The 72,089-nt window shown below is 38.7% G+C and overlaps 2 protein-coding genes across 5 annotated transcripts; both read left to right on the top strand.

Moving 5' to 3' along the window:
- The first annotated feature begins 20,258 nt into the window (after positions 1-20,258).
- Positions 20,259-48,021, top strand: phf24 (PHD finger protein 24). Of its 3 annotated transcripts, none has more exons than XM_086300270.1 (9): positions 20,259-20,807; positions 29,768-30,189; positions 32,969-33,154; positions 38,041-38,119; positions 38,678-38,880; positions 39,851-40,017; positions 43,354-43,386; positions 44,608-44,685; positions 46,651-48,020. In XM_086300270.1, exons 2-9 carry the CDS (start codon positions 29,770-29,772, stop codon positions 46,745-46,747), a joined length of 1,263 nt encoding a protein of 420 aa, XP_086156396.1. In that variant the 5' UTR covers positions 20,259-20,807; positions 29,768-29,769; the 3' UTR covers positions 46,748-48,020. The 3 variants fall into 3 exon arrangements, with proteins under 3 accessions (XP_086156396.1, XP_086156398.1, XP_086156397.1); XM_086300271.1 differs by lacking the exon at positions 20,259-20,807 and adding an exon at positions 26,046-26,065 and having other exon boundaries at positions 46,651-48,021; XM_086300272.1 differs by lacking the exon at positions 43,354-43,386 and having other exon boundaries at positions 20,260-20,807.
- Positions 48,022-54,213: 6,192 nt separating this feature from the next.
- Positions 54,214-68,483, top strand: prkab1a (protein kinase, AMP-activated, beta 1 non-catalytic subunit, a). Of its 2 annotated transcripts, none has more exons than XM_086300268.1 (8): positions 54,214-54,333; positions 55,646-55,849; positions 55,976-56,145; positions 56,373-56,466; positions 57,046-57,160; positions 57,401-57,534; positions 57,727-57,795; positions 63,802-68,483. In XM_086300268.1, the coding sequence occupies exons 2-8, from the start codon at positions 55,700-55,702 to the stop codon at positions 63,877-63,879; spliced, it is 810 nt and encodes a 269-aa protein (XP_086156394.1). In that variant the 5' UTR covers positions 54,214-54,333; positions 55,646-55,699; the 3' UTR covers positions 63,880-68,483. The 2 variants fall into 2 exon arrangements, with proteins under 2 accessions (XP_086156394.1, XP_086156395.1); XM_086300269.1 differs by having other exon boundaries at positions 54,236-54,333; positions 55,667-55,849.
- The last annotated feature ends 3,606 nt before the right edge of the window (positions 68,484-72,089 follow it).

Genomic DNA, 72,089 nt, shown 5'->3' with positions numbered 1-72,089 from the left:
TAGAATACAGTTACTTTGTTGAAATAAATGGATTACACGGCGGTATTTTCCTGTTTCATATTGTCGCGGGTCAGGACTGTTTGGGTTTTGTTTGACAGCTATGTTTTGTTGTTCCAGGCGGCAGCGTTATGGTTGCCATGGTTACAGGGTGACGCGCTCTCTGCGACTGTGTGTTTCCTGGGTGAGAGAGCGCCTTTTTGTTGTTGTTGTTGTTAAGCTAATCCGGTTGTTCAGTGATGACGCGACCAATCCTACTTCCGGGCCTAAAGTAGTCTGCGTTTAATATGGCTTTTGTGTTGTTAACATGTTTAATGCTACGTACTTTCTTCTATTTGATCTCAAAAAGCTCCTAAAACAGTCAGTGATCACTGTTGACCTCCCTCGGCTTTTATTACCGCTAATCATTTATTTAAGCTCAGTTTTTAAAACCTTAGGATGTAACTACAGCCCAGCCCATGCAGCAGTATATGAATGACTAACCTCGTATTGTGGATGGATTATCTCAGTTGTTCTCCTGGCTGAAGTTTGGTCCTTTTACAGCATCCTGCCATGCGATTACATTTGTTTCTGACCACCGAGAACACTCACGTTAACTTTTATCGAGTGGGAAAAAAGTTAGCTTGTTTATATTATGCTAACATAGCTGTGTCGCTAGCGGTCACGTAGCACATCATTATATACCAGCTAGCCCAACTTCAGTAACCCTACAAACGTCACTGCTGTTTAGTTTTCTGTCTTCATTTATGCTGGAAGTGATAACAGAGCTGTACGTTTTAATTTGTTTCCAAAACCCCGCAGTCAGGACATGCTATATTGTATTTAGATAGAAGCTAGCGAGCTAACTCCCTGCTAACTTCTAACTCCGTTAAATGTCATAAATTCCGTTTTCATGGATGCCTGGATGTTAAACTCAATTGTTACACCTGGTAGAGCAGAACGCCGATCATTTTATTAAAGATGAAAGACTTTAGACAGTTTTTCAACTCTCAGTAATGCCATAGTTATCGTTTGATATATGGACCTGCAGTGGAGTTTAGGTCCAGACACGGCTAGTGACGTCAGACTGAACAACCGGATAGGCAGAGTGTTAGAGACATAGCCCTAAAGAATGTAGCCTCCTGGGCAGCGTAGTCCGTGCTGCAGGGAGAATGGACTGCGATACCCGTTATGTGTCGTGAGCACGAGGAGGGAGAAAAAGGAGAGTGGAAAAGTACGAGTTCTCATCGAGCAAAAACGGGAGCTGGAAGCATGTAAATATAATAATAACCACTGCAGCCAAGAAGAGTGCCTCATGAGCCCAATTGTAAGTAAGCTATTTAGACTCGACTGTACACCGTGTTCGTGTTTTCCTCCGAAACAATAAGTTCCGTTGCAGCAGCCTTTCAACGCCTCTCTCTGTCTCTCGCTAGCAAAGTTGACCCAGACAACAAAGTAAAGCTAGTTTTCGGCTACGAGCCCGACACAAACCCGACGTATTAGCCAGAGGTCCCTTTACTACGGTTCGGAGCCGCAGACCTTCAGTAATAGTAATAGTACATTCATGTATTTGTAAAAAGCATGATAATATATTAAGTAATCCAAAGTATTCAGAATACGTTACTCTCATTGAGTTACGTAACGGAATACGTTACAAAATACATTTTGGGGCATGTATTCTGTAATCTGTAGTGGAATACCTTTTAAAAGTAACCTTCCCAACACTGCAGATAGCCTGATTACTATCACACTGAAGCACATATCTTCGTGAGGTAACTGTATATATAAAAACAGACATTCTGAGTGTTAACAGTTAACTCATTCTGTCCTCATTCCCATGATATCCAATAAACACCAAGCTGAAAACAATTAAAAAGCTTCATCTATAGTATAGGTCTTGATGATGTGCATTGCAGGCTTTTTTTCTTCTTCTTACAAATACCATACCATTCTTTGTGGGGTTTCTCAGCTGATACTTGATTTACCGTGGCATTTAAAAAGCCTAGTATTAGACTATACAAAGAGACCCAACTACACAGCAGTAAAGGTGTCACTAATTAGTTCAGGTCAAGCAACTAAATCAGCTTCTGAAGAAGAAATATTGCAGGCAGAGGAGAGAGGACACTTTCCTAATGAGGATTTACAATGTGCGATTCTTCAGCACATACTGCACACTCATTAAACAAGGCTTAAATCTGTAGTTCATTCATTTCCATTTGTGGCTCTTTCAGATCTTTTTTTAATTGACAAAATGTGATCATTTGATCAAATGGAATTCATTTGAATTCCATTTGATTTTCTTAATACTTGAAATGAAAATTCAGGGCCTTGGATCTGTTACAGGATTTGACAGCAGCCAATTAAAAGAAACTTGAATGACATGAGCACATGCAGTGGGTTTTAACTTTAAATGTTGGTAATTTTGGTCAGCTTTAACAATGAAAATATAAGTAGGAATGAGCTGACAGACTCAAAGTCCACTGGTGTGCTGCCACCTAGATTTTCTGTTCATCTTTAATGTCTTATAAGTTGTCAAGGGATGTTATCTAGTTGGTAGTGATCACAAGCTATCAGTATTACTTCACTCAAAAACTCAGTGGACTAGTCCCTCATTCAACTCATTGGACCAACACAATGTTCTGTGGGATAGTTCAAGGAGGTCATAGCAAAGAACATCAGTGATGTACACTGACATTTACAGGTCAAGGATCTCTTGGGGACAACTCTCAGCAACTGTAGATTTCAGTTCAGAAATCAGTTCAAACAACTGTACAACAGCACAGTTTGCTGGGAGGTGTAGCCACTTTCCCAAGCTGTCACAGAAGAAATACGTTAGGATGGTTAGAAACAATCCAATAATGACTGTGTATGAGATATAACTGTCACTGCTTATTATCAAGTAAGACTTACATCATCAAGAACTGAGAAACTCCTGTTCAAGAATATAGTCTCTCAAAATTCAAGTGAAAGAAAAGAAAGGCTTCTGGAGGAATGCTGGATGGCCAGATGGGCTAAAGATTGAGTTGCTACAACAACAAGAGGTATGTTTGGGTGGTTAAAGGTTAGCTATTCAACTCTAAACAAACTGTTAAGCATCTGTGGTAGCATCTTGTTCTGGGGCCTTGTTTCTTTGCTGCAGTAGAACAGAGTGAACGGAGTGGATGCAATAACCTCCACTTCAGAGGCAGATTAATTTTCCAGCATTACCTTAAACTGTCGGTTCAAACTTGGACATAATTTGTTGTTTCAGCAAGGCAGTAACCCCAAACAGATATAAAAGCTTTTTCTAAGCTTTTAGAATGGCCTTTACAAAGTTTAGAACACAAACATATTGAAAATGCGTGGACTGTATTTAGAGGTTGGATCTGTGCAAACAAAGCATTATTCTGAACTGTATTAACTCACTTCTTCCCTAGAATAGCAGTCAAGAATTCAACCAAAATTATGCCAGAAGCTTGCTGAATGCTACTAAAAGTCTGTGGTCAAGGTGCAACTTGCTAGAGAACATTTAAATTAGCATTAAATGATTTGAGAAAAAAAAAATAGCAGCAAATTATTATTAGTAGTAGTTATGCTGTGTGTTGTATAATCCTTCTGCACCAGAAGAAGAGCTGTTTAGAGAAATAACTGGAAGCCAAATATGCCTACGACTTTTTTTTGTTACTGATCAGCGTGAGTTTGAACAAAACTGCACATTTGTGTTTGGATAAAGTTTTTATTTGACCATTGACTGCTTTTTACTTATCTTCAGTCCTTCAGTCCAAACCTCAACATTTTCAGATAAATGTATTTGTCATGGCAAGGAAGGCAAGCTAACCTGTGAACGCTCAAGCACTCTCCCTCTACACTTGTGTTATTTACAGAGAACAGACAAGAGCTCTGGTCAGTAACACAAAATGGACACCTGATTTTTTTTCTTGTACATATAGATATAATTACACATCACTTATTACATGTTCAAATGTTGTATTATCAAATCTTTATGGAAATCTGAGATGGTCAAGCAGAAAATGCTCTAAAAACTCATTTAAGTTAATACGACCCTGTTATAAAATCTAAAAAGTTTAAGAATATACAAGAAACCTTGTCTAACAGAGTTCAAGCCAGAGTAGATTATCTGCTTCCATCGCACCCTATCCCTTTAGAATCCTCCTCCATCACACCAACCCTTTGCATGTGCTCCTTCACTGTATCCACAATTCTTCTCTGTGGTCTTCCTCTGCTTAGTAGCTCTATATCAGGGGTCTCAAACTTGCGGCCTGGGGGCCACTTGCAGCCCACGTCACCCCTACTTGCGGCCCGTATATTGACGTGAAAAAATATAATGCAATTTGGCCCTTGAAGTTACTTTTTTTGTTGGGGAGGATTTGTTTGTTGATGAGTGCAATGTTAAAATAAATCCATTAAAAAGCATATTTAATATCAAGGTGATATGGGCAGAGAGTACAAACATGTTGAGGGAATGACTTTGTTAGTTCAGTGATTTGTAAAGAAAACTATTTTCATTTGAATGCAATTTTATTCCTTCTTACTTCTACAAAAACTTATGTGTACACATGTGTCTGCATTTGTTTTTTTGTTAAATATGAACAAAATTGTAGCAAACGTGCTGCCATGTGTTTGGCCAGAAAGAGAGTCCAATGTGTTACTGTGCATTTGGAAGTTTCAGTTAGTGGAAAGTGAGAAAAAAAACTGTGTTCACATTTGCAGTTTTGTGTTGTTATAGAATATATTTGAAAAAAATAAAAAAAAATAAATTTTTGGAAGTTTTTGTGGGTGTTTTCTTGTTTGTTCTTTTGTTTGTTTGTGTGGGTTTTTTTTGTGCTACTTGAACACTAAAGTGGCCCTTACATGAGATGACAGTGCCACCTTACACTCTTGCTGCTATTCGTCTCTTAACAAATCACCCCGATATCTCCACACACCTGTACTCTCTTCTACACCTCTTTTGTACACTGGCTGATGTTTTCAATGCTTAACCCCAGGTACTTATTCACCTTCTATGCATCAGACTGCATTGAAGAATGAACGCAATCATACCAGATAGTGACTTTCAAGCTCAATAGAAATATGAAGAAATGAGGGCTGGATCAAAACAGTTGCACAGTACTGTACGTGTGTAAGTGCATGAATCTGCAACCAACCCACACAATCTTCTGTCATCTGAAGAAGAAATATAGACAAAAAAGGGTAGGGGAAATGCAGCTTTTTCAAAGTGATGCTACTGAGAGTTTTATTCAACTAGCTGTCTGTTTAACTTGCCTGCAAAATCCATTTTACAGCATTACATAGACTTATTACATTGAGTTGGTGGGCAAGATGCAGTTGTGAAGCTGTTCAGGGATCAACTGAAAACTTTTCAGGATGGAGTTACGAAAAATGAAGAATACTTGCACATTCTTGTTCTCTCACGGCCAAGATGTCATAACATCAAAATGCCATTTGTGGAAGAAAAGCCCCAAATTTACTTGGTAGTGGTATAAAACGTTGATCACCAAAGATGTACTGCCATTATGGGAGATATTTCATGTCACAGTCAAAGGAATGTGAGAGTTTATTTATATCCATCAAGGAGTATGCTGGACTTCTAAAGTACAAAATCTGACTTTTTGTTATTGTTTTTCAATTTCAAATATTCTGGAATAGAGGGCAAAATGGTGTGCAGGTGGATTAAGTCTGTTCAGTTTATATACTTAAGGAGCTAACCAATCTTTTTATAAATCCACTCTCTTAACCTTTTGACCATCATGGATCCACACAAGCAACAGAGAGACAGGCTAAGCACAAGAAACAAGATATCCATAACAGTACACACGCGATAAGTGGCAGTCCATTTCCTTTCACATTAGGGCTCAGCCAAAGAGAATCTTTATTTTCCGGCTTCTCATCATACACAACAGCATATCCGTCTTTCATCTAACCCAGTGACTCAATTATGCATGTGAGCTAAGCACGCCTTTCTTACTGAAGTACCTGAGAGCATCACGACTGATATTTTGATGTGGCGCCAAAGATGTTTGTGTATAATGGCAAAGTGACATCCCTTGATTTATTTTTTTCCCTTGTTTGTGGAAAGTAAGCTTTTCCAACTGTCACCATGAAAATATATGTAGTCATCTGACGTTTTGGAAAGATTTAATCTTAAAATAGATCCAATATCCTTAAAAACCATGCACACTGAGACTGAAAAGACTGGATCTGAAAGATGAGTGCTTTCAAGAATATCTTAGAATTAATGATGATGTTAAAAGCCTTCAAAGCCTATTTTATGAATGAGTGTCTCAAGATAAACCCCAAAATTTTCTGAAGAAGGTTGAAGAATCTAATTGATTCGATCAGGTACAAGAATTGCTTTATTACAAGTAGCTTTGAGCCAGTGCAAGATATTTTCTAGCACCGAGTACATGTACTTGTAGTAAATTTAAATAAACTTCATTTTCAGTGCAGAGCTTTTCATAGTATTATTTTTGTGGTGACTTCATATCACAGAGGCAGTTGCTCCAGCCTGCTGTTGTTAATTTATTCACATCACCAATATGCTATTATTAACTGTCAGAACATCAGTTTTCTAAATCTATGGGCATCAAAAATACCTCTATGAAAGTTACCACTCTTTTGAACTAGCTTCAATGAGATTTTAGCGTATAGCTGTGGGGGTTTACTCCCTTAAGCAGCATGGCAATTGATGTTGGGAGATGAAGCCTGGTTCAGAGTTGTTGTCCCAGCTATCCAAGATATGCTGGAGTTCCACATAGGCACGTTTTGTTCATTCTTTCATGAATGGCTGTTATTGTGAGCTAAATTAACACTTAAACACATGTTGTTGTTTTTTATGCTTTGTTTAGTCTGTATTTTTAAAACACATCAGGCGGTAGAGCATTACGGAAGGTTAGTGGTTCAATCCCTGGCTCCTCTAGTCTGCATATCAAGAGTGTGAATGTGTATGAATGTAGTTAGGAATCACTCAGTTTAGAGAAAGTGGCTGAATGTGTTGTGTTGTATAGAGCACTTTGATTAATCCAGGAAAGTAGAAAAGTGCTATATAAGAATCAGTCGATTCACTGTCTGAACAGAGTTTCGTCACGTTACTTTTGCTCTACTATGTTCCGGCACATGTTGGTATTACATGGCTTGATTAGGGTACACATTAGGCTGACATCTGGGGCCAGAGCTGAAACTGTTCTGGGCCAGCACAGGGCCAGCAGTGTGTCTGCACCTGGCCCGTGGCTGCACACAATTTACACATGGCCCACATACGGCAAAGAATGACGGCCCTTTGGTGGCCCAGATCAGGTTTGCCAGAGGTAATCCACACACGGGCCCGCACAGGACCACCAATGTGTCTGCAACTGGCCTTGTGCTGGCCCATGTGTGGGCCACCTCTGGCAAACCAGATCTGGACCACCAAAGGGCCGTCATTCTTTGCCGTATGTGGGCCATGTGTAAGCACATTGTGTGATCCGGACCATACCAATTTTGCTATGTGGGTAACTTAACATTGTAGTACTTGCCCCTTGATTGAGAATGTAGAGCAAAAGAGGGAATAAAGCCCAATCATCTGCCCAAGAATTATTTAGAGTCTATGTGTTACTGAATTGTCTACATACATTTTCTTTTATAAATATTTATTTTGTATTGAATTTTCATTAGTGTGTGTCTTCATACTGCCTTGATACTTACCTCTTCCCTCAAATTTGGCTCTTGCACGTACTCGCCTGAGACAGATAAGATGTATTGCTGTGTGTTTCATTCAGTCCTCCCATATTTCACTAAATACCACAACCGGGTGTTTGAATTCTACTTTATCCTCATGGTACTTTATCAAACACTAGACATTGACATGTGTAAAGTTGTAAAAATGTTAGCATGCATTATTTTTTGCACGTTTTGTATTTTAACAAAGAAATTTACCTCGATTAGCAGCTTATAATATCTCAAAAATAAATACCCAACAGACTCAGATAAACATCTGAGGACTTCACTTGGCTTTGTCTAATTATTCAGTGACTTCTTTGTTAGTGGGATTGTAGCATGAGATATTTTCCCTATTAACATACCCAGTGATTTGGGCAGGCAGCTGTACCGTAATTGTGGAGGATGTGCGGAAGAAAGTAATTAGATCATTGCAACGCTGTGTTTTGCCAGCAGCTGTCTGTTTTGCATCAATTTTCCTAAATGAGTTTGTCGGGGCCCTCCTTCTTCGTCCATTCAGAAACACTACTGCAATTTTATTATAATTACTTACCCAGCACTGAATTATGACACAATATTCATTCAGTAAAGTGTCATCAGTGCCCAAATGGGCATTTTTAAAAAAACTCGACTAATAAAATTGCATTCAAATTAGGAAGAGAAAGGATGGGTGATTATTTTAACTGATGGGGTGGTTTCTTTTTGTGCCCTTTTTGGCTTCAATTAACAAACTGCCACTTAATTATTTATGTGAAAAAAAGCTTACGTTACCCACAAAATTCCTCCAAAAACATCTAATGACTCTAGTAAATGACTGTTGTTGTTTTCTGGGTGTTTGTGACACCTTACTGATCACATTTTCTCGTGTTGTGATTCTCTTCCATCAGCTGTATCTCATATGTAATGTTTTCATTACAGGAAGGAGCCATATAAAATATTAAATTGTGCTAAAATGCTCTTTTGGGCCGATGCCATGGAATTATAGACTGTCATTTGTACTCCAGATATTATCTACTTCTGATCACGATGACTGTCTTCTCGTGAGAGAGGTAGGGAGGTGCTTCTAATGCGCACAGCTAATGGCTTTTCCTTTCATTACTGCCTTCCTTGGAGTGCACAGAAATGAATCTTGATATATTACAAAAACTAAATACCAGAGAGAGACCTCTAAAAACTTCCAGGGGTTCTGTTCTCTGAAATTAGAAGTTTGTGGTCTCTAGTGGCTTCAGTTGCTATTCTGTTTTTGTCACTTCCTGTATGTTTAATTAACCCCACCAACTCCTTCCTCAGCAGTCTTTGGCAGCAGAAGTGGAAACCCCTGGTAACAATACACAAAATAAATTATACAGTCACAATAAATATAATCTGTGTGTATTTCTCATTTACTTCTACAGGGTGGCAACATTTTTCTTTACCCTTCTTCACTCTCCCATGTCATTATTTCTGCTAACAGCCAAAAATAGACAACAATTTGTGTTTTTATTCAGGATGAATAAAATATCCACAATATACAAATAACAGGGCTTCATAAAATTCCTCACAATGGTTCTAAGATTCTTCCATTTTAGCAGGAGCTTTCTCGGAAACCTTGGGCAAGTCATCTAGTTTAATTTCTGCAAACTACAGTTTTCATTTGTTGTTTTTATTTATATATTTTGTTGTTGTAATAGAATAACTCCTGTTCTGTATGCCAGCAATTGTTTATGAATATCCAGGAAATGAAACAAGCTCATGAAAAGAAATGGTCATCAGAAGAGATGAGCAGGTTTTTTGGCAACTGCCTTCTCCGTTCCAAGTAGAATTTACCTTCAAACCAAGCCTGCTGAAACATTATGGGTCAGAAGAAACAAAAAGCCAATTCAAACCTTTGGGCAAAAGTAGCCTAGCTATTTCTATCTTCTTTATGTCAGGCTTCTGCTGAACTACTTGCTAACTCAATCCCACTAACTATTTAGTGGGATTGGCTGAGTTGTGTTAGTTATGGTTTTAACAATTTAACTATTCCTTCAACAAAAATCTTAATTGAAACACAATACATCTATATTTCAAATAATTTAGTCCTAAATTTCTAGCAAACCTTTAGGGAACAGTCCATTTCATGTCTCAACATAAACAATGTCCATGCACCATGGTCCATAAGGAAATTATGTGAAAGAACCCTTACATCCACACCCTGTGGAATGAATTAGGACAGACTGTGAACCAGACATTATCAACCAACATCAGTGTCTGACCCACTCGGCTAATGGGTTTGAGCATGAATGGGAACAAATCCCTGCAGCCATGGTTTCAAAATCTTCGAGAAAGACTGAAATCAAAAGGACGGAAGGATGGATCAGATTGCCCGGCTATCATGTATGGGTGTCAAGAAACCATCAATACACAATCACTGGGCTTTGCTTTGTCAGTACTGAAAGATTATGAACCATGCATGGTGCACATAATCTGGCCTTAAGTGGCTAAATGCATTCTAGCTAAAATTCAGTTCTGTTCATTTATTCATCCCTGCTTATAGACTGTGTAAGCGTGATTGGCATCCTGAGGGAAACTTTTATCTAATTATGTCTTAGCTTTGATCTGCAACCTTAATGCTACAAAAATAGATAAAGCACAACTCATTTCACTATCAAATGGTACTACTTAGCAGTTCTCATAATGCAAAACAAGACATGAATGATTATTAGACCTCTGATGCATTTTTCGTCTGTCTGCTTCAGTTGTTTAAAGGAAGCTAATACTTGCTCTGCCCTTGAATCTAATTGCTGTTTTTGGAAAATGAAGTTAATTTCATTGCAAATGCTCAGACAAAATTCTGTCTACAGTTTATTTCTGCCTGAGCAACTTAGTTTTGGCTTAGTTGGATTTGGATTCTGATTGTTTTAAAACACAAATATTAGATTTATGTATTTGCTAAACAATATTTTTAACATTTAGACATTTGAAGATTAGTGTGTTGTTACTTGGATTTCAAAATTCAATTCAATTTCAATTCAATTAAATTCAATTTTATTTATATAGCGCCAAATCACAACAAAAGTCGCCTCAAGGCGTTTCATAGATACAGAGAAAAACCCAACAATCATATGACCCCCTATGAACAAGCACTTTGGCGACAGTGGGAAGGAAAAACTCCCTTTTAACAGGAAGAAACCTCCGGCAGAACCAGGCTCAGGGAGGGGCGGCCATCTGCTGCGACCGGTTGGGGTGAGAGAAAGAAGACAGGATAAAGACATGCTGTGGAAGAGAGACAGAGGTTTAATAACAGATATGATTCAATGCAGAGAGGTCTGTTAATACATAGTGAGTGAGAAAGGTGACTGGAAAGGAAGAACTCAATGCATCATGGGAATCCCCCGGCAGCCTACGTCTATTGCAGCATAACTAAGGGAGGATTCAGGGTCACCTGGTCCAGCCCTGACTATATGATTTAGCAATTCAAAAGCCAGCAGTCATCCCACATCTTCTTCATCTTCTCACCAATCATCTACTTTGCAAGTCTAGAATCTTGGTAAAGCTAAATCTTCAAATGCTTGCACAAAAATATGCAGCTCTCTCATCACAGTTTGAGACAAATGAGGTAAATTCTCTTGCTGTGTTTGCAGGAGTTTCATACTGTCCTGTTTCTCCATTCAGGCCATAAATAGGCAGAAACCTGTGACACATTTAATTAAATTCAAAAGCTCAAGCTGTCAGATGTTGTGTTAGGCTCTTCCTTATTTCAGTCTTAATGGATCTTTGAGGTCCATAATGCTTCTGTGCCAAATCCACTATGTCAGCTCTGGGGAGTGATGCTAAATAATGGGGCAATGTCAAATCTGCAATAAATCTACATTGCCAGATGAAGACGTCGAATTGTCTGAGGAAAAAGAATGCATGTCCAAGTCATTAGTCAACCTCAAAAATTGAGGAAATGGCCATGTGCATCCACATTTTAAATTCAATTTAGAAAAAGCTGAGATTGTGTAACACATGATGGGTAATTTGCTAAACCACAAAGTAAACAATGCTCCGTCTGTCAGAGCAAATCTTCTGATGCAGTTTGACGGGGAGGAGAAAGCACAGTGGTTTTGTTAAATCCTTCATTTACTGGGAAGGTTAGAGGAGCATCAGTTGGCAGGTAGCATCTGTATAAAATAATACCAACTGTGCTCAGTCAGAATGCAAGCTGTGCACAAGTACAAGAGCTCCACGATGTGACAAAAAGCAGATGTGCTCCAGAAGTAGCGCAGCTACCAGATTAGTCTGCATTCTTCATCTTTGCTTTATCATACTGTTCTGCAATGATGGACAGGTAGATAAGAGATTAGCATTTGACAACACTATCGGATTTCAGTGTGAGGACGGAAATCCAATTACCACTTCTATCATATCACGCAGGGGTGTGTGAGTGCAGGAAAAGCTACTCCAGAAAAGAGCAGTCCTGAAGGGAACAAACACTCAATTTACAGCAATGATATGCATTCATTATTCACAGTTAAATATCAATAAAAAACATTATAGAGGATCTTCAGCTTTGAGTGAAACAAGTGCACTAGCAGGAAGCTCAGGAAAGCCTTGATCCAATTGTTTGGACATTTAATTTGATCACTCAAATGTGGATCATGTAGCAAGGAAGGAATCCGTGGATGTGCACAGTGATTCTTAGTTGCATACCTCAGTTTCCTCCACTGAACAATCCCAAACACTGTTGCCTTGTTTGTTGCCATTATTTTAGTCATTATGTTTGAGCCCACTGGACAAACATTAGATTTTTACTTTTCTATATGATTCAGCCACTTAATGACATTACAAAAATAATTTACTAGTTTGTATCATATATAGTGGTAAGATTGTACTTTACATACAGCTGGTTTAACAAAATGACTAACAGTGATTGATTGTTACAAAAAAACATTAATTACCTCCTTTGGAACTAGACGCCACTTGTAGGAAGACATGGAAACTAAACTAATAATGTCACCACTGCTTCAATTAATTCCTTCTGTGCTAGGGCTCCAAATTTCAAATGTACATTATTTGCCATCATTTGAGGCCCGTTTAATATCCAAAGATCCCAGCTGGAGAACGTTAATCACATCCTCAGTGCAAACACAGGAATGCCCAGCAGAAATGGATATATGTGTAGCTGTTACCCCATTCTTCTTCGAAATATACATGCAAGCCTTAGGGAATGCATAAACAACTGAAATAAAACATCTGTGCTCATGTACAGATGTACGGTGGCACGGTGGTTAGCACTGTTGCCGCACAGCAAGAAGGTCCTGAGTTCAATTCCACCATCAGGCCGGGGTCTTTCTGTGTGGAGTTTGCATGTTCTCCCCGTGTTTGCGTGGGTTCTCTCCGGGTACTTCGGCTTCCTCCCACCGTCCAAAGACATGCAGCTTGTGGGGATAGGTTAATTGGATAATCCAAATTGTCACTAGGTATGAATGTGAGTGCAAATGGTTGTCTGTCCCTGTGTGTTGGCCCTGCGACAGACTGGCCACCTGTCCAGGGTGTACCCTGCCTCTTGCCCCATGACAGCTGGGATAGGCTCCAGTGACCCTGAAAAGGATAAGCGAATGGATGGATGGATGCTCATGTACAGTGAATGGTAGGCACATGTTTGTTTTTGTTATCTGAAAGTGATCTATTTTTTTTTCTGAACTACAAAAACATGCATCTTACTGATCTAATATCTGGATCTGGAGCTGGCTATGTTTTCTTTAACTAAATGTCAGACTGTTCCAGACGATTCCTGAAAAGAAATCTATTCAAGTACTACATAACACCAAAGCTGACATTTGCTCCAAAACAGTCAAACAGCCAAACCCAAAAACTGTGTCCTTGATCTTTTAACTGTATGGTAGCAGGAAAATCCAATCATTGTGTCTGCTTACTGGACCTCTGTATCCACAGCATGAATTAGCACTGTATCTTTTGAACCCTTCGGAAAATATCGTTATGCCAGTTTATGAAAAGTTGAGCGCAAATCATTTAGACAGCGTCTTGGTCTAATCTGAAATTTCCACCCTAAAAGATGTTAAAAATATGCCATTGTTTCTGCTTGCAAATGATCAGTGAAATTTTTGCTAAGCGAGAAACTCATAAATAGTTAAATGGGAACAAGTGGATGTTTTTACCCTCTTAAAATAAATTTTCTGGGACATTTTGAAAGCAGAGTCATGAACTACTGCTCAGAGTAACTATTGAGACAAAATCACATCAGACACGATTGTGTTATGTAAAATCTTAACTCAACAATAAACACTGGAAAAAATTAAATGGTCTGAAATGGATTGATGAGTTGTCACACTGATCAGTTACCTAGCAACAGTGTTGGTACTGGCATTAACAGGTTTTACCAAACTACATCTCGTTTCAGCTAAACGTGACAGCGGTAGGTATACAACACTGGTTTCTGACTGGAAAAGAAAGTTATCATATATAACTTATAAACTTAAAAAAGCCAATAAAACTGGCTAAACATTGTAATGCACGAAAAGGAAACAAAACAATGGATTCTATAAAGAAATAAATATATTTTTAAGGTCGTTTTATAACATTTTTCCATCTCTCTTCTAATCCACTTTGTGTTCAGATGTGAGGCTGAGTTATCTCCCAGTTAATCTGATCAGGCATCAAAATGATGCATGATCATGCATACATCGAGGAAAGCTAAATCTCATCCAAAACCTTCCCTCGAACTGATCCCAAACCCCTTCAGTCATAATCTGTCTATAAATGTTTAGACAATATGACTCAGAGATTTTCTTAAACATTTCCCAAAATAATGCAGATTCACTATTTAACATTATGAGCTTTTAAGTGTTTCAGGCAATGAGCAAGACTGACCTTCGTATCTCTTGTGCTCTGTGTTCTGCTTTTTATTCAGAGATGTGATTGCATTAAAAAAGGACAAGAAGATCAAGACTCAGGCATGAATAAACATCATGGTCTGAAAGTATATAATGGTCAAAACAACAGAGGAGAAGACAGCGGTAAAGCAAAGTGATTAATGATTTCACTAACCATTTGCTCAACCTGTCTAGATTTCCAATTTCCTTCAGTAGCCTAGATACAGTAGAGAGCAAGTTCCACTGAAGGCAGCTGTTACGTGCCAAGAGATGTGGCTTTGCTTTTGTGTTCTATTTATCTTTCTTCCCCACAACACTAAAAAGGGTTGTGATCTGTGAATACTTGAACTGAACTCTGACCTGACTCTATATAGACTTCAAAATGTTGCAAGGCCCACAACAAAGCAAGGGTCTCCTTTTCAATGGTAGAATACCTGAAAAGGTATTCTACCATTCTCTCTGTATTCTACCATTCTCTCCTGCAGGCAAGCTTCCCAGGGAGCTCACTTGTCTTTGCCTTGGTGGCATCAGGCATTTTGGCCTGTTTCAAACCATTCATTCTAGAGGGAGTGGTTTCACTGACTGGGAATCCACAAGATCATCAACCAGTAAAAATACTGAGAGATACAGGGGCCTCTTAGTCCATCATTAGAGAAAATGTCTTACCCTTTTCAGAGGAGTCATTTTGCCAGTCTAGTGTCATTGTCCAGGGAGTAGAACTCGGATTTGTGTCTGCCCCTTTGCACACTATTCACATTCAGTCTTCCTTAGTCAGTGGGATTGTTAAAGTGGCCATTCGTTCTGCATTGCCTATCCCAGGTATTGACCTCATCCTAGGTAATGAGCTTGCTGGAGGCAAGGTCATGCCCGTTCCTGAAGTGTTAGACCGACCCAAGCTGAGCCTGGACTCTGACTCAGCTCAAGACCAGCCTGCCATTTTTCCAGCTTGTGTAGTTACGAGGGCCCAGACAAAAAAGTATGGTCCTGACTTGGCCGATTCCTTTATGAGGTCAGATCCCTTTGGTGACAATGAGCTCGTGATCACATTTACCTCTGGATCTAAGGTTCAGGCCAAAGTTCCACCTGCTAACAAAACACAACCAATCCTGGATTTTGCCAGTCTCCCGAGAGGAGTTCATTACTGCACAGAAAAATGATGTAATCCTATCCAAGTGTCATTCTTCTGTCTTCAGTCAACAGGATGCCAAGAAGAAAAAGCTGGCTTACTTCTCAGATGAAGGTCTTCTGATGCGCAGATGGACGAGTGAGGTCTCAGAAGACACAGACTGGTCTGCAGTTTATCAGGTGGTTGTACCTACTGCCTAACGTACCCAGGTATTGTCCTTAGCACATGACCATCCATGGTCAGGACATTTGGGGGTTAACAAGACATACAGCAGAATTCTGAAACATTTCTTCTGGCCAAGACTGAAATCTGATGTTGTTCAATACTGCCGTACTTGCCACGTATGCCAAATGACTGGCAAGCCAAACCAAGTAATCCCACCAGCTCCTCTCTGTCCTATCCCAGTAGTAGAGGAGCCATTTCAGAAAGTGATTGTTGACTGTGTGGGGCCTTTACCTAAATCTAAAACTGGAAACCAGTTTCTGTTGACGGTCATGTATGTTTCAACTAGGTTTCCTGAGGCAATCCCACTACGGAGGATTACAGCTCAGATTGTTGTCAAAGCACAGAGGCTTCTGATTTCCATATCATTCAGTTATCTTTATTTGGTTCATTTAAATAACAAACCAAAAAGGTGTAGGTTGAAGCTAAAGCTTACATAAACATCTACCCCTGATACAACAATCAACATATAAGGGATATTAAATCAAGTACATCTTTAAACCTCGGAAATTATGACAAGAAAGAAATAATACACCATCCATGTTAAATCTCACTACAGACAAAACATCTTCACGCTAATCATTAGTGACAATACTGAATAGTTTTGTTGTGTTTCAGTGCGCTATACATTTTAATTATGTCACAACAATAGTTTTAAAGTTTAACCTGCATAACAGATACCATAAAATAATAATACAGACATTTTCTTCCACTTGTACAATTCCGGGTCAAAGAGAGTTGGATCCTACCCCAACTGCCAAGGGGTGAGAGTTTTTTTGCTGGGTTATCACAGAGAGACACATCCATAGCCAATTTAGAATGACCAATTAACTAAACCCCACCAGCTTTAGGCTGTGGGAGGAAGCCAGAGTACTTGGACAAAACCCATGCAGACACAAGGAGAGCGTGCAAACAGAAAGGCTCCAACTGGTGGAATAGAACCCGGGATCTTGTTGCTGTGAGACAACAGTGCTAACCACTGCACTACTGTGTCGTCATCAGGAAACACCCCCCAAAAAAAACAAAAAAATAAACATACAGAATTTTAAAATATTTTTGTGGATATTTGAGCAATATTTAATTGTTCAAATATTACATTCTGACAATATAATTAGGTTGGTGAAAAAACTCTGGGCCTATGAGCCTACAGTGTTACCTTGCAAGACTCTAATTGAATCGGTTTCTATGCTTAACAATCTTGGGATGTTAATATAAATGCACTGTAATCAGTGGCATTGTGTCAAGAACTAAATGAAAGGATTGCAGCAGCCCACTTAGCCTTATTCCCTTTCATTGTCTGACCTGTCCTTCAGTGTTCAGTAATACTGTATATTCAGCCTCTTTCATGTCAATGCATATTGTCAAAGAGGACATGTAAGGGCTGAACAGCATGCTTTGCATTAAATATCATACAGTGCAGTTTTTAAGGGATAAGTACCATCCTGAAATAAGGGCTTTCCATGAAATACAAAGACGCTGCATGGCTACCTGATGCAGTCAGTTCCTGCAGTGGAAGAATACATGCTCTAGGCTATGTAGCCATATTAATTCATGATTAATTTATGAGAAAGCAGAAATGAAATGAGGGTGTTTGGAATGAAATATGACAACAACGTAAGATTACCAGACCTGAACTGAATGGAGACCCTAGCGTCCAGAAACAAGTAAGGACAGTTATAACTAGGTCAGTGGTTGAGACAAAAAACATGTTAAACGAGTGGTAAAGCAGAGGGGAAAATGCTATTGCATAAACCTGACAGCATCACCTGCAGTTTAAGTGTCACAATATTTATATATACACACTAATATCCACTAGGTTGCAAAGCTTTGATATTATATGTATCTTATTTAATCAACAGAAATTTTGAGTTTTGCATTTGATTACTTTTTGGCTGGGAAGTGCGACTTTCTGAAGTCTCAACTGGAAGAGATTTGATATGATTTGTGAACTTTAAAGGAGGTGATAGGTGAGTACCGCCTTTAGCTATTGTCATCTTAGTATCCTCACATATTTCTGAAAAAGGCCAAACAGGAAACACCAGTTTGCTGCAGAGCCGCAGCCTCAAAAATATCCCATGGTGTTAGCAGTCTTTCAGTACTCCTTAAGCCAGAACATATGAACTGAATATTTTCAGTGAGCTCCAATGCACAAAACTACTGATTCTGAAAGTGACACTGATACTCTGAAATACTCACTTGGCTTGCAGCTTTGTTGCTTAATAGTCTTTATTTTTTTTTGCATGCTTAAAAATAAGGAAAGCATCTCTGAAGGCCTTGAGAATAAGTCTATAATATTTTCTAAACCAATGACAACAGTTAACCTATCAAACCCCTGACTTTTACTGCTAAAACATAGCATGCAGTATTATTTTCAGAAACAAGTGATGATTTCTGTGTTTTTGTCCACATTCTGTGGACATTCAAGATCAAAGGTTTAATTAGTGGGATGATTTGTGGCACAATGTAACTGGTACATTTAATTCTGTTCAAATCAAAAACAGAGCAAGTGAAAGTATAAGAAGAGGAAGTAGGGATCACTGCACACTTAAACGGACCAATCAGGTGCCATCGGGCCAATTGTTCTCATTCGGAGGAGAAAGTAATTCAGTGCTGAAAAGACACTGATTGCAGTGCTCCAAAAGTCCAACTCTAAATCCATGGGAATGCTGTTAAGAATGCACTGTGTATATAAGAATATAAGAATGGACTGTGAATGGACTGCTAATACTGGCAGATTGCTCCACAGAGACCATTATCTATTCTGAAAAAGGAACAGAGGCCATTACTATTTGTTTTCCCAGCCTAATTCTTCTTTTTAAAAGGCCCCAGGCTTGGCATTGCCTCTGCAGTTTGTCTTCATTTAGAGGGGCACTTATGGAAAAGTATAAGTTAACTAAAAGTTTTAACAATGAGCTCTAAATGTCAAGCTTGAAATGCACAAGGTGTTCGATTTTTACATAAATGCATACAAAATTTTAGACAACAGGATTGGCTGCTTGTGTAAAAATCCATAAAACACTCCTTCTGGATGTAAGATAATGCAAACTGAAAATAATTTTTTTAAAGTTATTTTAAAAAAAAAATTATGCTGAAGCAACCACAGTGAAATGGTTCTCTGAGAGGTAGGTGAGGGGTCAGATTACCTCGGTAAAATGCTACCATTTTCTTCTCCTCCCTCCCACTGAGAAAAGACGCTAAGACACGTGAGTCACTGTGCACTCACATATGCATTAATATTGCATACCCTTCCATTTGAACCAGCAGGCTGTAGAACAACACAGTCAGGCATGGCATATATAGTTGTTCATACATAAACCATATATACTGCTGTGGAAAAGCATTGGAGAACCTCCCTTTGAAAACCGCTGTAATGATACTGACTCAGCTTTTACATTTGTTTGCTGTCACTCGACACATGCATGTGTTTTATCAGTGTGTGCGCTTGGCTATTCCATGGTTTGCTGTGGGGCAAGGAAAAGCACATTCATGCGGTATTCTGCATCGATTGATTTTTTCTTATTGTAATGGATTTCCAAATTAAGTACTTGCCTTGTAAATACGTAATGATTTGGGAAGTACTGGTATTGTATTATTTGAGTTTGAAAAGCATTACAGTCCATACATTTATTCTATATAATGGCAATAAATTCAGGCATAATGTGTATCTGAAACAGTCTCCTAAAGTTTTAATCAATATAAAAATATACACTGGAAAATGCCAAGCAATTCAGTACCAGTATCCCAATATTATAAACATAAATTCAGAGAAATTCTGATATCCAGCTATTACACCGAATGGATTAGTAAGTGTCAAACTAACAATACATTATTGCCTTTATTATGTGTGGACATTCTGGCAAATTCAAAGCTATGGGCTTTTAAGAATAAAATAGTGGCCATTGTCATCCATATTGATTGCAGATCCTGAACTAGAATTACTGATACTTTTCTTATTTATATAACAAAGAAACTGAGAAACTGATGCTAAATATCTTCTAATGGATCTTTCCTGCTAGTGAAGAAGAGGTTATAAGCTCTGTTGCCGTTTCCAAATAAAAGAATGGCGAGGAAAACATAAAAACAAAAACATTTCCTGGACATGATCATTATAACAGTGAGGATTGCTAACCAGATTTTTTTTAAAAGTGGTAAAATCTCACAGTCTATGGTTTTAATCTACATTATGCATTTTACAAACCTGCTTGCATCAGCTGTCTTCATGTCACGCATCATGCTAAATGTGTCTCAGATGGGACTGACACCTCCAAGCTGCACTCTGATTCTTAAAATAAGCATCCATTACGTTTTAAATTTCTGTTGGAAATAATTGGCTGCTGAGGAAGCCTCTTTCCCAACGTCATTTTTTGGAGGGGGGAACTGCAGTGTCCTGACGGTTCTGGCCAATCAACACTATCCAGGTTCAAGACTGGGTAACCTACAAGTTATTAATCTGAATGATCAGGACTAAGTCGTCGGGGCACCCGGGAAGGGGAGGGGGGCTTCGAGATGGTCATAAATTTCTGATTTAACTCCACTGGCCGTCTGTGAGTCTGCACCGACGTCTCATCCTGCCTAAACTGAACTGCCAGCAGGCTGTGTGTCTCCTCAGATGCCGAGGGAGTAGCTCAGGAAGGAGGGTGGGTGAAAAAAAGAAAAGACAAAAAAAAAAAAAAAAGGAAACAAGATTTCAGCACCGGAGCTGTCCGCGGCTGTCTTGGGGAAGACTCTATTCCTGCTAAAAGGGGGAAGAAGCTGTAAATTTTCTCTGTGTGACTGTGAGGGCAAGGGATAATAAACTGCTGTGCCATTCGTCTCCCTGCGGGGGTACCGACGAACGAGTAAAGGCTCACATACTTCATTCGGGCCAAGTCTTGCCATGCCCGACGGCCACGCTTGAGTCAGGAAGGATAAAGTCGCCAGAAAGTCGCGGTGAACAGCAGCCTTTACCCTTTACGGTGAGTCAACGTATATAAGAGCCGTTGCTTTTCTGTACCACTTTGTAAAATGTTGCATGGGGGGGAAAAATGCCAGTCTTGATTCAGATTTAGCCGTGACTGAACTCGCTTAAGGTGGATTTGCGGGGAACCCTGAACACAGATGCGTGCATGGGAAGCATATTTAGGTCAGCATTCATATGGGTGTGGATGCGCGCCGCGGTTGGCATCAAACTAGAGAGTTCTCATTGCAAAGCCTGGTAGCTCCGTCTGCTCATTTCATAACAGTGCACCAAAATCAGCAGGAAACGAGGGTGAAAGCAGGGAAGTTCTTGGACTACAGCTGGTGCACGTAAAATATGTTTTTTTTTATGATGGGAGATCTGCAACTAATGGCACAATTAAGTCATCTGGAACTCATGCCCCTCTCTGTAGCAGACACTCTTTAACTGTAGTTTGCCGTCTTCAATTGTTTTTCCCAGCACTGCCCCACTCAGGGGAGCATTGCTGTCCATCAGTCTTTGTTTACAACTCATACGTCCGAAAACAAACAAGCCAGTTTCGGTGTTAACCCAGGAGGCAGTGCTGCACCTCGTTCTGTGGCAGATCTCTGCAGCCTGACCTGCTTCACTGCCGCCTGTTCTGTGCTTATTCAGAGCCTTTGAGAGCATCGCTGGCTCAGGCTCTCTGGCTGGCAGAGCCTGAATGCCAACATGATGTCTCCCGTGTAAGGATGCATTGAGATTTAAATTCCACCTCCATTCAGACACCTCTCTGTTTCCTTTTTTTTTTTTTTTTTTTTGGCCGTTCACAAACTGAATTTCAAACCCCTATATGCATTTGCAGAGCCATAAGATGGAGAATGTTTTAGATGGAAGAGAGAACAGACAATGAAAAGCCAGAGGGAGAACTGTTTGGGGTTTTTTTTTTTTTTTTTTGGGGGGGGGGTAAACACAGAGGGGCAGATTTCTGGTTGAAGAACTGGATCAGGATAGGCCAAGAAAAAGCAACAGAAACAACTTTAAGCTCTTTGACTTGATTTAGGTTCCTTTCTATGTCCTGGTGCACGTACATCTGCGTATTTTAGATGAGTGTTAATGATTTCACTCACTAGCTCTTACAGGGATCTGGGTGAACTCGTTAGTGTAATTAGTTCCAGATCTTTGCTTCCCTGGTCTGTGGGTTAGGTCTTCAGCTAAAAGCGGATTCATTCCCACGAAAAGGCATGCTTTGTGGTGCCTCCATTGAAAAACTCTAAGCCCCCCCCCTCAACTGAAACAAGGAATGAAAAGGAGGGCTGGTTGGGATTCTAATCAGCACATACCAGTGACATCCAACAGCTTTGGGAAGAGAATCCTAGCACAAGAGAAATGGCACATACAGTGTAGCATCCTTGTAATGCTTTTATGATGGAGAATGCACACACACGTAATAAGGAGACATACAAATGTGGCTTGAAATTGTGTCTATTTGTATGATTTTGAGCTTTTAGAAGATGGTTAAATGCATAATGGAGAAAGAACATCAACATTTTTCTTTCTCTTCAGTTTTGCTATTTTCTTTAAAAGAACTGGATACACTAAATGTTCTAAGTTTGCACCATGCCTCAAATGAAACAGTCAAGAAAAAACAACAACTCTTTGGTTGCTCACAAGCTAACAAGATATGTTCACATTGGAGCCGTAATCTCTCTCTGCTTCCAAAGGATCCATCCAAAACAGCTGAAAGCTTTGATATAAATTATCGGATGTGATATTGTCTTAAAAAAATGCTTTTATATATTAAACTGGGCAAATATAATTTGGTGAGTGCACCCATTATTATGAGTGGATTATATCCTAGCAAGTACCGCCCACCCCCCATCTATAAAAATCATCCTGTATTTGTAGCCTTCTTAAGCGATTAGATGTCCTGCCAATGCGAATCAGTGCCCGTAAAAGATTACTCTTTAAAGATGAAGTTGCTTCAACTAAATTGCTGAACATCCCATACTGCCACATAGTACACCGATCTAACCTGAGCTTTCAGCATCTTCTTGGGATTCTTAGAAAATAAAATTAATCAAACCTCCTTGGAAGATATGAATATAACGGTCCAACTTACTTCACCAGTATTAACTTAATGAATAATGAATAAAAAAAGACCAGTTGTGCTTTATCACAACTATTTTTCATCTTTATCTGTAGACTGTTTTTCCTCAGTCTAATAAATGGCTGCTCAGTGAGCTCAATAACCTACACATGGTGTCACTTGTATAGCAGAAGACTTAATTCCATTACAGACTTTAATGTTGGCCTGTGCCTACAAGAGAAAATTGATTCTGCTTTAAATAAACATTTCACAAATTCTATAAACACAGTACCATCACGGATAAATGGTGTGGTGTTACTGCTGTCAGTGGATACTCTAGAAGAAGTTAGGATGTTTTGCCTGATGTGGCGTGGGAGTGTTAAATAAATGAATGAAGTGTGGACACTTACAAAAAAAAAAAAACACTCAGAGGAGTAGAATAAAATCACAAGGATTTCAAGAGCACTTTGGCGCCACCTCCCACTGAAATTATCAATTTTTAATTAAATCAAGATGCTCCTGAGAGAATCATCATTTCAGGACTAGTCATAGTCATTTGCCAACATGAATCGGGAGCGGAAATGCACAGTTGATTTTTCTAGGACTCAAATATACATAAAATAAACAAAACAGGGAAATAAAATTAACATATAGGTAAACTCCCCTAAACCTGGCTTTTGTATGGACAAAGGCAGGATATATCACATAAGACCTAAAAAAGACCAAACTGCTGATGTACTTCACTATCTTCAGAATATTCTCACACAGTACAAGATTTCCTCAGACATATATGTCAAGTTCTGCTCTAAGGAATGGCCCTGTTTTACGTCCCTTTGGTCCAGATCTTTTTTTATTCAGGGGCATTTAAATCATTCAGAAAGGTCCAGGAAGGAGAGCAGAGTAGCCGAGGCAGTGGCTCCTGCAGGAGTCTAGTGATCGTCAAGCCTGAGGGAGTTTTATCCTGCTCGCTTCTGCTTGTATTGGCCATCAGATGTAATATAGAGGGTGAATGTGGGTGACTGCTGAGCCTTAGTGGAATCACTTTTTAATACAGTTGGCACCTGAAGGGGGGTTAAAAAAAGTCAATAGGTAAAGTAATATAAGCAGTTGAGTGAGTAAAAAGGTTGTAAACAAGTTGGTGGAGCTCATCAACATTTTCTAAGCAGTTTTCTGTTTTCGGGTAACGACAAATGACAGCAAAGCAAATGTGTAGTCAAGTCAATTTGTGGTTAATTTACCTTCATTTTGTCTATTTTCAGCAGTGTCACTACAAAATTATAACTTTCCTTGTAGCCTGAAAAAAAACCCAGTCTGACTCGCATGGATCCTTTCAAAGATGATTTGATGTAGATATTTATAGGCAAGGTGTCAAAGATGAACCCCCCCCCCCCCACACACACACACACACACCAAAAAAAAGAGATCATCTCTCTCGTGAGTATGACGCAGATGCAGGTGTTGAGCTTCACAAATGTAACCGACAGCCGGGCAGGAAGAGGGCTGATTGGTTTGACAGGCTTGTGGTCCAACGCTTTGGTTTTTTTTTAGACTTGCAAGGTGAGCGAGTGACAGGTTAGTCAGCTCTATCTAATGCACTATGGTATCAAAGCCAAGCGCTGACCCATTTCTGTCAGAATCAACTTGCACATGGAGAAAAAAAAAGTATTTTTAAAATTCATAAGCTAACCTGAAAATGACAAGGTCTTCTGTCTGCACATGCGTTTGCTCATCAGGAGTGGCGTCAGCTCCAGCATTGTTTGGAGAATACAAATGCTGAAAACAAAGAACCTGACCTCTTCTTTCCTTCGGCAATATATAATTTGCATACAAGTGTAGAAAGCTATCATTACTTTCCTAAACCCTGGACTGGGTTGTGGAGTTTATTGATGAAGCTGGTAATGTTGTGATCCCTGTGTTTCTTTCTCTTTTGTTTCAAAGTACAGGTAGACCGTCACTTTGGCCGTTGTAGCATATTGAAATTATGCACGCTTTTCATAGATGGCATTGATTCGATAGAGTGCACAAAAACCTTGGGTCTCATATAAGCATTTAGCTTATTGTTATTATTACATCCCCCCCCCTTCCCCCCCGCGCCACTTCTGTTTATGAAGCTTATTCACTTTGCTGGCCATTACACAACAATTTGTTTTCTGTTGATTATGCCATTAAAAGTGGCATGGCCTGTTATCTGCACTGCACAGTAGTTGAGGATCCAGCTGAGGATCCAGCTGTGCTAGCAGCATTTAACCAATGTATCAGTCATGGTATGGTTATTTTAAGCCTTGTCCTCAAGCATGCAAAAGCTATTAAACTTTTTTTTTTCTTCCAGCAGCGTAAGCATGGTCTTTGCAGGCATCTCTAGCATCTAAAAGCTGTCACTGCCTTATGCTGATGCCAGAACCGCTCTGAGCCTGAGTGGAAAGGTCACTTCAGTGGATAATTAAGTCCTCATAATAGTCACGGTGCCTTCCTCTGTTATGATCACCACTTCTCCTCTAATTATATGTGTTCTTTATGAGCAAGTGTCTTCTTCAAAGGCTTTGATGCAGTCAGGCTGTTCATATATCTAAGCTATTGTATTATAGCGTTCTTGTTTGAATATTTCTCTGATATTTCTTTTTTCAATTTTGAGGTAAACTGTAACAATTTAAGGACTGTGAGGGTTATGGTTAGGGTTAACAAAAAACAAAAAAAAACCCCACAACTATGATAGAAATATTAAAAGGGTTTTCTAAGGTGGAAAAGTAGGTGTATTCAAAAAAGCAAAACTGAAACAGACGTTATGAATAAATCATGACATGCATTATAAATCAAACAGGGCATATTTTCTTCCCACTATCTTAATTATTTTCTGACTTTTGAAGTTTGACTGATACTGCACTGTTCAAGTGCATCATGCTGTTGCATCCGCTCAGTCATGCCAAATGGAGAATGAATATTCAACATCTGCACAGTGCTAGCACACGGACTAAATATAACGGACTAATATATGCTCATATGTATTTTGTTCAAATAACAGATATAAATGTAAGATCGAACTGGTGTTTGATGTGATTGTTAAAATAGTAAGTTTTAAATCCTTTACCACACCCACCATACATCCTGTACCAATCAATCAGTTGGACACACCCAGGAGTCTATATAACTCCACCCTTTGGGCCTGCTAGGCCTTTTACTGCATGTCTACCAGAATGCGAACATAGGACCTCGTAAGTTAAGTAGACTCTGCTTAAACCTTTAATTGCCTGATTGCCATGCAATGTAAATGGATAGTTCATCAGTTGAATGTTTATTTATTATATTATACTAAGTCCTTGTATTGTTGCCTTCCATAATGGAAAGACAAACTCCAAAATGGTGGATGCATTAGTCATGTGGTATTGTAATTTGGTTTGATCTTTATTTGTAATTGTCATTATTTTTATGTATAGAAAAAACTCCCAAATCATCCATCCATCCACCTAATCATCCCTTCATTGAGTCTTCCAATTCATCATCAATTGTTTAAATGTGCCACCACATCAGATGTTCTGTCAGCAACAACCACCACCTTTATTCTTGTTTCTTCAGTGATATTTTTCAGTATGTTGACAACTGTATTTATTATAAGTTATTTCACTTTGATGTAATTGTTTCCCTAATCCTTGACAGCAAGCATGGAGTCTAGCACAAGTGCCATATTGGAGAGATAAGCAGTTAAGAAAAATGTCAACTACAACCATTTAAAAAAGAAACTGAACGCAGAACCTTTTTAGTCTAACCCCATCTGTAGTAAAAGACAACCCACTGAGCTTATTGTTATCCCTGCAGTTATGGTGCTGGCTATTCAGTTTTCTGTATGCCAGCAGAGTATTTTAATGATTGTGTATTCTCAGCATGCTTCGGTCATTTATTGGGCTTGAGGAGGGCACTGTACCTAGAAAGACGGCTCTTCTAAATGAAGTGCTTGTCCTTGAGGAAGACAATGTGTCCCAAAATCTCCCACTGAACTTGGGAGTCAGTAGACATAAAACTCACATGTCTAATAAAATGAGGTTTTCCAAGCAGCAGAGAACAGTCTCCTGATTGCCTGCAATTTTTTTTACTTTTAGTACTCCTGAGCACCAACTCCATTTATTTTAGATTTTCATAAGCATGCTGAGATTCAAAATTATACATGATTTTTGGCATTATCCCAGTGGGAAATATTTCAGGTTATGCATGATTTTTGGCATTTTCCCAGTAAGCTTATATAGCATATGCTAAATAAACACTACTGTTCTGATGGGCTGCAGTTAATTAATCTCTGCAGGGATGCTATGCCTCAGATGAATTGACCTTTCACCACTACTTAGTGCATGCCATCCAAAACAAAATGGTGTGCTTCTGTTTGTTTGTTTTTCTTTGTGCATTTGAAAACTTGATTTAAATGTATTCTAAATTGGTTTTCTATTTTGCTAAATGCATGGAACCATAAAGAGTGAAGCTATGCTGAAATGGGCACAAGCAAAATGAGTGTAGTTTCTGGAGTCTATGAAGCATGGGTCCCATAGCAGTCTGACGACATAAGGCCTGACAGGCTATTAGTTGTAAGCTAGGAAGGGAGAGAGGGGAATGACTCCTATTTCACTTTCGATAAATGTGATTAAATTTCACACAAGCACTTAGTGTATGTGGAGCATGGTTGGATGGGATTGTATTTCAGAGCAAAAAACACATGTCCCAGAAGTACCTTGTAATCAACTTGAATCCACAATGCCGCCCCCCACCCCCCTCCCACAATAATGCAATTCAAGGTTGCTTCTCTTAAGTGTAAATGAGATCTCGGTCTGATTTTGCTGAACACTCTACCACATCTTACGGTTCATGATTTCACTAAATGTGTTTAGGGATTGAAAGTATTCAGTATTAAGTTTCCTGGAAATGGTGGAGTTGTAACTTGGTTCAGACTTGATCAAACTTCAGGATGTTGAGGTCAGTCCGAATGGAAATTGAGCTTTGAAGCCTTATTGCTACTACTGAAAAAGCTGAGAACAAAAGCTACTGCAGAGAACTAGAAGGGATGCTCACTTAAAAATGCAACAAAAAAGAAAGTAAAACTGGAGAAGAAATGACAAAGTCTGAAGACAGGCTGAAGAACAGGTTGGTAACAGGTGGTGGATTAACCAAGATTGTGAGAGAGGCACCAAAGCAAAGACAAAGAAAAATCAACAGACTCCAAATTAATGAACACGAATAACAGAACAGACAAAAACAAACTATACATGGGCAAAGACAGAAATGCAAACCCTCACAAACACGAGTCAAGTGAAGTCTGTTAAAAAAAAAGCTGTCTTTCTCATTCTACTGCAGGAAAAAAAACACTGCTCTCTTGCAGTTTTCAGAAAAGTCAAAGCTGTTGCACTTTATTTAGGGTTGATCATAGCCTCTGTGTCATGAACTGGGAGACCTTTTTTGTATATTGGGTTTCAGGAAAAAAACTATAGTCTGAATGGGCAAAATCTCATTTAAAACCTGCCAAAGGGGTGAAGTAATTCCCCCCCCCCCCCCCCCCCCCCCCGCTTTAGGAGCAATAAAGTTGATCTTATCTTATTTTGAGTAATTTTATTTGGTGAAGAGGAGTGCTGTGTGATATCTACAGCTGGCTGAAGGCAGCAAGTTTTGGTTATTTCCTTATATATAAGAAAATTACAAATGAGTGAAGCAATTTATTGATTTATGTGCAAACAAACATGGAAATGAAGTATATGAGGTAAAATTATATGCAATTCTAATAAGCTTGAAAGTCAAAATATGGTTGGAGCAGCTTTATTCTTCAACACAGCCTGAACTCGCAACCTTAATGTTCAGGAATAGTTTTTCAAGCTTCTTAAAAGGCATTCAAAGCATTGAATGTTGGTTGGCCCAACATGTTTACAGATGCTTGTAGATATGTTTTTTTTTTTTCTTTCGACCTCTTCTATACATGTTGATGATGATTTGACAAACTTTTAGATTCCTCAATCCATAATACCCATTACCACTGATTATCCACTTGTGTAATTCGGTATACCTCTGCCTTTTAACAGCCACCTTTCCTATGATACCAACCTGCCTGTGCCCAAATGATACTCTGTTTTGTCTCCACTCGTCTGATTTTCTCAAATTTAGGATCAACGCCATATCATGCTGAGGTGCCAAGTTTTTAGCTAATAGCTCTCAGAATTTACCTTTTAGCAAAAACATTATTTTTATATCTGTACATTACAGTTCCTTAATATCAAAGATATGTTCATTTCAAAAGTGTCAACTTGTATCATTTTTGACTCTTTTTTTTTTTTAATGAACATAGCTTGGATATGAGGAACTGTAATGTATAGATCTCTTCAGTGATATGAACTAGGTGGCTTGTGAGTAAAAGCAGTGTAGATACATTTCGTTATGCATTGTCAAACATGTACCATCATTTCAAGGTGCAGAAGGACCGATTTGGATCCTTAAACTTTATGAAATATGAGGTTAAGGCTTTTATTTTTTATTTTCCAGTGAATTGTGGGATCTGCTTTCTTCAGCTTTCTGTTTATCTGAATCATGTAAATAACACTGCACAAGGACTGAACTTTTTCTTACCGAATGATATAGAAATGTGGGAGCCGGAGCAGATGGTCAGGGTTTATTAGTAATAAGGAGAGGAGTTCAGGGAAATTGCTGCTGATTGAATTAGATTGGCGCTAACAGGAAAAACTAAAGACATTCAGTAACGGCAAGATCTGATGTGCAGAGATATTTCCATGGGTTGATTTTTAACAAAATATGAAGTGAAATTTGGTGCCATCTGTGGGCTTGTAGCTGGTGCTATCAATCACTTGTCACTTACAAGTCAGTTTTGGGGGGGGAATAATTATTTTGTAACAGTTCCTCATTTTATTCCTTCTACTTTCATCTTTCTACAGCAATGGGAGTGCTCATGTCAAAGAAGCAGCAGGTGGAGAAGGTGCAGAAATGCACCGCTGTGGTCTCTGCCTTCCAGGCGGGCCTTAAAGATCGTGCTGTCACAGTGAAACAGGCAGAAGGGCAAGTGGAGGAAGGTGAAGGGCATGCCAAGACCAATCCTGATGAGAAAAATACAGAGGACGCAGTGCAAGAGGAGAATGACAATAGCGCAAGTCCATCAACTTCCCAGCAGGCCTCAGCGCCAACGAGAGACGAGTGTAACGTCAACCAGGAGGCTTGGTCGAGGTTACGGGATGGGAAGGGAGTAGAGCCGGAAGATCTTGACAAGACTCATCAGCTCACACCGCCTGCTTTTGTGCGACCCAAAAGGGAACCTGATGATGACCAGCCTATAGAAGTGGACCTGTATAAGAAAGAGGAGGTATTAAATAACAAAAGTCAGTAGTAGTAGTAGCAGCTAGTCTTTGTCATATATTAAAAAGTAAATAAATAAATGCATAAAAAATCAAATAAGATGGTTCACAGTTGTGGGATTAAACGGATGACTACAAGATGTTAAATAATCTCTATGGCAACAGCAGGTTATTATATCTGGTGACCTGTTTTCTTCCCTCACATTAGGCATCATGATTGAACAGCACAGGCAATCCATAAAGAGATTCCTTAGCTTTATCTAAACATCCTTGTTGAAGGTGAGAAAGTATGAGTTTGAAGTTGTTTGCTGTTGGGCCTTTAATAGCTACTCAGGCTGTGATGTATTGTGTGTGAGGGCTCTTCACAGTGAGCATCCTGTAGGCGGGCTGCTTTGGCTGGCTCTGAGAGGTGGCCATATTCAGGGTGACGCTGACTAACAGAGCATGTAGTTCACAAGAGCAATGGTCCCATCAGGTTTTCTGTTTAGAATAAATAAACATGGCTTCAACTTACTGTACTTACAATCCCGCACTAAACATTTATCTTGCAATAGTAATAGATGTGTCTATTGGAATGTTAGAAGACTGATACATGAGGGTCATAAATACTCGGACACTGACTCATTATGTAACACTCTTTTTAACTTTATTTTAAGAGTAGAACATCTATTTAGTAAGGAAAACTTTGCATATACATATACTGAAATCTAAAGGGACAATTCAGTGTCAAGCAGCCGCATGGCCAGGTGAGGCCAGTTCTTGTTGTTCCATGGAAAATTAAGCAGATGAAAATTTAGGAATTTATTCCAAGTGTTGAACTTGCATTTGTTTTTTTTTTTTTTTCAGTATACCAGTAAAAATAAAAACCTTACCTAATTCAGCTGGCACGCTCTTAAATAGGAGTGCACTGACAAGCTCTGCAATATCAAAAGGCTTAGAGAACCATAGATGTTGACTCGAGTGGGGAAAATCTCAAATTCTTTCTCAGGTTAAGAGAGACTTCACAACATTTAGCAGTTTCAAGCACTTAGTCAGTCTACTCTTTCATGAATGTAGGTACAGGGCTTACAAGATTAGACAAATAAAACGAAGGTTAATTTGTACAAGAATGACGGGTAGAGAAGTATGGAAAAGAAAAGGAAAAGCTCCAAACATGGCTTAGGCAAAGCCATGGCATAGAGCAGGGGTGCCCAACTCCAGGGTCTGTGTCCTACAGGTTTTAGATGTGTCCTTGATCCAACACAGCTGATTTAAGTTTTTAAGGTCTTTTTAGGTCTATAAATACTTGAAGAATTACATTTTGTAATGTTGCCATTTTATACTACTACAGTGGATTTTAAAATCGGACAGTCAAATTTTTATGGTGGCCCTGAAAGGCCAAACGGACTGCAACTTAAAAAAACACCAGAAATAAGAAAAATGCTGCAAAAGCACACAAAACACAACGAAAATAGGAAAAACGACAATGGAAAAAAGAAAACAGAAAAAGGAAAAAACAGATTTCCAAAAGCAAAAGTGAAGTGTTTCTGGGGAGACAATAACCCGACGGACCAGTTGCAGGAACCCAAAACACGGTAGGTGTGTTTTATCATGATTTATACTGATGACGGATTTTAGGCTAATAGTTAGGCTAACACACTTCTTATCTTTCCTCACAAAACCGATAAATCCTCCACTTCTTTTAAGTGTCTCCCAGCGCAATTCTTATATTTTGGTTCCTGCAACTGGTCCGTCGGGTTGTCTCCCCAGAAACACTTCACTTATGCTTTTGGAAATCTTTTTTTTTTTTTTTTCCTATTTCTGTTGTTTTGTGTGCTTTTGCAGCCTTTTTCTTATTGCTGGTGTTTTCTTACGTGACAGTCCGTTTGGCCTCTCAGGGCCACCATAAAAATTTGATTCTCTGATTTTAAAATCCACTGTAGTAGTATAAAATGGCAACATTACAAAATTTTATTCTTCAAGTATTTATAGACCTAAAAAGACCTTAAAAACTCATGTTAGACAAAGTCAGTTGTGTGCCAATTTTTGCCAGGCTACTGCTTCTACTAGATGAGGGTCTTTTTAATTGGTGCCAACTGCAAATGTGTTTATCTCCCAGACAAGTGGTAAGTTTTCTTTTTGGTTGAAGTACCATATTGTGCATGGTTGCAGTGTTACTTCATTCTTAGAAGTTATTATTTTATAGAGAGGCTTGCTGAACAGTCATCAGGTCAGATAAGGTTCACCATATAAGAGGGAAACTCTTACTGAGGAATATGACAAGAGGGATTTGTCTATGGCCCTGGCAGCATTTTTATAGATGTGTAAAAGTACCAAGAAAACTTGCAATGTCTTTGTGTTTAAAGCAGCCAAGCATTCAGCAGTCATTTTCCCTGGCTTGACAGCAGAGTGCAGCCTGGCTGACTTTACAAGGAGGTTGGCTAAAAACCGACACTGAACACATTAGACAGCATCATAGGTAGTGATGTCCTTATTTGAGCCTGAGATGGACAGTTAAGTGCTGTACGTGACACAAACTACATTATATAATACCACTTCCACCACACTCCTACCACTGATGGACTGATGCTTAATTTCTTCTCGGTAACCTGTTACATAGAGGTTTGGTTAATGGGAGATGAAGAAAGGACGTCAGGAAGTTTAGAAACTACATGTTAACACAATTGCAGTTATCAGTTTTTTTTTTCTAAATGAGGGGGGGGGGGGGGGGGACACTACATTTCTGTGAAGCATGCAGAACTAGAAAAAAAAAAAAGCTCTGTCACTGATGCAATCTTTCTCCTGCAGCCACGAAGCGATGAGATGTGTGACGTGTGCGAGGTGTGGACTGCTGACGACCTGTACCCTTGCAGGATCTGCACTCGGGTATTTCACGATGGCTGCCTGAGAGAGCTGGGCTACCTGCGTGCTGAAGCTTTGCAGGAGATGAGAGATACAGCCCACACGGTTACTGGCTGGAGCTGCTACTATTGTGTAAGTCGGGGCTCGTTGCTAAAAACATTCAGTGCTTACAAATGCAGCTATTTTTGTCATGTTTGCAACATAATCACAAACTTAACTAGTTTAGTATTAAATATATATATTTATATATATATGTAATAAACACTAAAGGCCAACCAGTTCTTATTTGCCAGTCATTCAGAAAAATCTGAACTGCTATCCATTCATCTACTTAGCTGCTTGTCTAGTTTGGGATTGAGGAGGACCTGAAGCCTATCGCAGTTGTCATGGGATGAGAAGGTAGAGCCTGAACAAGCTGCCTATTGGAGAGTCATTCATGCTCACATTCACACTTGAAACCAATTTAGAATCACCAAGTAACCCAACATCTCTGATGCCCTTGCACAGTCCAAGCTCCAAAACGGAGATTGGACATATATTGGTAAAGTAGAACATTAATTTGTTAAATTTGATAATGGCATAATTTAGTAACATAATGAGCAAGTTATAGAAATATTTGCAAACTCAATCATTGAAATGTCACACTACTGGTGTGAGAACACATCGACTGGTTTTCACTGTAGCTGCTTGAGGTATCATTCTGACAGCAAATATGACTTGTCACGTCTGGAAAAGCTCAGGTGGAACTAATACAGTTAATGATGCCTGTTTCCTTTTAGTGTCACAGACTGTGACTTAGTGTATTAATTAAGTACAGCTGAGTAAATTTGCCAGTTGTCATTAAAGCTGTTGACAACAACTGTTGCTGCCTTCAGCTTTCAATTCCTGCTTGTTAATTCATGTCAGATATAGAAGTTATGGTTGAAATGGTGGCTTTTGCCATGTTAAAATCAGTCTTGTGGTAGGTTGTGGTTTTCTACATGTGGTTAGATTGCATATGGAATAGTCCACAATACGCCTTTTGTGTAAAGGCATGTGGAGAGCATAGGCTAAAATCGGCAATATCATTTAGATCATTACACAGAAGATGATGGAGATGGATTTGATCCCACTTTGTGGCGGGCGATAGTTAGAAGCACTTATCATATTCACAAATTGCAAGTCTCCATAATTTTATGTCTAGATTATTACAGTTAGATTTCATATAGACTGAGGCAATGTTTTGGCAGATTTTTCTGTAATTCAAACAATAAAACAAACGGCAGTTTCTCATCAGAAATTCAGTGCCAGTGCCAAAACCCACGACTCCCCGATGACCCCGTGAGAGGCATAATGCAATCTGTTTTAATTCAAGCGTAAACAACTAAAGAGCGCTTTTGCCAGGGGACCTTTCATAGCAGAGTAAGGGCGCCATAGCCCCGAGAAGCAAAATCACATGCCAAAGTTGTGCAAGAGGGATGTTTTCACACAATCTGCGAGAGGACGCTGAAAGGTTCGTTCTTTGGCTAGCTTCTTCAGTGTGTGAGGAATGAGGGCGGAAGGAGACAATTCAGTGAGGGGGCGGGAGCAATGTTTTATTTAAATTGTAAATTCTAGTCCTCCTAGCCAAAGAAACCAGTTATTTTGTTAGTGTATCAGTCAGATGTTTCAAATCCCCCTCCCCACACACACCCTTCTATCATAGCTGACATTTAATTTCACACAGGCACTACAGGCTGCTGCTGGCAGATGGACTGAGTTCCCTTGAAAGTGGATTTACAGTCTTCAAAGTAGGCGATTGCAATAGTGGCTTAGTTTCAGTCGCGCAGAAGGATTGGTCTGTGGATATAACTGACCCGTCTTTATAGCACTTTGATGCTTGCAACTAGGCCTGTATGGTCCATAACTTCCACATGGGGTCACCTACAGGAGTTGTGTTCATTTATGCATGTGGAACAAAAGCAGTAACTTTATTCATAATTTATTATGAATTCACCCTTTTGCAAGTTACATGTAATAGGGAAAGGCTCTATAGAGCAATTCTGATTCTAGAGCAATGTATTTTGACTCCTGTTCTTGATGAGATGCCAGTATAAGGGATCATTTATCCAAGACATGGCAAACTGCAGTTTGTTTATTGTATTTGCCGTATTGTATTTTCCCACCTCTTCTCTCCTGGCACCTCTTGATTTCTTCAAGTAGCTAGGTATGTGGTAATGATTCTCGTACTCTTACTACCTCATAAAGTGACTGCATTACAAGTAAACCTTTCAGATCACACGGTGATCGGAGTCATTAGTAACAGAAATACTGTTTATGAACAGTATTCCTGTTCATATTTATAACTTCTTGGGTAAAGGGCTTGCTGATTATTTAAAGTTGTCTGCAATAACACATCACCAGCGCATCATTGTATTTTTTGAACAGGACAGTCTCAGATAGCTATTTATGCAATCTGCCAGCATAAGATTAGAAAGTGTTATTTTTATACCTTGTTCCCTGCAGGCCTTTTGTCTCCTAGAGAGCTTTTTTTTTTTTTTCTCAGATGCTGCCAGTAGATGTTGCATGAACCCTTAAATCTATTTTAAATTTCCTCTGCACATTATATTGGATGACAAATAAGACATCTGTAGCTGATGGGCAGTTTTATTGCTCAGCGGACAGCTGGTGTTACTAAAGGTAATGCTTGATGCACATAATGGCTTACAGATGCACAAAAATGTCTTGAAGACAAAGGACACAGTTTTAATGATTAAAGCACAATTTGTTTTGCCTCCCACGTTGATTTTTAATTGACTCCTTGAATGACAGACACATGCAAATAAATAGATATGAACATGTATGAAGTTAATTGCAAGCTTATTAAGGTGCAGCAACCCCAGAGCACATATATCAATAAGCTATATCAATACAATAAGTGAAGCATCTCTTTGGCTTTTTCTTATATGCAGAAGTTGGTGAATGAAATTAAATTTGGAGAAACTGACACCAACCTCAAAATTATGATTGTTTCTGATACCTAACATCAGGCAAAATCTTACAGCAGGAGCTTGCCTAGAACAGTACACACATTAATATCTTCCTTTCCCCACAAAGTTTAATAAAATTTGGATTAGCAGTTTTTGCTAAACTCCAAAAACAAACATGGCATTTAACTTCACACAGTCTTTGTGCTGGATTGAAGTGGAGGCATTTGGTGGAGACGATTTGCACAGAGTGCAATTTGCATTTCAGACCCAATATCTGATTTTCTGTGCTTTAGAGGAGACGGATGACTAATGAAACTGATTTTTATACAATATTGATTCAGAATTGGCTGTCATTTGTTGAAATATATCTGCACAGACAACTGAATAGCACATACCATAGGACACAAATCCACACTGGAAGAAAAGTACAAAGCATTGTGAAGGAACACAAAGGTTTTTTACAATGTGACACCAGCGGAGCTTTACTGCACTGTCTGGCTGTAGCTCACTCAGGTTAGACACTTTGTAGTAATAAGCCTGTTAAAATTGTATAGCCAGTGCCACAAGTTTAAGCAGGACGGAGTGTCCCAGACTGGAATGACCAACAAGACCAGATGTGCATAGTTTGAATGAATCGGTCCAATGAATGGAGGATCTTTTTTAAATTAGTGACTAATTTTGTCAGTGGGATTAACTGTTTAAGTGGAACCGCCCACTTTCAGCTCTTAGATATTTATAGAGCCACAATTTCTATAGTAAATATGAAATTACATTTATTACAGTCCATACTTCCCTTCATCCCTGTGCTTAACTGCTTATCCATTTCAAGCTCATGAGGGTGTTTGAGCCTGCTCAAGCACCCCAGTGAGTGGAAAGTATGATACATACATTTGATCTTGAAATACAGACAGTAAGGTGATAAGATGATAGTTACTTTGATCTTGATTATAAATTGAAAAGGAAGAGAAAAATTAAGATGTTGTGCCCATGTTGACCAACCACTAGTGTCCTTTGCCCTTTATTTTTATATTAGAATGCATTGTTCTTACACTAACCATCCGATCTGTTTATATTTGGGGAAATGCAGATACTGGCAGGAGTGTTAGTCAGACTGATACTGAAACACTCAACACACTTGCTATACAGTAACTCATACTTTAATCACACTTGGCTGACATATGTGCTTTATTCATTTGGCCTTATTACATATACCATTTGCTTCAATTTGCCAAGCTTAAGGGTATTTTTTTCATCTGTTTTTCTAAGTGTGGGCGGTTGTGAATTTCATTTGGATTTCATAATGTGCCTTCTATGAAGCCCTGACAGATTGTAAGGGTGATCAAGGACCATGTAAACACACTAGAATTGGCTTATGTCAATAATCCCAAGGAGACTAAAGTTTGATCACATCACTTATGTGATAAATAATGTAGAAATTTAGATAGCAGCATCTTTTTTGCTGATATTCGAACAAGTTGGGGAATAAAATGACTATCTCACATCTTTGGTTACATTTGTCTTTCCAGCTCTGGTTTTCTCTGGCCTGTGTGTATCTGGAAATCTCTTAATTTAAACAAAAAGTGCATAACTGTCTTTTCTCCTATTAAAGCCAAATTGCTTTTTGTTGACACATGGATTTAAGTGCTAACATCGTTATTTGTAAATTTATGAAATAAGTCATTGTGAACCTAACATCTGGAAAACCTCCTTTTATTTCTTTTAATTATGATGCCATTATGGAGAGTGACATAAAAGGCACATTACATGAATTACCCAGGAAACACTGAAATGGGTTCATTAGTCAAAGCTACATGCATGTAGCTAATTGCAAGGACTAGTTTAAGCATACTATGTTCATCCATCAAGCAATGTGCCACTTGCGATAAAAGAAATGGTCTGAGCATCATGTTACAAAGCGTAATACTCTGGCCTCATCTCACCTCCTGTAAAGACTTTCCCAGGACCAGTTTAAGTATATTCTCTTATCAAGAGTGCCAGCATGCCAATTGACTGTAAAAGAGACTGCATTAAGAGTAATACTCTGCTCTTCCCACACATCTCTTCCTGCAGGACAATCTCAATCTACTTCTCACAGAAGAAGAGATGTACAGCCTCATGGAGACCTTCAAGCAGTGCAAGATCATCCCTGGTGAGCTACTGAATACAGGTTAAAGATATTTGGTTTTGGTAGATGGTAGTAACGCTGGCCATGCAAGAACTTTAATACTTAACCTTTTATTGATATACTGTACGGGACAGCACTGTTGGTTGGTGCAAAGTTTGCAGATCTGATTATATAAAAAAAAAAATTTACGAAACCTATTATATTCTCAAGATGATATGACACAAATCACCATAAGACCCAAATTGGTACTGCCATTGCAGTATTGCTTTGCCACTGGTTGTACATGTCCGGAATGCTTGGTGATTAAAAGCAAAGAGATCCCAGATGAAATCTTGAGCACCTGTCTGGTCTGTGGTCACCTCAGACGTTTACTGCCCACAACATTGTTTCCTTGAGAAAGTGCATTTGCCCTCCACCCAGTCTACTTTGAAATGTGTAGTAGGCTGTGACTTTGCTGGATGGCAGTCAGTGGGAGGATGCTTTTCATTTTGTTGAAAATCACTCACCATAAGATGATGTATCTTGAAGACTGCCAGGTGACTAATTAGGACCTGTGTGATGAATTGTTCCCTGCTGCTATAGAGTCGTGCCTGGTGTCAGACGAGCTGCTTCAGTACCGCCACTTTGTATCCAAGCAGCAGTTTGAAAAGGACCTGACTGATGAGCAGGAAGAGGAAGTCTTGGCCCAGTTTGCTGCGCTGGATCCTGAGAAGAAGGGACACATCGAGTGGTCGGACTTTCTCTATTTTGAGTCTCTGGCAGTGTTAAGGAAGTTTCGCACAGAGGTATAGTTGTGGATTAAGGAAACAAGATAATTGGGATAAATCAGCACTGCATTTTTAAACTCTACCTGAACTGTCTTCTTCCACTACCATGACTCTTGTTTGGGTTTACACTCAGCCATGGCCTGCATAGCCCTGATGAGTTTTGTTGTAGAACACTTTAATTATACCTCCAAAAACCTTCAAAATACTCTATTCCTTGTGATATAGAAAAAATGCATATATAAATGTAATTTAATTTTACAGACTAAGGGAGTGTTTAAACAATAATCGTTGTAGCTGTTGATGAAATGATCTCATTTTTCAGTCTGAATCTAAAAACTAACTGAAAGGCAAAAAATGCCCAAAAATCTGGCTTGCATCCAACAGCTGAACTATTCATTTTGTCCCTTGACAATAAGTTATCTTTTTTTGTTTGTTTTTGGCTTGACTAATTTCTATAAACAGGTATTTGCACGTGAAGTCTGTATGCAATGAACCTTCCTTTTTTTTTTTTTTTTTTTTTTTTTTTTTTAAATCACAACCCTGTTTGTGCTGCAATACTGTGTGGAAAGTGGGTATTTTTCCTAAATGCAATCCTGAAGCTAACAGTTATTGTAACTATTTTGCAAGTTTTTAGCTTTTTGTTTTAATTTATTTTTCATGCATAAACAATGTCTGAGGATGGAGCCATGCATGATGAATAGAAATCTATTATCCCATCTGGATATCCCCCCCAGAGGCTAAGGCTGCAGACTAGCTGATGGTTCCCAGATTGTGGTTTGAGAGGTTAAATTTGAAGTTTGTCTGAGACTTTGGGGTAGTACGGGATGAAGCAATGTTGGCAGAATATGTCAGACAGTCAAAGTGTCACAGGAAATGACCAAGAATGGCTAAGATCAGCCCTAAAGTGTAAATTTTACTGAATTATAGCTGTTTAAATCACTAAAAGGTAAATGCTATTCTTACACTTCTTGGATTTTATTTTTTATAGAACTCACTGGTGCGTCTGTTAACTGCCAAGGAGAGAGACACTGCAAGGTCAGTGTTTCAGGGTCTGGATCTGGATAAAGATGGTGTAATCACACGAGCTGAATGCCGCCAAGCTCAGCAGTCTTGGTTCGAGAAGCTCAAGAAAGACTCGCAGTCCTGCAATGTGAGGTGAGTAGACCACATGCCACTTACAGGGATAATTGGAAGGAATTTAGGGAGTCATTTGTATGCAAACTGCAGATGGCATAAAAGGTCTGGGCACTTAGGGAATAGAAACAAGATAACATGAATGTGACACCCACCTCTAGTAATGCCATAAAGTCAGTCTTAAGAAAAAAAAAAGTCTGTCTTAAGAATGCTGCTGCAATAATCTTTTATCCAAACACACAATATGACAGCATTTTGAATTAAACTACACCCACTGATTAGTTCTCTTTAAATGCCATACTCTTTCCCATCTTATAATATATTTCATTATTTATGTTAATGCATGAGATTAACCTTGAGATGTCTAGCTTCAATTTAAATTGTCCTAATTAGTTTTATGATGTAGAATTTTAAATGCAAAGATCAATCTTACAAAATGGCTTTGAAAAATAATTGAATTATGGATATTTAGTTAAAGCAATGTGCTGGGAGAAGAGCACAATGCTGGCGCTATGCCTTGGATCATGTGAAAATGCAGGGTTAATGGTGGGAGGTTTTAATCAAGCAGGAAGTGAAAGTTTAAGTTATAAAAAGAGCTTGAAATAAAACTAGCCCACAACTGAATACAAAGTCGGTACAATGAAGTATGGAATACAAAGGACTTGCACAGGACACAAGCTTCCCAGCCTGTGACTTATACCACTGTCATTGCCACCCTTCCTACCTCTTCATGTAGACTGTTAGGTCTTGGCATACTGTATTGCCACAGCTGATCCACCAAGGCACAGATGCCAAAGCACAGCTTGTGCGTATCTCTGTGATCCCAGTTGCGTCAGACGGAATGGCAATATTTGACACCCTAGGATGAAAACGTGTTGGTGTAAGGAGTACCTTGTGACGTTGGGCTCACAAAGACTTTAGCTGTCAGCCAACTTAATTTTCTTTTTCCTCACTCTGACAGAACTGCTATAGCCAATAGCATTAAATGCTGTTCCTCAATATAAATGGTTATGTCATGGTTACAACTTTGAATAAATCATCAATATAATATAATCAGGAGCTTCGGAGAAAACTGATAAATCTTTGGGATGCTGAAATTAATATTGGATACCATTGATTAAGCCTCAGATGGCACTACATTAATAAACAGCCTTGATTCTGTCATGGAAATCACTGGGCTCAGGAATGATGTGACTGATTCAGTGTGCCACAAATGCAGGTTAAAGCTCTGTGATGCAAAGATGCAACATTTAAACATGATCCAGAGCAGTCGCATCTTCTCTGGGATAAAACTCATTTAAAGTTAAAAAGTGTTTATTGGTTAGGTGAATTGAAATATGAAATTATTTTTGGAAAAAATGGACGCCACGTCCTCTCAACAAGAGATAAGGGGCCATCTGGCTTGCTGTCAGCACTCAGTTCAAAAGCCTGCATCTCTGATGCATCAGTGCCTCTTAAGATTGACATCTTGCACATCAGAAAAGGACCATCAATCCAGAAAGGTATATACGGTACACGTTTAAGAGCAACATGCTCCCATCTAGATAACAACTTTTGCAGAGAAGGCCTTGGCATATTTCAGTAAGACAAAGTGCACCTCTTAAGAGTGTGGCTAGTAGTCACTTTTAAGATGTCTGTGAGATCGAATTCAAAATGATCTTTTCCTAAAATCCAAAGGTTTCTCAGTTTAAACATTGTAATCTGTTTTTCTATTTTACAGAACATTCCAACATTTTGGAACTGGGGTTGTATTTACCTGACTGGATATTTATTCATTTATTTATTTATTTATTTATTTTAAATACAAAACTCTGAAGGAGTTGCCAAGACATCTACACTATAGGAAAGCTTTTCTCGTTACACAGTAGTGTTCATCATGTACATTTGCATAAAGATAATTAGTTATAACAATGGAACTTCTCCATAATTGACTTGCTGTCAATATTTTTTTATTATATGCAAATCAGCAAAGATTATGATAACATCCGAAATGAAGGAGAAATGTCAGTTAATGCAGACATCCAGTACTCTTCCTACTGCAACATTTGCTGATTACATAATTTGCATCTCATCATTCTTTGTTTCCAAGATAATGAGGAGAATATTGATTATCAAATAAGTCACCAAAATGTACAAATATTATTCTTACAGTAAAAACTGACTCGGGTTTGAACAACTATCCCCGTTAAGCGTTTGGGTTAAGATGAGCACTTCTTTGGCCACTGTAGAAAATCTGCATGGAGTGAAACCCCCAAATTTGTGCAGTGTCAAAATATCCAACTGTGGTTTCTTCTGATAACCATTTCCACAATGAGTTAAGCAAACTAAATGTCATTGTTGCCACTGACAATGCATGACAGCACGTGTGGACTGTAACAGGACTGGGGTGTAATATTTCTTTGTCCTGGTGCAGAGAAGCTCTTCAGTTCAATTTCCCTTTAGCTCAGTGAAGACATAACAGAGGACTTCAAAGAAATTATTTTGGCGCTGCTTGCACCACTGCAACACTGAAAAAATGGCAAGAGTCCTTAGAATTAAAATATTTTTCTACATCTTTTTTTATTAAACATAGTACATTTCAATAATATCAAAAAAATATTTAAACTGAAAAATAACCCCATGTACATCAAAGGCGAGGTAATGTTTCCTTTATGTATACTGTTAAATAGAGTATTTTACTGTCAGTATGAGTCCTAAGTTTCTAACGCTGACATGGGCACATGGATAAACATGGATAAATTGCCTTTTGCAAGGCTTTATGTGAGACTGCATCAAAATTGAGTCACAATATTAGATATGTCTCACAACATAATGCAATCTAGTGTAACACTACAAAGTGCAAACTGACAAAGCTCTCTGACAAACAGTCATAACCTCAAGACAAGCAGTTTGTTGCTTGACTGAACTACACAGCTGATGTTTGTGTCCCCTTAATGCAGCGAGTAGCTTTATTTATGGTTAAAGTTGTGAGGAACCCCAACTAGTTTCCCCAGTAGATGGAATAATGAAAGGAAAATTGACAGTGTAACCACTGACTGACCCATCAGAGTAATAATGGAAAAAAAAAAAAAAAAAACTCTGGTGGGGTTACTTCTGTTTGTTTTACAGTGTATGTGCATCAGTCGAATACGTGTTCAGATGATTTTCGCATGTTAAAGATGTAACTGCCACATGCAAAAGTGCTTGACTGCAGGTCAGAAATGTACTGAAATGTCCTCAGATTTGTACTGTAATAAATGCACTTTCCATCACTGTCACTGTGTGCCTGCATGTGCTCGTTTACCACTTGATATCTTGTGCTGTCAAATCTAAGCTGTACCATTCCATCCCTCTCACCTATTCGGCATCCCCCCACAGACTCATGGGATTCTGCTCTCCTATGAATTGTGGGTGAGTGTGACTCAGCACTGCATGGCTTGTCTTTTTTCCCCTCACTTCAACATCCTTGAGCACTACTCAGTCAAGTATTCTCGGAGAATCCCTCAGTTTAGATTTAATGTGCAATTTAACCCTTGCTTCATAAGGAGCCTAAGGGAAGGAGAAACTCCAAAGTGTCTCTTTCTGGATGTAAAGCTACCATAGACACGTGAATCTCTCAAGTTTAATGAGACTGAGATGATCAGGTCTCGTTATACAGAGACATGGGTAATATTCAATCTGGCCTTTAATTATAGGGATTAAAAGAAATCCTTTTCTTCTCCTTAGGAGTGCTTCTCCTTAAAATTCTTACTTTTCAGAGCACATGCATGGAAGTTGGGTGAGCACAGTGTCCATTCGGGCAACCCTATGTAGTACAACCATATGCATTTGTGCTGATTAAAAAGCAAATATACTAAATGAAACAGAAAACTCTGCTCCCTTGGATTGCACAAATTCACATGCAATGGAGTAAAAGGTAAAATGAATTTTAGCTTCTGATGATTAAGCGTCAGAATTTATTAAGAGCTTCTAAAAAAATGACTAATACTTGTGGGAGACAGCCTCATGAAATAGGCAGTTGCAATGTTTTAAGAACCATATTTTATATGGCTTGTATAAAATCTTAGATCATTTTTATTTAGTTTTTTTTAAATCGCATGCGAACATCCTGATTTTGGATGGAAAAGCTGATGCCGTCAAACAAATCTCACTGCCTGGAAAGGACTGCATTAAATGATTTGCTGACTGGAGGAAAAACATCTCTAAAAAAAGCTAGTTAAGAAAACATATGGTTTGCATTTCTTCATCATATAAACACATTTCTTACATTTTGGAGACAAAATAAATGGGTAATCATTCATCATCAGCTTGTCAAATTAAGGGATACTGTGTAACCAAGCTCCATACATTCAGACTGCATTATACCTGGTACAGGTCACAAGTCTAACACAGATTGATAATTGGTTAATCATGGAATAAGATCTATATTAATTGTCAATGGAAATTCAGCTTAAAGCCTTAAGACTTAAAGTAGGACGTTCCAATTTCCCAGTAAGACCAACATAAGTGCCGCCACGTTCATCATAACATGATGATTTAACTTCTATTTCCTTTTTTTCCTCATAGGCAATGGCAGCTGTCTTATTGTTCATTGACTGCCACTTCATTTTTGACATTTTTTCTTTGGTACAGTATAAGTCATGTTGGCCCCATATGTGAGAGCAGTCCAGCCAGCTCTGGCAGTGAAAGGAGCAAGAATGACGACAGCAGGTTTGTTGCTTTTTTTTTTTTTTTTTTTTAATATTTGTCAGTCTGTGGGTCAAAGTGATCAGTTATTGGAAAGTATATAAACGATTTTAGTAGATGCCAATTTCTGAAGTTCTTACAGGAAACCTTAAAAGCCTGCAGTAATTTTTACCCTAACTCATGCTTCTCACCAGTCTACACATGTCCATTGTGACCTTGGTGTGGTAAAAATCTTTCTTGGGCAGAAACGTAGGAGTAATTTTGAGTGAAACAAGTCAGCCCAGAAGGCTGCATCATGGACAGTGACGTGACCTGCCTACTTCCTGCTGCAAGCTCTGTTTCCAATGCAAATGACTTCAAATTCACTTTCTAAGCTGTCGCCAAGAGGTTAGGGTGAATCCTCTTTGCCATATCATGACTTTTGAGACTTTGAGATTTTTATTTGCAATAATTGCAGCCAATTAGCAAGCTGTTCAGGCAGGCAGTGTTTTAGGATGAATACAAACTAGTGGAAGTTTCTTAGGTAGAGGTCTAACTGGGTTTTATATTAAATACAGCAGTAACTTCATTTGTAAGTTTTTTTTTTTTTGTTTTTTTTTTTTTCAAAAACCATGATGTGTAAGAATCAGTGTTGGGTAACTTACTTTAAATTAGTAATTTAGTTACATTACTAGTTCTATCAAAAGTAACTCAGTTACTTCAAGTTACTCGTTACTTTCAAAGTAACTAGTAACTAACTAGTAACTAGCTTTTTACATCCAACACGAAAACTGCAGTCGTGGTGCTTTTGATTGTACTCAGAACTTGGAAATTCTGCCTTCTGAATAGGATGATGTAGGTAACACCAGACCGCAGATGAGCTGCATACAGGGCTGGACTGGGACAGAAAAATCGGCCCGGGCATTTTGACCGCCCCTCCCCCCTTCTTCCCAGTGCAAAGCACGAGGTTTGCATGCGGAGTGAAGCGGAAAAAAGTGCGAGAGACAGGGTGAGAGAAAGAGGGGGGGAAAAAACAACAAAAAAACCCCACGGCTCGCGATAAGGAGCCGACTCGCGTCGCGCCGTTTTGTTCACGACAGACACATCACTGCCAGATAGACTGCAGGTCATAACTTCTTACCTGAAGTTCAGTTCACCTGACGCTCGGACCGGCGGCCACCTCGGGTCTCTGCTCCTCCTGCCTCCCCTTTCCTTCATCCACCTGCTGGCCTCCACTACTTGCTAATGTTACTGAATCTGTGGAAGCTCCGTGATAGCCACCACACGAAGTAGCGAATAACGACCCTATCTAAATCCCAGAAACGAGTAACGCGTTCCTGATTTTGGCATAATAACTAGTTACCGTGCTCGTTACCACAATAATAACGTAGTTACTGTAACACGTTACTTAATAACGCGTTAGTCCCAACACTGGTAAGAATGCATTAAATTAAGATTCCCAGACTAACCTGTGATTATTATTATTTTTTTCCATCATTACATGTATCAAATTGCAATTATTTAAGGACACCTGAGCGTGTGACCATATGCCACAAGGCCCTGAACTGAGGCGGGGGCCTCAGTTCAGTTCCAACCCCGGACCCCTTGGTGTCCCCATGTACTCTTCCAACCTTCCCGTCTGAAAAATCTCCACTGTTCTATCAAATAAAGACAAAAATGTCCCAGGAAAAAATGTCTTAAAAGGACCATTATCAGCTGGGCATATCAGTATTGAGAAAATACTGCTATGCAGTTCATGGTCATACAAAGTAAAGTACATGCAGTAGGACTGATCAAGAACTATAGCTCTTATGGTCACTATAGTGAGGTGCCAGGATGACTCCTATTGTGGTGTGGTGTATTATTTCATGGCATTCATTTGCAGTTACAAAGATGTACAACTGCTGGCTCTTGTATAGAAATAAAAAAAATGCAACACTATCAGCAAACACAATTAATTTTGTTCAACAATCAAATTTTTTTTAACTAAACTTTCTTTCTTTTACACAGGCCAGTGACCTGGGCAGACTTCCTGAGGGAGAGTGGCATCTATATTTTGGCTGCACGGCCTAATAGTTCTGCCATGCACATCAGACTGCCTCTATAGTCCAGGATCCGCTACTGCATTCAGCAGAGGGAGTGAGAGATGGAGGATGTACCCCCTATAGTCTACAGTTGAGTGAGGGAGGATAGACATGCTTATACAGTGACATGAGGATGGCAAGTGAGAGAACTGGATGAAGCAATGAGGTAGCAGATCAAGCCAGTGACAGAATCTCTCCTCCTCTGCATCACCTCAACACCACAACACTGACAATGCACGCTGACTGACACACCACAGACGCAAGTGACAGCAGCTGTCACAGGTCCCCACTCCAAAACCTGACAGCTTCCAACAAATGTGAAAGCTAGAACAAGTAAGACAACCCACTCACAACCTATTCAGCTGGTGATATTTCTTAAACTTTAAATGATCACGCACAGTCAGATGAGCACCTAGGATGATCACATGAGCCAACCTAGACTCTACAGCTCCATAAGACCCCTGGGTGGGCACATTTGGGTGTTGGGCTTCTACTCTTTCACATGTTCTTTCCTTTGGGCCCCAAAATGTCCTAATTATAACACCATGCAACTGAAATGGGATTGTGTTATGCACCATTAAAACTGTTAATCACGCCACACAGAAGCACATGCAAATTAATTTCTGGTAGTGTTTGATTTGTGGGAGGAGATTAACCACGCAGCTACATTAACGGAATATATATAAACAACATTGAAAGCTATCTGCATACATTATAAGAGAACTGCTATATATACCAGTATAAATTATCATGCATTTAAAAAGATGTATTTATTCCTGTATCCTCTGATGTATCCTGTTTTCTCCATTTCACCCATGAATCTGTGTTCACGAAAATGCTAACTGTGAAAGGGAAAGAAAGCTAACCCTGTAAGTGACATGTATATACTGCCATATAGTGCATTTTGGTATTATTCTCTGAGCTGCACTATAACAAGGTGTAAATGCCACTCCTCGTATTCTAATGTCATTATTTGCACTGTAAGAATGAGATGTAGTTGGACTATTGTGACATAATCACTGTACTGAAAGACTGAGATCTGCTGGAAAAGTTTGTCCTTTGCTAATATGCAGAAGCACTCTTTAAAAACTGCTATGGAAAATGAGATGAAATTATATAATGTAACAGATTACACGATAATTTTAAGGCACGTGATCCTGCCCCTGAATCACTAGAAACCTACTGTAATGAATAGGACATTATGTAGTGTTTATGCCATGTAATGGAGGTTTTATGCTGGGTTCTTTTGAAGTAAATAAAGTATGGTAATTAAATCAAATTGTGGTTTGAGGGATAATGTGCAGTGCTGAAATGCTTGCATAGTATTTGCAATATTGAGACTCTTTGTTTTCAAAGTATCAGCAAATATAATTAAAACTTTACAGATTTAGGGTTTTTTTTTTTTTTTCATTTTAAAACTAAATTAAATGGAATGGGCATGAGGCTCAAATCAAAGATCAAATATTAATTGGAAAAATTAATAAAAATAAACCTAAAATAAAACTGTATGACCATGTCTGACAGGAAGGTTACCGTAACCAGTGGTATACCGATGAGCATCAATGAATGCACAACATATCAAACCTTGACACAGACTGGCTACAGCGACAGAAGACCACACTGGTGCCACTCCTGTCAGCTAACAACTGGAAACTGGCTACAATTTGCAGTTTTGCTTAAATTGGACAATAGAAAATTGGAAAAGATGGCACTTTTGAGTCTTGATTTCTGCTGCCACATTTGGATGGTAGAATTTTTGGCATAAAAACATAAAACCAGGGATTTGTTCTGCCTTTTATCAATTGTTCAGGATGCATCTGGTAGTGTAATGGGGTGGGGTATTCTTTAAGCACAAATTGTGCCCCTTAATACCAACTGAGTATTGTTTAAAGCAGGGGTAGGCAACTCCAGGCCTCAAGTGCCGGTTTTAGATATCACCCTTTGTCAACACACCTGAATCAAATGATTAGTTCATTAACAGGCCTCTGGAGAACTTCAAGACATGTTGGAGGTAATTTAGCCATTTAAATCAGCCGTGTTGGATCAAGGACGCATCTAAAACCTGCAGGACACCGCCACTCGAGACCTGGAGTTGCCTACCCCTGGTTTAAAGAATACTGCCTGCCTGCCTGTCCCTTTATAACAGTCTACCCTTCTTCTGATGGCCATTTCTAGCAGGATAACAAGCCAAGTCTATTCATCTCAGACTTGGTTTCTTGAAGATGACTGAGTTTATTGTACTCAAATGGCCTCCAGTTACCAGATCTCAATCCAATCCTTACCCGGAAGGAACACAGACCTCAACCACACAATGTACAAACTGTTTTGGCTAACCACTACAAAAATGTGAACTTTCTGACCAGAGGCAAAAAATAAAAATCTGGTCCAAATTTACACAAACATTAAAGAAGCATACAAGGCGTTGCCCTGTCTGTTGGATCACATTTCACTGGCAGTGACTCCATAATATAGAACTCTAATCTGTAAAATCGGTTCAGCTGTTAACTCTTCAGCTCTGGAGTGAGGAGATCACTTCACTACTACAGAACTGTTTTGAAAGTGCAGCTTGAAACGGCATCAGGAAATGAGTATAAACTCCATGACAAGCCTATTTCTCATTTTGAAATAGCCCTTTACTGGCACAGTTAAACACACTACATGCAAATCAAACTCAAAATTCTGTATTGTTCATAAGCTTCCAAATCATCCAAGGATTATCTAAAAAGGGGAAAAACTACTACCACTACTACTTTACCAATGTTGTATTAATGTTTGATTTGGAACTGGTAGCTTTCTCATTCTTTTAGTATAATGTAATGTGCGATGTGACATCTGGGATTTATCTGAAACCAGACCTATAATGACACAATATTTGATCAACTCTTAGGGCCAGTGTAACTTATGCTAACTAGTTGCATTTGCTGAAAAAACCCCCCAACAATTTGCATGCTTCAGACACGTTTGCATCTGACAGCATCCATTGCTGTTGGTGAGAAATGAGACTGCTTTTGTTTGCTTCTGTGTGAAATTGAATGGCCATTGTTGTGCAATGGTAGAATGAAAAGCTTGACAAGCGTAACATAGCAATAGAGTAGCACTGAATTTACACTTGTTTAAAATTCACTTATCAGACTCTGTTTGATTGCCTCATGCACTCTTTTTCCAAGCAGCTGAAGCAGACAGCATGACGGGATAGAATTGCTGCAACATCAACAAAGCTATGACTGCAAAGATTACACATTTCATGGAGTATAAAGAGGCTTTCCCTGAAAACCTCAACCATAAAATCTCAATATACAGCATGGAGGTCAAGAAGGTAGAACATTCAGAAGTGGCCCTTCATGGAGCAGTTTGAAACTAAGTGTTGCTTTTAAGTGTGTGACCACTGGAACTTTCACCTACACACAATTAAAATTAAAACAACACTCTCTCATACCTACAAGAGGTTATACCATCTTTGTGCTAAGCGACTTTCCATATATTGATTGAAAAGAGTATAATTTGCCTCAGAAAGTAAAGGTGGTAAAAATAGAGAAGGGAAAATATACAGTGAAATAGTTGTCGGACCCTATAGCTCCCCAGTTGCTCTCAGGCTTTTTACTTTTATCTGTTAGTAATAGAACAGAGTTCAGCAGTTACATCTACCAGATGTTAAACTGAAGGTCAGACTGTTCAAACTAACTGTAGGTGACAAACACACAAGCAGTAGAAAGAGAGAAAAGGCAAAACGGAGAGCGAGCGAGCGTGGGAGTGAAATCATTTAGATGAGGATGTTATGTAATTGTTTCATAACAGATTCAATGATGATCTTCTTGACCAGGCTAATTGCTGCATTAAATGCTGAGTCAAATGTGAAACTTGAGCTCTGAATTAATTCAAGGTTATCCCGCCTAAATAGCCTCATAAATTAATGTGCTAATGAGAAAGACTGTTTGAAGCCCCCTTGTGTGGACTTTGCATCATTTGGGATATTCAGCTTATGACTGAGTACTTTTTTTTTCTGCTGAAACAAAGGCTCCGAAAAATTAAGATTGTTGAAAAGTTGTTTGAAAAGAGCTGAAAGCAAAGCAGAAATTCTGACTTCACTAAGCTCTTTTCAAACAACTTTTCAACAATCTTAATTTTTCAGAGCCTTAAGCATGAAACAGCAACTCGAAGCAGTGAGTGGTATAAAAATATCTATTTCTCCTTTAATCAGTGTCATATTGAGTAGAAGCAGAAGAAGTATAAATAAATAAAAGTGCATTGTAGTGGTCTGCCCTGCTGCCTGTTCAGGGACTATCTTGCTTTTCACCCATTGTCAGTCAAGTTAAACTTTTCTTAGACCAAAACAAATGATGACAGGATGCATGGCCAATTTACCAATCAATTAATCCAAGAATGTAAAACATGCAAACTAAGCTATTACATCTTAGAAATCCAAACTGTTCTGTTTTATAGGGAGATGACTGTTTTTTGGGGTTTTTTTTTTGGGGTCTTTTTTGTATTTTCCATTTTTGTTATAGTTTCAATCAATAAAAATAACCAGTAATCCAATTCTGTCTACAGTAGATAAACCATGGCCTTTTCCTAAGTGCATTATGAAAAAAGTCAGTGAATTACATGTGAAGGGCTCTGTTGTCATAAGCATGGGAACTATCGTCACTTCCAAATTTTGCTTCCATAAATAAATAAATACATTTTGATGGTGCATTAATTTGTTCCTAACTGTCTCCAGCAACTGCACAGTTGACTTTTGTTTGATTTCAGTGTCCCCAGTAACCTCTATACTGTATTTATGATCTTTTTTTTTAAAGTACATCTTCAACAGAAAACAAATAATGTTGTTGGAACAGAGCTTTACCTTTCAGTTAATGATAGTGAGATGATTCTATGCCATCATGTTTGAATGTTAGCGCTTTAATAAAAGTAGTCTTTGCTTACTAGTCTACAAGTGTGCCAAATGTGTTATGCACAGATGTGAGCCTGTAAGAGTATCAAAGAAACAACCGTTTTTGGGGTTTTTTTTTCTTTTGAGTCATCTCTCCCCATGTGTGATCCAGAGGAGCTCTGTACAAAGGTTATCTGGCCTGTCCTACAAGGAGTGTAACAGGGCCAGCTGCTGGCAGAGGTGCTGTGATGCGGACGGCTGCTGTTGTGTGATGGCTTCACTCAGCAGGGATGAGTAATGGTAAACAAGTGTGGCAGTGCGGTCATAGCTCTGGAGAGGCAGAGCCAGAGGAGAGCTGCAGTAAAATGTCAGCGCACAGTTTCTTCATGGAGTTCACAGACTGGTTTGAGTGCAATGCAGGATTTCTAAATAGGCAGTGAGTTCCAGATTGGCAACTATTAGGTTAAATTTTTCTGGTGATAATGAGTGTCAGTGGCAATGCCTTATCGTAGAGTTTGATTTGAAGGTCATCTGCATACATGGGAATACAGACACAAGCCACTCCAGTCTCACTAAAAAACAAGACAAGACCTCAGTGGGGATACTTGCCATCCAACTCTATTTCTCCAATGCCATTTTTAGATCATCCTCCGCGTGTAAGCAAATAATTCACATCCTACTTCCACCAGCACAGCCAACTTTTTCCTTGGAGCCAACTCGGTCTCTGCAACTGACATGAGCCAATTACAGTCGTCTGGTTCCAGGAAGTACAGCCATTGCTCTTTTTTAATTTTTCTTTTCTTTTTTTTTTCTCTTGAGCTAATTTGATTCAATGTACTCAGTGAAAGTGTTGCATTTGTCCACTGCACAAAAATATGCATTTAAAATTTTGGCTCATGCTTTTTTTTGTTTTGGCATCTCTAAAAAATAAAGTTGAAGAAAAAACAACAAAAGCTGGCTATAACAAGGCATAAGCTGTGAAGGGAAAAATTAAATCTCTGTAATTGAACACCCCATGTGGATCGACATCTGTGTGATGCAGTCAAGTGTGGCTGGCCATGGATGTAATTTGGGGCTGTGCCTGCTGTAACATGCGCAGATAAGAGGGCCTTGTGAAAATGTAAATTCTTCTCTTTTAAAACGGTCCAGCGAAATCCCACCTCCCCTCAGCTCAAACATCTCTACTGGACATTAAAAAAAACAGAGCCTTAGCTGCTCATTATGTGCCAAAAGGCTGCACAGCTTTCTCTGCCTCCTGTGTCTCGAGGATGCTGTTGTGCCATTGGGGGTAGACATCGTTAACTCTTTTAAATCTCTGTCAAACTTTGAGAAAAATGAGTTGATAAAGTCAGGGAATGTTGGTGAGGGGACAAACAAACATCAAATGATTTTTTTTAAGCTTTTTCTTTTATTACCAGGCACACAGACACCACAGTACTGCTCAGGGTGCTTGCCACCACAGCAACCTAATGAGTTTTCACACTGTCCAACAGTTAGATCGGGCTGCCTTACAAGGACTGGTGATTTGCTGCTTCGTCTCTATCTCTTTATCTCTACAGGGCATTGATACTTTAATCATCACAGAAGCATGGCTTTGAATTCAAACAATTATTTAGGTGACCGTATTAGGCATTCTCACAGCTGGATCTGATTCCTCATATTACATTTGTGAAATGTGTTAAAGGCAATTATACCAAGGAACACATTCATATTAGATATCAGGGATAGGATAAAGCTGCTGTGTTTTTGTTATACCAGCAGTCTAAATTTTCCCAAAGCACTGTCACTGGCTGCAAGACATCATTAGCCTAACTGGTGGTATGAAACACAATGTATAAGCATATCATATTTAGACCTATTAACATATTCTATCAGTATCTGCATCTATATTTATGTTTATGTATGGATTGGAGATTATGACACTGACAAAAAGACAGGAGGCAAAGCTGGACTTGGCAGAGTTGAAGATGATAAGATTTCCATTTGGAGTGACCAGAATGGAAAGGATTAGAAATGAGTACAGTTCAGGCTTAGTCTGTGTTTGGATATGTGCACAGGAGGGATATGAGAATATAATAGGCAAATGATGTTAAATATGTAGCTGCCAAGCCAGAGGAAAAGAGGAAGACCACAGAGAGGATTCATGGATGTAGTGAAGGTGACTATGCAGAGGGTTGTCATATCAAAGGATGCCAGGGATAGGTCAAGTTGGAGGCAGGTAGTCTGCGGATCATCAAAGCTGAAAGAAGTGTTTTTCTATGGATTTGAAGGATTGCTATATGCATTTTAAATATAGCAAATGTTGCACATTTTCATTAAACTGTATTAAAGAAAAAAAGTCTCATGCTTCTATTGGCTCATTAAACACAACTCTATATCCATTGTACTGACCCACATTGCAGGCTACTTGACCCACTCTTCCATCTAGTGTTGAGTACGTGACATTACGTCTGTCATTATAGAGAATTAAATTGTAAAAGGTTATAATAGTCGAACATTAAACCAAAAGATTTATTATGGATAAGAGTAGTTTATGAGACAATAAACGACGGTAGTAGTGACGGATAATATTTTGCTTTTCACGAGGTCAGGGTGCATTAATATTTTGCATTTGGATGAAGTGCGCATGCGCAACAGGGGCCGGATTCTGCTAGAAGGATCAAATGTTTTTGTTTTCGTGCGGGATGGAAGGTAGTTGACAGGTCGACATCGATATCTACGACGGCAAACGTTTCTCAGGTAAACAAAACAACCCTACGTTTCTTGTCGGTGTTTGTATTTATTAGTTGGTGTCACCTTTTAAGTCGAAGCAGATAGCATGTTTGGGCTACATATGCTAGTAGGTTACCCAATGTTAGCTTTAGTAACGCTGTATTTCATAGCTTATATTTCATGTGTCTTACAACAGCCTCGTGTTTATTTGGTATAATTTAGAGTATGAGGCCACAGGAAGTTGGAATGGAGCTTAGACGTTAAGATGAGCTAACATAACCGCAGGCATGTCACAACCTTTGATGCTAGTATGTAAACACAGTGCTGATAAGATCTAAACACGCTGCGCATACATGTACACACCTGTTTGACATCGTCTTCCATAAATATCATCATATAACCAAAAATAGCCAAGTTATTCTAAGGAAACTGAAATGGGAATGTTTTCATGTTGCAGGGTACTAGAATATTCCAGTAACACTCCCATTCAGTGGTATTTCCAAATACAGTTTCATACTTTTTCTAAAGTAAAATAAACTGGCAGATATCATAACAGTAAAACATCATTTGACTTTAAAACCTCCAGTGTCACTTGTGGGAGTGTTTCAGGTAGAGTTTTATTTCATTGTATAACATTATGAGGTCAATAATAAGTAATCCATTACTGTAACTATGGTTTCTGCTGTTCTTTTAAAAAGGTTGTCTTACCTTTACTTGTGTGTACTGACAGAGCAGGCAGTGCAGATTCCGTGATATTGTTCTATAAGTAAAAGAACAACAAAGTGTGGTCAGAGTGTTGGCTAGAAAATTGTTTTTGTTCTGTAATTGTATTTTTATATTGCAGATAACTGAGTGTAAGCTAAAAGTGTAAGGAACAGCGTTATATTTATAGGCCTATAAATGACCTGCAGTAATGTAAATGTATTCCAGAGAGAATGGTATACTCAAACAAATACACCCATCCTTTAGAGGAAATAGGTATCATGCTGAAAGACGTGTTTTATTTGGATCACATTTAAACTAACATAACAAGACAGTTGACACTGAAACATATACAAGATATCTGGTATTAACGTCCCAGGGATTGTTTTGGAGTCAATAAAGGAACTCATAGTTGTTCAGTATGATACACTTAGAAATGGAAAAGTTGTAGTCTGCCCACATGATTCAGCTTGTTCTACTGCAGAAGTCACTATAAATAGCATTGGTACCTAAAATGTCTCTTTTGAGAGTTGCAGGCCTAAAAAGCAACATTTTAACCAGTAAGCCTTTAGCAGTTATAAATAAATCTGTAAGGTGTTATGTAGTCTCTTCTGACTTTACGGCTTTCTTTACACAGCTGAATCAACTCTACTTGCAGTGACCTTGTAACAGCCTGCAAGAAGACAAAGCCATGGGGAATACAAGCAGTGAGAGGGCTGCAATGGGCCATGGTGAGAAGGCGCAGCGGAGGGACAGCCGAGGTATCAAAGAGGGCGAGAGGCCAAAAATCCTCATGGATAGCCCAGAGGATGCTGATATTTTTCATGGAGAGGACATAAAGGTAAATTGGGCTGCTCTCTTAGAGGTGCATATCAGGTAGAATTTATAGCCTTCTTGGCCCTGTAGATCTCTTCAAACTCTAATCCTTGTTGATAAATAATATTCTTGTGTATGATGTGCATTTAAGGCACCCTTAGAGAAAGAGGAGTTCCTTGCTTGGCAGCAAGACTTAGAATCAGATGACAAAGCACCAACTCTGGAACGGCCGACAGTCTTTCGCTGGAAAGGAGATGGAAAGGAGGTCTACCTCTCTGGATCCTTCAACAACTGGACCAACAAAATTCCCCTTATTAGAAGGTGAGAGCATGTTATAAATCTGAACATGTTTTTCAGGTTGAATTTCTGGCTGTTTATCTTTTGAGATTTAAACTCGAGTTTTAACAGATTTCTTTTATTCCTATTTGCATATGAGAAAGGTTTACTAGAACAAGCCAAGAATGTGAGTTCTTCTTCTTTGTTAATCGCTGGTTTAACTTACCTGTGTGCCAAATGTTTTCTTTTCTTTTGTTTGTGATCTATCAAAGTCAGAACACCTTTGTGGCAATTGTCGATCTACCTGAGGGGGAGCATCAGTACAAATTTTACGTGGATGGTCAGTGGACCCACGACCCAGCTGAGGTAAGCCGTTACTCTCACAGTCATTTATGACCTGTTGTCAAACAAGCATATTTTACTTTACTTACCTAGACCTCAACACAAAATCTGCAGCAGTTTCAGTTTTTAAAGGCACTGCAGCTCTGCCATTCCTGTAAAGTCTGGGTAGACAAAAGCATATATTCACTAATGCATTAATATTATCATTACATTATGAGTAATAACTTGTGAGTGTATTAAGGCCACTAGTGTAGGTTATGATGAGCTGGCTTCATGACTGACTGCAGGCATGTATCTGAGTCACCTTATCTGATGTCATGCTTTAACAATAAACATCTTTTTTTCTCTCTTCAGAAATATAGTAACAAGTGTATAAAATATTAGCACACACATATGGTAATCAGGACAAATGGTGCAGTGGAGGGCCATGACTAGAGGTAGAGTAGTCATGAGTGGACATTAGTTTAAGAGGCTTAAGTGGTTTGCTTCACATCATGATGCTTGTTAAAGCAAACACTGGCCTGCTATTATATAAAGTATGTCTTTTTGGTCTATACTTTTGAGCTTTATTTGTGAGTTTTATTGTCTCCTGTTTCCTAACAGCCTGTTGTAACCAGTCAGCTAGGCACAGTCAACAATATCATTCAGGTAAAGAAGACTGACTTTGAGGTTTTTGATGCGCTAATGGTGGATTCGCAGAAATGCTCTGACATGTCAGGTGAGTGCTGACAGCCACTGTTTATCTGTGCTTTTTTTTAAACATTTACTGATCCAGACTACATGTCTGGAAAGCAGGGGTATAAAAGTGTTCAAAAAGAATCTTCATTCATTTTAAAGACCAACTTTTTTTGTTCCTGCCTTTTTTAATGGATTTCAACATTGCTGTTAAAATCTATAGGTTTGAAAATAATTTAATGTTCTTGTCATACTGTTTCCCCCCCTTTTCCCCCCCCCTCAGACCTTTCTAGCTCTCCTCCTGGGCCATATCATCAGGATGCTTATGTCCCTAAACAGGAAGAGAAGTTAAAATCTCCACCCATTCTTCCACCTCACCTTCTACAGGTCATCCTTAACAAAGACACTGGGATTTCTGTAAGTAGCTGTAATCTGAGATGAATTTGGCTTATTCCCACTTTCCCCTGCCTGCATTTCATAAAAATAGAATAGCCCTTTATTGTCATTGTACACGTACAACAAAATTGTGAAAAAAAAAATGCATCCACAAGAATAAATAATACAGATCATTTATTTTAAATGTTGTTGTTTTGTTTGTCATTGTTTCAGTGTGACCCTGCACTGCTCCCAGAACCCAACCATGTCATGCTCAACCACCTCTATGCACTTTCCATTAAGGTAAGGTTTCAGGGTGACTTTTAAGATTTTTGTGTTTGATGTTTTTCGGTAGCGTGTGAGAAAACTTGATCGGCTTTGTAAGCATTTTAACAGAAAGTGTGCGCTGCTGATGCTTTTGCTTTTAGCAAGCTTGCACGTTGTTGGCACAGCAGATTGAATCTATGCATTGCCAAAAAGGCTGATAAATGGGACAGAAGAACAGATGAAGGACAGATAATTCTCCTTCTTTCAACTCTCTGACAGGAAAAACAAACTTTACTTGCATTTCAAGATAGCCACAGCAAATGTCTGCATGTCAACAAAAAAAAGGAGTGGAAAACAACTATGTGTATTTTCCATTTCAGGTAGTGGGTGGTCAGATATTCACTTTTTTCCATTTGGTTTCTCTTGTAATGTAGTTAAGTAGTTGTACATGAAGCAGATAAAATGTTGCTGTATTTAGCTTAAACACATTTTTTAATGACTTTATGTTCACTAGTGTGACCTGTGAGAAAAACTTGCATTTTGGGGACAATCTAAGTGGCTCTGTTGAAACTTTACTAATTGTAATTTCTCATCTTCTTAATGACTGTTGATATATTAGTAATGCTGCAAAGTTACAATCTTGAATATGCATCACATTATTTCATTAGGTCTTATGTTTGGTTGAGTAATCTGATTTAAAAAATACTTCTGTCCTTTAATAGGTTCTTTAAAACAAACTGTTCAGACAGTTCAATTCTAGAAATTGCAGTGCTTTTAATAGCTTAAAACTTAACTAACAAATAAACCCTTTCATTGTATTCATGAGATGTTGAAATCAAATGCAACAATAAATAGTACAGCAATGTCAAACAAAAATCAGGCATAATATAAAATAGCCTTTACTTGGTCTTCTTGGAAGTCTTTGTTACGTTAGGAGGCAAAAAAAAAAAGTTCTGACAGTATTGCTTCTCCTGGATGAGGTAGTGTGTTTATGTGTGTGTTTTGTGCACCTCCATGTGTGTCTGTGTGTTTAAATGTGCTAGTGAATGAGTTATCGTGTGTGTCCGTAACCTTTAAAGGAGCATGTGGTGGCTGCAATGAAGAAAAGTGAGCATATCACCATTCTCAGAACTGAGGTTTGAGGCCACGTTTCCTGCTGCACAAACACTCTGATAGTGTAGATGTTAGTAATTAATGTTAATAGTTAATGTTTAGGATAATTCAGTCTGCAGCCTAACAATCCCAGGTCAGTGACTCAGTGTTACTGGCCTGTGGAAAGAAAAAAGGAAAAAAAGCAAGCTTTTATTTTTATACATTTCTTTTAAATATATAAAAAATATATATATATTTACTATATATATCTGACACATTTCAATAGTAATACAATTTAATTGATATATTTTATTTATAATGTATATTATTAATCTAATGCTTCAAAATAATGTCACTTTATGTCAGAGCTTATTGAAGAGGTGATTTGATGAAGGACTCCCACCATGGGCACCCTTTCAAGTTTGTGAATGTGATAACTTGAGAAGAAGGTGACGCATCACCTTCAAATTGATGCCAAAAGTGTATTTACTAAACGTTTTCTGAACAGGACTTTCAGAAAACATGACCTCAACTTAAAGGTCAGAGGTCATGTTTTCTGAAAGTCCTGTTTGTAAGGGTGATATTTTCTATATTGTCATTTCTGCTTAGAAACATATAATCATTTATGCTTAGAAATATATAATCATCTGTGTGCTGATAAAAATCATATCCTTATTAGTAGAGCAGGGTGATATGACCGAAAATATTTATCACGATATACATTTGAAAATTTGCGATAACGATATAACTGACGATATAATTGACACTAGACAAAATACTTTACAACTCCACAACTTTATTAGTGCAAAGAACCCCATCAATGTATTTTCACTTAAACAAGCAGCTGTTTTTTATGTGCATTAAAGTTATATAAAAATGTAACAGTGTAAATTCCCTGCTAAGAGTTTAACCAAAGGGTATTTCCAGTGGAAATTGGCCGACATATCCTCAGCATAACCATGTATGATATCCACAAAACTTAAAAAGAGGTTATACACATAATACGGTAATATTATGTTGAAGCGCAGTACGTATCACTCCGTGAGGCTCCTGCCTACGATAGCCGTAATGCTCCGACAATCCATCAAGCGGTGCGGGTTCGTAGCTTAGCAAAGTCGTACTGAAACATTTGACAGATTTTTGAGCGCCGTGTACCACATAAAATCGTTTCAAGGTCAGTAAACACAACCAGAATTCATACATAAGGCACACGGGATTATAAGGGGCTCTGTTGATTTTCAGAAAAATCAAAGGATTGATTTTAACCCTTAAGGACCCACAGTGACACTGGTGTCACTGCCCCTTTACACTTAAAGAAAAACTATTTAGAATGGTTTAACTTTGACTTTTAACTAATAAAGTCCCTAAGTGACGTCTACTGCACAAACTAATTCAGTCATGTGACAAGTGAGGCACTCTGGGTGTTCAAGACACCATTTTCAAAGTCTTGGTCCACCTGGTTAGCTAATGAGACCGCTGTGCTAATTTTAAAAACTTTCTTTTCTTTTTGCAAAGGTAAGCTTTTACTCATTCAGCAATTCTAAACTTTAGATAAGATGTCATAGGTCCCTTGTAACCTAGTTTGGTAATATTTCTGAACCAATTTGATCTAGAATCAGTTTGTTAAACATCGCTGTGACAAATATGTCACATCGGGCATTAAACTCCAAATTTTCTTAAAAAAACTGATGTGACATATTTGTCACAAAAAGACAAAAACTGATCATTTGCTTAGTCAGTTTAGCTCATTCAGTTATTTTAAGTAAATTTATTCTTTGTTGTTAATTCTCAGTCATATTTAACTAAATTCAAGCATAACTAATTTTTTAAATTACCTAAATTTGTGATGGAACTTTACTTTAGCTTTGTCGAGGCGTTTTTCAGTTACCCCCCATTTTTTATCATTTTCACTCTTTTGTAGAATGGATAAAAAGAAAAAATATAGTGTTCAAGATGCGCTGGAGTTTATCACTGCAGAGGACAGTGAGTATGAGGGATGTGAAAGTAGCTCAGATGAAGATTCTGAAGACCCTAATTACATCCCCCACAAAGACGTGGAGAGTGATGAATCAAGTGAATCCAGTGATTCAGACAGTTGTGATTCAAGTGATTTAGAGACAGAGCCACATTCAAGCCATATGGACACTGGGCAGCCCGAGGCAGCTATCAAAGGACAAAAATTCTCCTGGAGAAAGAAATGTTCGAAACCCCTGAGACCACATTCAAGGGACCCTGTGCCAAACCTCCAGATGAGATCCACACTCCACTAGAGTACTTCAAAAACTTCATCACAGATGATATGCTGCTGTTGTTAATGGAACAAACAAATTTATACAGTGTACAAAACTCCAACCATCTGAGAAATGTAAATACCACTGTTAAAGAACTAGAAATACTCATTGGTCTCTATCTGAGGATGGGTCTATGCCAAATGCCTGGAAATCGAGCATACTGGGAAAATGACACCAGGTGTCCTATGGTAGCAGATAACATGTCCCGCAACCGATTTCAAACCCTGTTGGGATCTCTACATTTCACTGACAATACAGATTTATTACACAGAGATGCAGAAGACAAGTGCTGGAAGATCCGTCCATGGCTTGAAATGTTTCGCAAACAATGCCTGGATATCGTCCCAGAGGAGTACAACTCTGTTGATGGGCAAATGGTACCCTTCAAGGGGACACACAGCCCAATAAGGCAGTATGTGAAGGGAAAGCCCCACCCCTGGGGATTGAAAATCTGGGCCTGGTGCTCATCCTCTGGTATGCTCCATGATTTTGTTGTTTATCAAGGTGGTACTGGGAAGAAGACTTTACTTGGGATTGGAGGAGATGTTGTGGTGAAGTTGTGTGAAACTGCCAGCTGAGCAAAACTACAAAGTTTTTGCTGATAACTTCTTCTCCTCAGCCCCACTTGTGCTCACACTTCTTCAGCGACAGATCTACTTTGTAGGAACACTTCGTGGAAATCGCTTAGCAGGTTGTCAGCTTGAAGATGAAAAAAAGTCTTGCCCAGAGAGGCAGGGGATCTGTTGATGCCAGGGTGAATAAGGAGGAGAGCATGGTTATTGTGAAGTGGTATGACAACAAATCTGTTACCCTCATCTCATCCTATTGTGCAACTGAGCCTCAAGATACAATCCGTCGCTGGAGCAAATCGGGCAAGGCATTTGTTGAGGTCAAAAGGCCACACATTGTGAAGGAGTACAACACATTCATGGGGGGTATTGACCTGCTTGACGCCTGCATTGCAAGGTACAAGTACCACATGAAGTCACGGAGGTGGTATCTCTACCTGTTCTGGCAAACCATCATGCTCGGTGTTGTCAACGCATGGTTGATTTACCGTCGTGACTGCAAGCTACTTGGTGTCCAAAAGCCACTGAAACAAAGAAGCTTCCAGGCAGAAGTTGCCACAAGCCTGATCCTTTGGAAATCACACAGGGGGCGCCCATCACAGAACATCTCATCACCACCTCCACCACCCAAGAGAGTTCGTGTTGGAGTTCCAGAGGATGTCCGGACTGATGAGGTTGCACATTGGCCTGTAAAATGTGAAAAGCGAGGTCGGTGCAAAAATTGCAAGGTGAATGCAACTACCACCCTCTGTGAAAAATGTGATGCACGTCTTTGTTTCACAGAGGAAAGAAATTGCTTCAAAAGTTATCATTACCAAAGGTAAACTTCTAACAACTGGAAAGAAAAAAGCCATTTGAGCAAGTTATTGACTTTATGTAACATTCTTTTCTATTTTGGCACAATGTTTTTATATGCTCATGTTTTTAGTTCATTACACCTCTCTAACGTTAATGTTTTTTCAGTGACATTTTCAATTGTACCTCCAACATTGGGCTGATTTATATGATTTTTTTTCCAAGAAGCTTGTTGAAGTAAACCAAGAAATGTTACCATCATTATCCATGTTAAGAATTTGAAAATAAAAAGGAAATTCTGTTTTTAAAAGCAAGAAAGTGTTTACAGAATTACTTTCTAAATATGGAACAAATGTACAATGTAAAATGTAAAAGACAGAGAAAGAGCCAGGGACAACAACCTCACATTAGAAAGGTATAGTAATCATCCTATTTTCAGTTGCAGATGATAAAGGATTCAGAAAGTTTATTCATGCAGGTAATTAGTAATTCCTTTTGTGCATAATTTTATATTATTGTTAATAATAAATTAATTAAAGCAACAAATCAACCTGAAGAGCCAGTTCGGAGCCAAAAGAGCCGGCTCTTTTCAGTGAGCCGAACGGAAAGAGCTGGTTCTCTAAAAAGAGCCGGAAATCCCATCACTAGTTGTTCAGATATGCCTGCTTAAGAATGTCACGTGTATTTGTAATTGCATATTCATGAATGATTGCTTGCTGACAATAAAAAGGGCTCTAGCGAAGGAATCAGTTGAAGTTGGTTGAGTTCAGGTGAAGGAATCTTTTCCTCAACTTTGGCTGGCTTCCCTTGCAAGCCACAAACACGGACAGTACCTTCTTGCCTTGTTTGTCGTGCAGTTGTTGGTCTCGCGTTCCAGCGGGGTTTGTGCCAAGATAAACCCAACACTGTTAATACGAGAAACTTCAGAACAAGGTGACGTAGGATTTTGAAATCAATACCATAGATGTGTCTACCAGGAGGCTGGCGGTTGCCAGTATTTTCTTCTTTCATTTTTTTTTCTTTATCTACATTTATATGCGAGTCTGAACAGACTTGGGTGTGAACTGCTACTTGACTGGTAGGAGGAGGCCTGCAACCATGATGCTGCAATTCTGGTTTCATGTGTGTCTTAAAAAAGCCATAGCCCTACCAATTACAGTTTAACCATACTGGCTTATAGCATGGTGGAACTGTACATGGTAAGACTGATGCTACTGTTTCCATCCTAGTTGAAAGCATGCATTGCGTGAGGTTTTAAATTGACTTTTCCTGTGTGTTGTGTCTTTCTGTCACAGGACGGAGTGATGGTACTCAGTGCAACACATCGCTATAAGAAGAAATATGTCACCACCTTGCTTTATAAGCCCATCTGATGAAGCATTCTTTTCTATATTTGGAGCTGTTGTTAACTGTACACCGAGTGTACAAAATGCTAGCCACACTTTTTTCAAAAAAAAAAATCTAGTGTATATTCCTTCCAGGTTTCACCAGTTAGATCCATTCTGACCAAAAGAAGCAGCCTTGAATAAGCACGAGGGAACAAATTAAGTTTGTAAAATGTTGACTTGATTCCCAGAAAAAAATTTGGACTGAGGGTTATAGTAATTGCTTTACAGTAATACACTAAAAGCCATACATACAAATAACAAATGATTCAGTTAGACAGCCACTTACTGAAAAACAGACAGAAAAGAGTTATTTTAAAGGAAGCCTGCTGTAAAAGGCAGTTTAAGTGATGATCCTGCTTTTCCCATGCAGTACATCACATCTGATTTTTGTGTCATATATCAGCGCAACTAACTAATAGCTGGATTGGATTCGTGGTTAAATGGGGTCACTGTGTTCACTTCAGTTCTGTGTTACTCTGTTTACTATAGGAATATTTAATACGTAACATAGACTATAGTAAAATGGCCTGCCTGCATTTGTATAGCGCGTTTCTAGTCCTTAAGGACCCCAAAGCGCTTTACACTACATTCAGTCATTCACACATTCACACAATTATATAGAACATCGTGGTTTTTGGGCACCTGTTTTGAAGCCTGATGTTGGGTACTTCAAGTATTATTTCTTTCTTTTCTTTTTTTTCTTTTTTTTAAACTGGCAAACGAGTGGTGGTTGTGACACTTAGTCATTACATACACAACAGTGCTCTTACAGTAACCTGCTTTTTCCCTAGTTTTACCCTGAATGCGACTGCAGTTTCCAAAGTGAACATAATTTAGTATTACATAAGATGACTGAAAGCATAAACTCATTAGTAAAGTGTTTACGGTGGTCATAAGTCAGTAGAAAAGTAGGGTTATTTTACTTCCATAAAATCTGATTTCTCTGGCCCTCTGACCACCACCAGTAGGCAACGGGTGAAGTGTCTTGCCCAAGGACACAATGACCGAGACTGTCCGAGCCGGGGCTCGAACCGGCAACCTTCCGATTACAAGGCGAGCTCCCAACTCTTGAGCCACGATCGCCCTTTTAATATACAATCTTTGGCCACCAACACCCACTATAGCTTCATTTTAATAGCAAGAACTAACAAAGCATGCAGGGAGCCAACAGTAAAGGGTAAGTGGAGGCATTTCATGATTCCTACACCAGTAGGTTTGCTTGGTTGGTTTGTTTGCAGTGCTCTGTGTATTAGTTTTGATTTGGCAAAGTCAGCTGATGACAGAAAAGTGCAGTTGACGGTGCTGTCTGTGCCAGCTTATCTTTTGGCATTTTGTTTGTTAACGTCACATGCTGCAAAGCTTTTAGTGCATTTTAATAAAATGAAAAGTTGTGCTCTAATTAATTAAAAACAATTTCACAGTAAAGCAGCAAAGAGAAAAGCACAGCTTCTCTCACACTTTGCTAAAATGAAGGAAATGTGGTAAATTATTTTTCATTAATTTCTTAATGTTGTATTTATTAGTTTATTAAATATTGTTAAGTACCAAAATGACTACTAATTTATATATACTATATCCGGTTGTTCAGTGATGACGCGACGAATCCTACTTCCGGGCCTAAAGTAGTCTGCGTTTAATATGGCTTTTGTGTTGTTAACATGTTTAATGTTACGTATTTTCTTCTATTTGATCTCAAAAAGCTCCTAAAACAGTCAGTGATCACTGTTGACCTCCCTCGGCTTTTATTACCGCTAATCATTTATTTAAGCTCAGTTTTTAAAACCTTAGGATGTAACTACAGCCCAGCCCATGCAGCAGTATATGAATGACTAACCTCGTATTGTGGATGGATTATCTCAGTTGTTCTCCTGGCTGAAGTTTGGTCCTTTTACAGCATCCTGCCATGCGATTACATTTGTTCCTGACCACCGACAACACTCACGTTAACTTTTATCGAGTGGGAAAAAAGATAGCTTGTTTATATTATGCTAACATAGCTGTGTCGCTAGCTGTCACGTAGCACATCATTATATACCAGCTAGCCCAACTTCAGTAACCCTACAAACGTCACTGCTGTTTAGTTTTCTGTCTTCATTTATGCTGGAAGTGATAGCAGAGCTGTACGTTTTAATTTGTTTCCAAAACCCCGCAGTCAGGACATGCTATATTGTATTTAGATAGAAGCTAGCGAGCTAACTCCCTGCTAACTTCTAACTCCGCTAAATGTTATAAATTCCGTTTTCATGGATGCCTGGATGTTAAACTCAATTGTTACACCTGGTAGAGCAGAACGCCGATCATTTTATTAAAGATGAAAGACTTTAGACAGTTTTTCAACTCTCAGTAATGCCATAGTGATCGTTTGATATATGGACCTGCAGCGGAGTTTAGACCCAGACACGGCTAGTGACGTCAGACTGAACAACCGGATAGTGCTAAGACAATTAAGGGAACACTTGAATGATTGTAACTATGATCTTTGCTGTGATTTTTGAATCCAGCCCCCAGAGGGTTAATGAGTTTGGTTTTTACTGATTGTTGTTAGGTTGTTTTGTTCTGAAAAAACTACACAATGTATGTCAGTAAAGATTGTTTTACTTGAATACTTAATTCGTCAAGATCTAATGTGTAATGTAATTTCCCCCTTTTTATTTGGTACATTTTGGTTTTTCAAAGGTTGTAAGGGAAGGATTAAGGCAAGTGCATATACAGTGGCATTGAGTGATGCCCAAAGTGATGGCACCCATGTCTATATTGTGACTGAAAATACTGGCTCAGTAAATTCTTGTAACCTGCATGACAGTTATAGATTAACCTAAACATTATAAGAGGTTAGCAACTCTGAGATTATGCACACAAATTTGTATTACCAGTTACAGTGCATCTCTTTAGTATGGTAATGTCACTCCATTCCCACTTAATCTGCCTCTATTTGTTCCAGTGACTGCCCTTTGCAGTGCTCAACTTTATCTTTTCTTAGCAGAATGTGGTAGAACATGAACACGTTTGTAATTAAAACAGACAAAAATGTAAGGACTCAAAATGATTACTAATGCTGAGAAAACCTCATTGAAAGACCTCAGATAAGTACGCGCTGCTTTTGTCTTTCTCGTGGCTGAGAAAACCACAGCGGCACAATCAAGAATGTAAATGTTGAGGTCAAAGAAAGACAAAATGCACTGTGGTAGCTTAACTGTTTTTGTGTTATGTTGTTGTTTATTTATTTAGCGATGATCATACTGAGCACATTAAATAAGTTTTGTCAACTATTCACCAATATATCTTTTTTTTTCCTACATTGTTTTGTTGTGAAAACTAGTCTTAGCTGTGGTTATGACCATTCCAGTCAAAAGTTAGACAAGAGTTAAAAAAAAAAAGAGAGCGAATAAGCCTTTAATTTAGGGCATGTACTCCAAATAAACTAATGTATGCATCTGTGTAGATTTATATCGGTGCCATCACACACATCCTTCCTTCTTTTACTGATGTACTTTATCAAGAGTGACACCAGGTAGTTGCTCCCTACTGGTTTAGCTGATGTGGCATAGATCATTGTGAGCACCAGTTTCCTTCAAATAATGTTTCAGATCCATTATTTTGTTGATTTTAAACAACTGCTCCTGAAATTTGTGGTTATAATGTGTGAGCTTTTCTGCTCTGTGTGTGTTGTGTTGATTTGATAGGGCGTCAAGGACTGAATTTTTTTTTTAAAGCTGTGTGAATTGAACCAACATCATTTTATTTTATAATTTTTGTGTCTGTGCATGATATCACCATAAAAATATGACTCTGATTATTTTGATTTTGACGAAGTCACATTTGTTCATGTTAATTTTGCTGTCAGGACTGACATAAAGGTGATTGTGGGATGTTACCATGCTAGACATATAAATCCATTTCACGTAGTCATTTTAATCATTGCAATTTGCAAACCTTTTAAGCACTTTTTTCATTCTAAGAAAGGTATTTATTAAAGAATATGTTTTTAAAATTTATATATTGCGTCATGTTTTAATTTATAACATGACTGCAGCCATTTTGATCATTAGAGCTGAACCTTCAGTAACTGACTGACCTTTGTGCAGTCATTATACAGTCATTATTTATAAAGTGCATATTGCATTCCAGTCATATTAGGGCCCCTGCAGAATTGGGAAAGTATTTTATTTGTCATTTTCAGAGGACACCTTAAAGTCATACACCTGCATGGAGAATGATACTGAAAGCTGTTTTATACCTGTGTAAAATATTGGCAAAAACCTGTGTTCCAACCATATGGTACATTTTTAAAGTTTTAACATGAAATATTATATTCATCAACAGCTACCCTTTAAATATATCCTAAAAATCCTATATGGCCCCTCTTCAAAAAATAAATACTGCTGTTATGAATTCTGAAACATGCTGTTTCCTGCTTTCTCCACTACAGATTGTTCTGTTAATGCACTTTGCATTGAAACTCAGTGGTCTGTACATCATTTGTTATCTACTGTATGTCATGTTTTATTTTTTTTGTTTTTTATTTTTTACTTTATAATTGTTATGTAATTATTTTTAAAAAGTGTCTAATAAATAAGTATTTTACATTGGCTAGCTGTGACATTATCTTTCATACTATATGGGTAATAACTAGGGCTGGATATCGTCACTGATTTCTAGAATCTTTTCGATTCAGATTCACAAGGTCCCGAATCGATTCGATCCATGATTCGATCGATTCGATTTGAATCGGGGAAATTTTTGACTCAGACAGTCAGAAATATTATAATTCTGATCACTTATCAGTACATATCTATATTTTTGTATCTATTAAAAGAAAGCTGACACTTGCGAGGCTTTATCAAAGGTGTAAGCATCACAGCAGATTCCTTTGTGTCGAAGTAACTGAGGGTAAAACACAGAAAAACATGAAGGAGGTTTTCCTGGTCTGGGTTTTTATAGTAGATGACCTTAAAAATATTGTGGCGAGCTCAGACAAGGAGGAGACAGAGGTAACGTCTAGTCTTGCTTCCTGCAGTGTTAGCCATCGAGCACAGCCGTTTATTATCATTTAACAGATGAACACACAACGCTAACACAACTGCTCGGCGCAGCTCTAGCGTAACAACCAAAAAAGGCGCTCTCTCCATCCAGAAACACACAGTTGCAGAGAGAAAGCATCACCTGTAACCATGGCAACATAACGCTGCCGCCTGGAACAACAGAACATAGCTGTCAAAACAAAACCCCAAACAGCCCTGACCCGCTACAATAACAAAGTGAAGCAGAGCAAAGTTACAGAGGTTTGATTAGAGACACACGTAAGCATTTTGCATAAAAAGTTTAAATTTGTTCAGTATTGAACAGCAGAAATGAGGCTTTCTTGTTGGAAGTAAGTAAAAAAACAAAAAAAAAAACAGCGGCCGACACCGTAGACTGATGGGTAAGAAGTAGGGGTGGGTTTTGATTATCGATTTAGAGAGAGCTCTACATGAAGTGTGATTTTATCGTGGTGGAAGCAAAACAGCAAAAGTAAGAGGAAATACGTGACAATGTTTATGTAAAGCGAAACGTGCAGCGTAATTTGGATGGTCTTTGGCTGCTGGTTCAGTCAATATTGTTTGGAGAGAGAAAACCTGCAGCTTCAGAATCTAGCGCAAAAAAGACGAAAACACAAAGCACCTGCCGACGCTTCAAAAGCTGTCGGCTTTCAGCCCTGACGGCGTTTCCGTGTCCGTGCCGTCAGGTGAGAAAGGCGACATCTCACTGATTCGGATGCGTTGGGTCCGCGTTTTGTGTTTACGTCTTTGTGCAGAATCTGTGTTCCTGCTCTCATTTACTGTTTTATACGGTGGCCCTGAGAGGCCAAATCGACTGCAACTTCAGAAAACACCAGCAATAAGAAAAACGCTGCAAACGACACAAAACACAACGGAAATAAGGAAAACGACAATGGAAATAGGAAAAAATACAACGGATATAGCAAAAAAGAACAACAAATAGGAAAAAACACAACAGAAGTGTTTCTGGGGAGACAAAAACCCGATGGACCAGTTTCAGGAACCCAAAACATGGTAGGCGTGTTTTATCATGATTCGTATAATACTGATGATGGCTTTTAGGCTAATAGTTAGGGCTAACACACTTACCCCTCACAAAACCGATAGATCCTCCACTTCTTTTAAGTGTCTCCCAGAGCTCCGGGGGATGACGTCACACAGGTCCTCCCCCATTTCGGAAGCAATTGGCTGACTGCCACGGTGAAGGAGGCTAACCATGGTCAATAACTGTTGCGCTCCATGTTGTACAAATAGATGAAGAAAAAAGAAAGGTCCGTCGTTTTAGCGCATTCCCAAAGATGCGGAAAGGCGAGCTAAATTGATTAGCGCTATTAAAAGAGCCAGGAGTAAGCAAAACAAGACTGAAAGATGGGACTCCGCTTGTGCAGCAATCATTTCATATCGGGTAAGTTACCAAATACAAGCTTTCTAACATAAGAATTTTCATTTTTTACTAGACTATCATTGTGGTTTCTGATGAGTGCAAAACCACATAGTTGCATGCATCGTGGCCTTTCTGTCGTGCTTTCTAAGTTAGCAAGCTCTAAAGTAGAAATACTGAAATGTTTATGTTTATTTTTTAGGCAGAAAGAGCGATAATCCATTGAGTCCGGACTTTATTCCAGCTTTTTTCAACTACGTTCTATCTCCAGAGAAGAGGAGAAGAAAAATAAGACTGGATGTGTTCAACAGAAGACAGAAAGCAAAGCTACAATGGATAGAGCAAACAGAGATTGACAGACCACATGACTTTCGCGCATTGCATTGTGGGCATGAGTGGCAGCAAAATCAAAACACTGCATCAAGCGCTAGCATTTCCAGCACCGGTAATCATTAATTCTGCAGTTTTAATCCCTACTTGCATTTTATTTGCCCCAAAAACAGTTTTGTACAAAATGACGGAGAACACGGCAGGTCTGTACAAAGACAGACTAGACAAAAAGAAAAAAAAAAAGTACGAGGAAAAAAATCAAAGGAGTGAAACGGTTAGACCTATACTAGCATACAGAGTGGACTAAGGACGTTAGCGTGCTGAACAACTTTCATCACGGACATATTTATTATTATTATATGGTCCTAAGTGTGAGTGCATACACTCACAAGATGTTTATTATCTTCAGCTCCCTGCAACAAGCCCAGGTCCAGTTTACTTTGGTGATTTGGACTATTCCATTTCACAGCTGTTGTTAAATTTTTTTTCTTTATCTCCTGTACAGGCCAACGCAATCTATTTGTCATTTCAGGTTGTAGTATTACACAATATTTTCAGCTGTAATAGAAATAAGTGTTTCGTAATTCATTCAATTTATTGTCTTTATTTATAACTGGCATTACTGTTTCATTCTATTATAGAATCTCACAAGAAAGAGGCAAAATTGTATTTCATTATGCTTTATTAGCTGCTTTGGTGAATCTGTGGTGCCCTTCCAGTGATGTAAATGAAAATGATGTAACTGATGTGCTCAACCAACAAATACACATTATAGCTCTCACTTTGTTTCCTTATTGTGACTTGACTTTTGAAGGGAAAGCTTTCTTACTTACAGATATCAGAATAAGAGAATAGCAGACGTCACCTGGGCTCACTATTTTTTGTTCTTCACATCCATCTAAATGATTTCTACTAACCACGTTTCATATTCTTGATTAACAGATACAGATCAGAACCAAAATCAGAAAAAAGTTTTATTGCCTGTGTCAGTGAACAAAAATCTACAAACTAGCCACTTGCTTCAGTGGTAAGGTGCAATATAAAACGCTGAATTATATAAATAACAAAAATAGCATTAATTTAGAATTTTAATTTAGGGTTTGATGATCTTCCCCTCTTGTGTGCGACATTGGGAGAGGTTGTGATACAGTTGGTCTTGCTCAGCAGCAGTCAGAGGTAGGAGAGGTGGGAAAGCTCAGAGGCCAGGATGATCTTTTGCAGATTTCTCTTTTTTATTTTGTTTAGAGTTGTTAAAAATTATGTAATTGCATTGCTGATACTCCACTTTCTTTAAAGACTCCTCACTTAGGATGACCCACTTGCACTTCTTAGATGTAACAGCTATCTCTTCTTTTTTTTCCACTGGTATGCTGCCATGTGCTGAACAACACAGCTGACACATGTGAGCAGCTCTCACCAAGGCCAGCTGTGCAGTTACAGTGTGC

This window comes from Aulonocara sp. 'chitande type north' Nkhata Bay, linkage group LG7 (genome assembly GCF_057382095.1).
Source record: "Aulonocara sp. 'chitande type north' Nkhata Bay isolate Kocher_YH1m ecotype deep benthic linkage group LG7, A_spYH_male_GT1.1, whole genome shotgun sequence".
Taxonomy (NCBI): domain Eukaryota; kingdom Metazoa; phylum Chordata; class Actinopteri; order Cichliformes; family Cichlidae; genus Aulonocara; species Aulonocara sp. 'chitande type north' Nkhata Bay.
Note: the sequence above shows the minus strand (reverse complement) of the source record. Positions and strands in the feature narration are given on the sequence as shown.

Excerpts from the sequence above, each read along its gene's own strand:
- phf24 (XM_086300271.1), top strand. The coding sequence starts at position 29,770 with ATGGGAGTGCTCATGTCAAAGAAGCAGCAGGTGGAGAAGGTGCAGAAA. Across the intron at positions 40,018-43,353 it reads TCGCAGTCCTGCAATGTGAG|ACTCATGGGATTCTGCTCTC; the intron begins GTGAGTAGACCA and ends ATCCCCCCACAG. Across the intron at positions 43,387-44,607 it reads TGCTCTCCTATGAATTGTGG|TATAAGTCATGTTGGCCCCA; the intron begins GTGAGTGTGACT and ends TCTTTGGTACAG.
- prkab1a (XM_086300268.1), top strand. The coding sequence starts at position 55,700 with ATGGGGAATACAAGCAGTGAGAGGGCTGCAATGGGCCATGGTGAGAAG. Across the intron at positions 56,467-57,045 it reads GGACCCACGACCCAGCTGAG|CCTGTTGTAACCAGTCAGCT; the intron begins GTAAGCCGTTAC and ends GTTTCCTAACAG. Across the intron at positions 57,535-57,726 it reads ACAAAGACACTGGGATTTCT|TGTGACCCTGCACTGCTCCC; the intron begins GTAAGTAGCTGT and ends TCATTGTTTCAG.